This window comes from Scylla paramamosain, chromosome 1 (genome assembly GCF_035594125.1).
Source record: "Scylla paramamosain isolate STU-SP2022 chromosome 1, ASM3559412v1, whole genome shotgun sequence".
In the NCBI taxonomy this organism is placed as follows: domain Eukaryota; kingdom Metazoa; phylum Arthropoda; class Malacostraca; order Decapoda; family Portunidae; genus Scylla; species Scylla paramamosain.
Genome location: NC_087151.1, coordinates 20,424,077 through 20,496,165, shown reverse-complemented (window position 1 = coordinate 20,496,165; position 72,089 = coordinate 20,424,077). Strand labels below are relative to the sequence as shown.

Sequence of the window (72,089 nt, the reverse complement as noted above, 5' to 3'; positions counted from 1 at the left end):
CTTCTCCAAAGGTCTCTATCCATGAAATCCTCATCTCTGGTTATTTCTTGTAGATTTCTTCCTCTTCGTTCAGTAGCTTCTTCAACTCCCTGCATCCATCGCTTCCTAGGTCGTCCCACCGACCTCCTGCCTAGAGGAACCCATTCCAGAAACTTCCTTGCGTATCTTGTATCTTCCATTCTTTGGACATGTCCATACCATCTCAATTTGTTCTTTTCAATTATCTTCAGTACAGATGTTATCCCTAATCTCTCTCTGGTTTCTTCATTTCTAATTCTATCAAGTCTGGTCACACCTCGGATCATTCTCAGAACTCTCATTTCTGCTGCTTGTATTTGTGAAGATGTTCTTGTTGTCAGTGTCCAAGTTTCTGACCCATATAGAAGTACTGGTCTTAGTATTGTTGTAAATATTATGGTTTTAGTTTTTGTTGGAATATTCTTATCTTTAAGTATGGGATACAATGCACTTACATTTGCATTGTACTTCTGTATTCTATTTAAAATTTCTATATTCTGTCTGTTTTCCTCGTGGAAAAATACTCCCAGATAACAAAATTTGTCGGTCTGCTTCAGTTTAATGTTTTCTATGTAAATATTATATTCCTCCTTTATTCTGCCAACTTTCATTATTTCCGTTTTTTGTTTGTTCATTCTCATTCCTTCCCTATTTAAGACATCATTCCATCTTGTCATGGCCTCTTGAAGATCTTGTTGGCTTCCTGTCACGACAGCGACATCGTCTGCATAGGCCAGCGTGATCTCTTTATCCTTCCTTACACACACTTCCTTCAGGCATCTGTCCATGTATATAATGAATAGCAAAGGAGAGAGCACTCCCCCTTGTCTCACTCCTGTCTTAATGCTAAACCATTCACTCTCCAGCTCTCTGTTCTTGACTCTGCTCTCCGTGTTCTTATATATACTATTATATACTCGTATCAGTTTAGAGTTTATGCCGTAGTCTTGATGTTGTAAGACTCTCCACAAGCAATCTCTTCTAATTCTATCAAAGGCTTTTTCCAGATCTATAAAAGCCACATATTTATCAATGCTCCACTCCCAACTCTTCTCCATTATCATCTTTAAAGTGAACACTAGATCTGTCGTGCTCCTATTGGGCCTGAAACCATACTGCCATATTCCTAGTTTCTCCTCGACACAGGTTCTTAATCTTTTCTCAACTATTCTTTCATACAATTTTCCAACATGAGATAACAGGGATATACCTCTATAATTTGCACAATCTGTTTTACTGCCTTTCTTATATATTGGACATACTATTGCTTTGTGCCAGTCATGGGGCACTTTCTCCTCTTTCCACGCATTACTGAAAATGTACCTCATCCACTCTACACATTCTTCCCCAGCAGCTTTAAATAGCTCTATAGGGAGCTCGTCGTCCCCTGGGGCTTTGCCGCTTCTCATCTTCTTTAGTGCCTCCTTCACTTCCTCTATACTGATCTCATTTGGGTTCTCTCCTTGTTCCTCCTGTATATCTAGATTCCGCTCTTCATCCACTTCCACATCCTCCACATTTAGAAGTTCTTGGAAGTATTCTCTCCATCTTTCTTCAATCTCCTGTGGTTTTGTTAGTAGTTCTCCTGTTTTGTTCATTATTGCATATGTTGATTCGTTATTTCCTTTCCTATAGTTCTTAGCCATGCTATACAATAATTTTCTTGTTCCTTCTACGTCTCTCTCTAGATCTTGACCAATCTTGATCCACATGTTCTCCTTGGCTGCTCTTTTGGTTGCTTCTGCACTGTTTCGTTTATCTACGTAATCTTCTCTATCTTCAATGTTTCTTGTTTTCATCCATTTTCTGAAAGATCTTGTTTTTTCTTTGACTGCTTCCTTAACATCATAAGTCCACCATGCAGTACTTTTCTTTTTGGTTCCATATTTGATTTTAATACCAACTGTCTCCTCAGCTGTCCCATACACAGTGTTCTTGAATTTATTCCATTGTTCTTCTATGTTCATTTCTTCCAATTCCAGTTCGGTTGGTTTTCGTAATGTTACCAGTTGCCGCAGTGCTTGCTTCTTCTCTTCGTCCTTGAGGTTTTCCAGTTTGAATCTCTTTTGCTTTTTCTTGACTTTTTCCTTTGGTTTTACAATTTTCAATTTAGCCACCACCAACCTGTGGTCAGAGTCTAAGTACACAGATGGTATGGTCCTAACATCTTTAAATATGTTTTTCTTGTTGGTGAGAAACAGGTCAATCATTGACCTCTCAGTATATCCTTGTTGTGCTGCATTCCACCGATACCATGTCCATTTATGGCTCTCCTGATGTTTATAATAAATATTCATAATGGACATGTTATTCATCACACAATAATCTATTATTCTTTCTCCCTCCTGGTTCCTTTCGCCAATGCTAAACTCTCCGTTATTCATCACACAATAATCTATTATTTTTTCTCCCTCCTGGTTCCTTTCGCCAATGCTAAACTCTCCGATGACGTGCTCTACTCCATCTCTATTCTGTCCGACATGTCCATTCATGTCTCCCATGACAATGACATTTTCGTGATGTCTTATTGTTTCTGTCATCTTTTTTTTTTTTTTTAGTTTTTGAGGCTCTACTCCATCTCTATTCTGTCCGACATGTCCATTCATGTCTCCCATGACAATGACATTTTCGTGATGTCTTATTGTTTCTGTCATCTTTTTTTTTTTTTTTAGTTTTTGAGGCATTTTTTTTTTTTTTTTGTTCAATGCCTCAAAAACTAAATTCCTCCAATCAACTCGACACAACCTTTCAGACAACTATCCCCTCTTCTTCTGCCATCGCCTTGCAGGCAGACTTAGATAGAATGAATGAATGGACGGATAGATGGCAAATGCAATTCAATATCAATAAATGCAAAGTGCTTAGCGTAGGTAGAGGAAACCCACACAATAGGTACACATTAGACAACCAAACAGGTAGGTACAAGGTACGAGAAAGATTTAGGAGTTATAGTTAGCTCTGAACTCCATCTAGGGAAACAATGCATAGAAGCCAGAAACAAGGCAAATAGGGTACTAGGATTCATTTTTAGGAGTGTTAAAAGTAGAAGGCCGGGAGTAATATTAAAGTTATACTTGGCGCTGGTCAGACCTCATCTAGACTACGCGGTGCAGTTCTGGTCCCCACATTACAGGAAAGATATAGGTCTATTAGAATCAGTACAGAGGAGAATGACTAAAAGGATACAGGGGATGAGGAATATCCCTTACGAGGCGAGGTTGAAGCTGTTAGATTTACATTCATTAGAGAGACGTAGGTTAAGAGGGGACCTGATAGAGGTCTTTAAGTGGTATAAGGGTTATAACAAGGGAGATGTAAGCAAAATTCTTAGGATCAGCAACCAGGGTAGAACAAGAAATAACGGGTTCAAGCTTGAAAAATTTAGGTTTAGGAAGGAGATAGGAAAAAATTGGTTCTCAAATAGAGTGATAGATGAGTGGAACGGACTCAGTAATCATGTAGTTAGTGCTAGGACACTAGAGAGCTTTAAGAGAAGATTAGACAAGTTTATGGATGGGGATAGCAGATGGAAATAGGTAGGTGTGTTTCATACAGGGACTGCCACGTGTAAGCCTGGTCGCTTCTTGCAGCTTCCCTTATTTCTTATGTTCTTATGTTCTTATGTTCAGTGACACTTAACTGTCCCCCCTTCTACACTGAACATTCTCGGTCTGTCCTTTACTTATAATCTGAAGTGGAAACTTCACATCTCATATCTAGCTAAAACAGCTTCTATGAAGTTAGGTGTTCTGAGACGTCTCTACTAGTTTTTTTTAGTTTTTTTCTTCCCCCCCAGCTGCTAGGGTGCTTTCTAAGCATTTTAGCGTTTTGTTGCCTAAAACACTAAAAATACACTTTTCTGGTAACGTTTCCTTTCCCCATATAAAGTGAAATCACTTTATATGGGGTATATAGGTATTTTGGCGTTATGGTACCTAACATTGGGAAAAATACCTAAATACACGCTTCTGGTAATGTTGATCAGTTTCTACATATGGATTGTTATTTACGCGTTTTAGGATATTAGTACCTGAGAAGGTCAAAATCAATAATACACGTTTCAGGTAATGTCGTTTTGTTTCACCATATAAACACACATTTTTGGTAATGTTATTCTGTTTCTCCACAATGGATGTTTAGTATGTATTTTAGCGATCTGATACATAAGAAGCTCAAAACCACTCAAAAGGCACGCTTTTCGTAATGTGCTTTTGTATTCCAATATAGAGTGCTTTCCATGCATTGTAGCATTTTGATGCCTAACGAGCTCATAAACACTCTAAAGAAATGTTTCTTGTAATGTCATTTCATTTCCCCATACAGAGTGCTTTAAATGCATTTTGTCCCTTTGGTACCAAACAATGTGAAAAAAGAATCATTCAAAATAAGCGTTTTTGATAATGTAGTTTTGTTTCACCATATAGGGTACTATTAACACATTTTAGAGTTTTGGTAGTTAAATAGCTCAAAAACACACGTTTCTCGTAATGCCCTTTTGTTTTTTCCATAAGGAGTGTTTTGCATCCATTTTGTCGTTTTGATACAAAACAACGTAAAGAATAAATAAATAAATAAAAAAGATATATTTGTCAGTGCTGTTCTTTTCTAGTAAATAGAAAGTGCTATTCACGCGTTTTACCGTTTTGGTACCTAAGAAATTCAGAAACACTTGTAATACATGTTTCTTGTAATATCGTATCGTTTCCCATACAAAACAAAGTGGATATATATATATATATATATATATATATATATATATATATATATATATATATATATATATATATATATATATATATATATATATATATATATATATATATATAAACACAAGTAGAACAGCTACTGTATAATATATTAATAATGGTACAGAAGCGTAGAGAGCCACGTGACCAACTGGCCCGCTGGGAGGGGATGTGGGCAGGTGTCAAGCTGTGACTGAGTGGGCGCGCAAGGGAAGACGCCAACTGAGACCCACAAACAAAATAAAAACGAGTAACGTCCCGTAAGCAAATAAATAAATAACTAAATAAATAAATGAATAAGTGATGAACAATAATATATGTAATAATTATAATAGTTATAGTGTAAGAAAAGAAAATGAACTTTATATATATATATATATATATATATATATATATATATATATATATATATATATATATATATATATATATATATATATATATATATATATATATATATATATATATATATATATATATATATATATATATATATATATATATATATATATATATATATATATATATATATATATATATATATATATATATATATATATAAAGTTCATTTTCTTTTCTTACATTATAACTATTATAATTATTACATATATTATTGTTCATCACTTATTCATTTATTTATTTAGTTATTTATTTATTTCCTTACGGGACGTTACTCGTTTTTATTTTGTTTGTGGGTCTCAGTTGGCGTCTTCCCTTGCGCGCCCACTCAGTCACAGCTTGACACCTGCCCACATCCCCTCCTCGCGGGCCAGTTGGTCACGTGGCTCTCTACGCTTCTGTACCATTATTAATATATATACAGTAGCTGTTCTACTTGTGTTTTCGTTCACTCCTGGGAATACATGGACAATACTACGCCCAAAAACAAGTTGTGGGGGGTGCTGAGAAAAACTGGCGGGGACGACTCTGAATGCCTAACTTCATAATTATAAGCTGTTTTAGCTAGAGATGAAATGTGAAGTTTCCAGCTTAGATTATTAATAAAAGACAGACAGAGGAAGTTCAATGTAGCAGCAGGGGACAGCTGAGTGTCAATAAAAAAGAGGGGATAGTTATCTGGAACGCTCTGTTAAGTTGATATATGAAGGAATTGTGTTTTTGAGGCATTACTCTAGTGTGGCTTCCCGACGTGAGCTGTTTAGCTTCTAAAGGGTTGGACGTCTACGAAAAGACGTAGGAAAGTGCATAGTGGTATCAGCGTAGAAGTGGATAGGACAAGAATTTTGTCTTAGATCATTAATGAATAATAGGAACACCACTGTTAATACGTAGACTTAGGAGAAGAATAGTCTCCGCCTACAACAGCAACAATAAAACGGACAGAAAGGACATTTGAGGTGAAATTACAGAGAAAAGGATAGAAGGTAAGTAGGTAGGAAGGTAGTTTGGAAATTAAAGATCGTGCCATATTCTGTCAAAACCTTTTTGATATTTCTTAGGCAACAGCGAAAGTTTCACAAAATCCTTAAAAGAAGATGACCAAGACTCAGTAAGGATGGCCAGTAGAGCGGCCATGACTGAACCCATACTGGCGATCACATGTATGGTCGTGAAATGATAGATGTTTAAGAATCTTCCTATTCAGGATATATTCAAAACTTCAGAGGGGCAGGAAATTAAAGCAATAGTGCAGTAGTTTAAGAGGTTAGAGCAGACACCTTTTTTTACACTCTATTCTCGAAGGATAAAGACAACAGCCTCACATGCAAAACACCGCTTAATAGAAAAAAAAAAAAAACAGAACATCCAAAATGTGTATTTTGAGTGTTTTTGAGCGTGTTAGATACCAAAACATCAAAATGCATTCTTAGCACCCTATATTGGGTAATGAAACAACATACCAGAAACGTGTCATTTGCGTGTTATTGAGCATATTACGCACAAAACTATAAAAATAAATAAATAAATAAATAAATAAACATGGGAAAATAAAAAAAAAACCTATTTAAGAAAGTTAAACAATATTACAAAAATCGTGTCACTTTAATGTTTCTGAGCTTCTAACAAACCAAATCTCTAAAATGCATATGAAACACCCTTTATGAAGCAACAGATCAACAATACCAAAAACGTGTGTTTTGAGCATTTTGCAGTTTATCAGGTAATAAAACAAAGTGGTCATTATTTGGAAATTAAATGATATTATGACAAACGTGTCTTGTGAGTGTTTTTAGATTCTTGAGTGCTTAACGCTAAAACAAATTAATATAACTTTATATTGAAAAACAGAACATCATTAACAAAAACGTGTATTTTGAGTCTTATTCACCATATTAGGTGCCAATGTAGTGCTGGAAATTAATTATGTATATATTTATTTTTTTTTTAGGCTAAGGCCCATGTAATGTGCAGGGATGACCAGACAGTCTCAGTATCATGTGACTACCCCCCCCCTTCCCCTCCTCTCCTCAGTTTCCTTTTGTCCTTATTTTTTTCCCCCTCTCAGCGTCACTGTGTTGACCACTTCTATGATAAATTTACCCCGTGAATAAACGTAATTTCTCCTGCTTGGCCAGGTTATAGAGGCGAATTTTTCACCTAATACCAGAGAATGGGGAGCCCTTAATACGATAAAATTAATTCTATAATGGTAAGGTCTTAAGCCGGCTCAAACAAATCCCAGATAATTACGCCGCGCCAATGAGGTTGACGAATCTGATAAGTCTTCTTTGCTTCCCCGTCCTCTTACCCCTGTTGCTACGCAAGCCGGGAAGAGATACCAGACTTTGACTAATTCCCCAATTGATTTCAAAAGTCCAAGGAATTAAAACTTCTTAAAGTAACAACTATAAAGTAAACAGTAACTTAATTATTCATATTTTTCATCCCTGAACTCACAACCTAGTCGCCCCCCACTAACACAAAATTATAACTCTTAATAAATTTCCCCATTGGAAACCTTTATCCTTAGTTTCCCGCCGATTTCCTCACAAGCAAAGCCAGTCTCTCTCGGATTCTCCTCAGGTGAGCATGCAGTCTGATAATCTCCTCCTCCATTCCTGTAATATTAAGTAAGTGTTTGTTTAACAATAATTTTACTAAAGCGAGTCTCTCTCGGATTCTCCTCAGATATTCCTGTTGATAAACTATTGTTCTGAGTGGATAGATATTCACATTTTTTCGTTCTTTTTTGTTGGTTCTCTCCACGTGACTAGTGCAACCACCTGGTTCGAGATCACCGTGTGAGACTGTCCTCAGGTCTATACATACTTTTTGGGTATATTTTTTATTTATTTATTTATTCTCTGGTCTCCCCCGCAACTCAGTAGTCGCGAAAATATCTCCATCGCAGTTTTATGTAACTGAAGAGTACGCTACCACTGTTTTGTATTTCTGGATTCCTTTTTTTTTATTATTATTCGGATTATTCCATTATCAATTAAAAATCTATAAAAGTGTCAATATTTGTATTTCTTTTAATCCAGTGATAGGATTGTGATTATCGTCTGCCACAAGGGAACATCACGTGCAGGGCACCAAACCAAAATGCTAAAATATATAAAATGACAATATATGAAGAAACAACTACATTACTAAAATCCTGTATTATGACTTTTTAAAATTGTGAGGTACCAAAACGTGAAACTGCATACAAAGTACACTATATTGGAAAATAAAACATTACCAAAAACGGAGCTTTTGACTGTTTTTAATTTACGTACTAAAACACTAAAACGCATGCAAATCACCTTTCATGTAGAAACATAAATTATTTTAAAATAGTGTCTTTTGAGTATTTTTTAGCTTTTTAGGTTCCAAAATGTCAAAATGCATACAAAGCACCTTATATGGGACAATGCTATAACATTATCAGAAATGTGTCATTTGCGCATTTTTTAGTATATTAGGAACCAAAACGTTGGAAAGCATAGAAAAAAATCCTATAAAGGAAAAAAAAGTGGTATTACCAAAATCGTGTCTTATTAGTGTTTTTCAGCTTCTAATCTACCCAAACTCTAAAAAGTATACAAAACACCTTTTCTGGAGCAAGAGAACAACATTACCAAAAAGTGTGTTTTGAGCACTTTTTTTTTTTTTTTTTGTTTATTAGGTACCAAAACTTTAAAATCATCAAAAGTAGCCAATATAGGGAAAATAAAATATATCACCACAAACATGCCTTATGAGTGTTTAAAGATTCTGAGGGGCTGAAGCGCCAAAACATATTAATATTATTAATTTTAATTAATATTAATTATTAGTAATATTGAGAAAAGAACATCATCACCAAAAACGTGTATTATAAGTGTGATTCACTATATAAGGTACCAAAATATCAAAATACATACAAAGAACCCTATCTAAAGAAACAGAAAAACTTCAAAAACATTTTTTTTTTTTTTTTTTTTTTTGCAGTATGCTAGGTACCAAAATGCCAAAACACATGGAAATTAGCCAATATAGGAAAACGAAACGATAAAAATTACAAACATGTATTATGAGAGTTTTAGATGTTCTTAGGTATCAGAATGCTGAAACACGTGAATAGCACTCTATATTCAGAAACAACAATATTACAGAAAAAAAAAATGTGTATTGTGAGTCTTTCTCACCCCGTTAGACATCAAAACGCCAAAATGCATACAAAAAAAAAAAAAAAAACTTATTTGGAAAAAGATAACTCTATTACCAAAATCCTGTTTTTGAACTTGTTAGGTACCAAAACGTCAAAGTGCATGCAAAGCACACTATATATGAAAAAAAAAAAACATTTCCAAAAACGCGGCTTTTTAATGCTTTTACGTACCAAAACGTTAAAACATATTTAAAACACCCGTTACTAAGAATGAAAAGAACATCATCAAAAAATAACCTAATAACACACACACCCTTCACTCCAAAAATTTTAAAATCATGGCGACTCCTACACCAGCCTCGGAGTCCCCATCTGGGGAGGGGACCATAAATGTCCCCAGGTCGGACTGCCTTTCCGTCGACGACCCTAAGTGTCTTGACACCCCCCTCAACTTTTTCTTCATTAACTTCTGCAACATTCGCGGTCTAAGATCTAATTTTCAATCTGTAGAACACCACCTCTCCTCTTCTAAACCTCATCTTCTTTTCCTCACTGAAACTCAGGTGTCTGAGGCAACTGACAGTAGCCCCTTTTCTGTTCCCTCCTACTTTCTCTATCCTCATTTTCGATCCAAAGCTGGATGCTGCGTTTATGTGCGCAATGACTTAACCTGCTCTCGTGCCCACGCTCTTGAATCTTCCGAGTTTTCCACCATCTGGCTACGACTACAGAGTCATTCTCATACTAAATTTATCTGTGCTGTATACCTCTCTCCTAACTCCTCTGACTATAAGAAATTCTTTGACTACTTAACTTCCAAAGTGGAGCACATTCTGACCCTCTTCCCTTTTGCAGAGATCTCCATTCTTGGAGACTTCAATGTTCACCACCAGCTTTGGCTTTCCTCTCCCTTCACTGACCATCCTGGTGAACTAGCCTACAACTTTGCTATCCTCCATGACCTAGAGCAATTGGTGCAACACCCTACTCGTATTCCTGACCGTCTTGGAGATACGCCCAACATTCTTGACCTTTTCCTGACCTCTAATCCTTCTGCTTATGCTGTCACCCTTTCTTCTCCGTTGGGCTCCTCCGATCACAATCTCATATCTTTATCTTGTCCTATCACTCCAATCCCTCCTCAGGATCCCCCTAAGCGAAGGTGCCTCTGGCGTTTTGCCTCTGCTAGTTGGGGGGACCTGAGGCGGTATTTTTCTGATTTTCCTTGGAATGACTACTGCTTCCGTGTCAGAGACCCGTCTTTGTGTGCTGAGCGCATAACAGAGGTGATAGTGTCTGGCATGGAGGCGTACATTCCTCACTCTTTTTCTCGTCCTAAACCTTCTAAACCTTGGTTTAACACAGCTTGTTCTCGTGCTATACATGATAGAGAGGTGGCCCACAAAAGGTACTTAAGCCTTCCTTCACCAGAATCTCATGCACTTTATATTTCTGCCCGGAACCATGCCAAGTCTGTTCTCCAACTAGCCAAAAACTCCTTCATTAACAGAAAATGTCAAAACCTTTCAAGATCTAACTCCCCTCGTGATTTCTGGCATCTAGCCAAAAATATCTCCAATAACTTTGCTTCTTCTTCTTTCCCTCCTCTACTTCAACCAGATGGCACCACTGCTATCACATCTATTTCTAAAGCTGAACTCTTTGCTCAAACCTTTGCTAAAAACTCTACCTTGGACGATTCTGGGCTTGTTCCTCCCTCTCCTCCACCCTCTGACTACTTCATGCCTCGTATTAAAATTCTTCGTAATGATGTTTTCCATGCCCTCGCTGGCCTAAACCCTCAGAAGGCTTATGGACCTGATGGGGTCCCTCCTATTGTTCTCCGAAACTGTGCCTCCGTGCTTGCACCTTGCCTAGTCAAACTCTTTCAGCTCTGTCTGTCAACATCTACCTTTCCTTCTTGCTGGAAGTTTGCCTACATTCAACCTGTTCCTAAAAAGGGTGACCGCTCTAATCCCTCAAACTACCGTCCTATTGCTTTAATTTCCTGCTTATCTAAAGTTTTTTAATCTATCCTCAACAGGAAGATTCTTAAACATCTATCACTTCACAACCTTCTATCTGATCGCCAGTATGGGTTCCGTCAAGGCCGCTCTACTGGTGATCTTCTGGCTTTCCTTACTGAGTCTTGGTCATCCTCTTTTAGAGACTTTGGTGAAACTTTTGCTGTTGCCTTGGACATATCAAAAGCCTTTGATAGAGTCTGGCACAAAGCTTTGATTTCCAAACTACCCTCCTACGGTTTCTATCCTTCTCTCTGTAACTTCATCTCAAGTTTCCTTTCTGACCGTTCTATTGCTGCTGTGGTAGACGGTCGCTGTTCTTCTCCTAAATCTATTAACAGTGGTGTTCCTCAGGGTTCTGTCCTGTCACCCACTCTCTTCTTATTATTCATTAATGATCTTCTAAACCAAACTTCTTGTCCTATCCACTCCTATGCTGATGATACCACCCTGCACTTTTCCACGTCTTTTCATAGACGTCCAACCCTTCAGGAGGTAAACATATCACGTAGGGAAGCCACAGAACGCCTGACTTCTGATCTTTCTAAAATTTCTGATTGGGGCAGAGCAAACTTGGTATTGTTCAATGCCTCAAAAACTCAATTCCTCCATCTATCAACTCGACACAATCTTCCAGACAACTATCCCCTCTTCTTCAATGACACTCAACTATCCCCCTCTTCTACACTGAACATCCTTGGTCTGTCCTTTACTTATAATCTGAACTGGAAACTTCACATCTCATCTCTAGCTAAAACAGCTTCTATGAAGTTAGGTGTTCTGAGACGTCTCCGCCAGTTTTTCTCACCCCCCCAGCTGCTAACTCTGTACAAGGGCCTTATCCGTCCATGTATGGAGTATGCTTCACATGTCTGGGGGGGTTCCACTCATACTGCTGTTCTAGACAGGGTGGAATCAAAAGCTTTTCGTCTCATCAACTCCTCTCCTCTAACTGACTGTCTTCAGCCTCTCTCTCACCGCCGCAATGTTGCATCTCTAGCTGTCTTCTACCGCTATTTTCATGCTAACTGCTCTTCTGATCTTGCTAACTGCATGCCTCCCCTCCTTCCGCGGCCTCGCTGCACAAGACTTTCATCTTTCTCTCACTCCTATTCTGTCCACCTTTCTAACGCAAGAGTTAACCAGTATTCTCAATCATTCATCCCTTTCTCTGGTAAACTCTGGAATTCCTTGCCTGCTTCTGTATTTCCACCTTCCTATGACTTGAATTCCTTCAAGAGGGAGGTTTCAAGACACTTATCCACCAATTTTTGACCACTGCTTTGACCCTTTTAGGGACTGGCATTTCAGTGGGCATTTTTTTTATTAGATTTTTGTTGCCCTTGGCCAGTATCCTTCCTACATAAAAAAAAAAAAAAAAAAAAAAATGTATTTTGAGTATTTTTTTAGCTTGTTATATACCAAAACGCCAAAATGCATGCAAAACACCCTATATAGGGTAATGAAACGACAATACAAGAAACGTTTCTTTTGCGTGTTTTTCATCATATTAGTCACTCAAACGGTAAAAAGCATGGAAAACTATCTTTATGAGAAATCTAAACAACATTACAAAAATCGTGTCGTTTGAGTGTTTTCATCATCTTACATAACATCTTATCTTACATAACAAAACTCTGAAAAGCTCTAAAACTCGTTCTGTAGAAGCAGAAAAGCATTATTAAAACGTGCGTTTTAGGTGCAAAGTAGCCTATACGGGGAAACTAATCGATATTACCACAAACATGTCTTATGAGTGTTTAAGGTTCTTATGAGGTGAAACGCTAAAGCATATGAATATTACTCTATATTGAGGCAACATAACTTCATTACCAAAAAACGTGTGTTGTGACTGTCATTAGCCATGTTAAATACCAAAACGCCATATAACAGTTTCTGGAGAAACAGAACATTTAAAAAAAAAACGTGTGTTTTAAGTATTTTTGAGTTTGTTAGGTACCAAATTACCAAACACATGCAACGTAGCCTGTATAGTGAAACGAAACGATATAATCACAAACGTGTATTATGAGTGTTTTTTTTTTTTTTTTTGTTCTAAGGTATCAAAACACTAAAACACGTGAATTGTACTCTATAGTGAGAAACAGTGCAACTTTAACAAAAACGTGTATTGAGTTCTATTCACCATATTAGGTACCAAAACGACAAAATATATGCAATGAAATATATTATATGAAGAAACACTTTTACATTACCAAAAATCTGTATTAAGACTGAAATTGTTACATATCAAAACGCATCAGAGCATTTAAAGCACACTATAATAGAAAAGAATACATTACCAAAAACCTAACTCTTGGGTTTTTTTTTTTTCAGCTTCTTAAGAACCAAAACGGTAAAAAAAAGCATGCAAAACACCCATTATACAGAAACAAAACAAATTTTTGAAAAAAGTGTATTTTGAGTGTTTTTTGAGCTTGTTAAGTACCAGAACGCCAAAATGTAAGCAAAGCACCCTATGTAGGGTAATTAAAAGCTTTTACCAAAAACGTGTCATTTGCGTGTTTTTGAGCATATAGAGCACAAAATTGCTAAAAATCATGGAAAACATACAATATAGGAACCCTGTAAACAATATTACTAAAATCATGACTTTTGTGTTTTTGAGCTTCTTACGTACCAAAATTCTAAAAATGCCTACAAAACACTCTTTCAAGAGGAATATAACATTACCAGAAACGTGTGTTTTAGTGTTTTTTTTTTTCAGTTCATTAGGTGACAAAACGCCTAAACATATGCTAGTATGGGGAAACTAAAAAAATATTACCGGAAACGTGTCCTATGAGTGGTTTTTTTTAAGGTTCATAGGTGCTGAATCTCTAAAACATATCAATATTTCTCTATCTTAAAAAGAAAAAGAAAATCATTACCAAAGACGTGTATTATGAGTGTGTTCCATCATGTTAAGTATCAAGACACCAAAATACATAAAAAGAACCTTTTCTAAAGATAGAGAACAACATCTCTAAAAACGTGTGTTTCAAGTGTTATTTATTAGCTACCAAACCCCAAAACACATGTAAAGTACCCGAAAGAGGGAAACGAAACGATATAATCAAAAACGTAAATTATGAGTGTTTTTGATGTTCTTACCATCAGAATGCTAAAACACTTGAATAGTACCCTATATTGAAAAAAAAAAATACAAAAAACATGTATTGTCTTATTTACCATGTTAGGTACCAAAACGCCAATACACATACAAAGAACCGTTTATTAAAAAAGAAAACTACATTTTCAAAATCCTATATCATGCAAAGCACACTATTTCGGAAAATAAAATCACTAAAAACATGGCTCTTTTTTCAGCTTCCTAAGTACCAAAACGGTAAAACACATGTAAAACACCTATTATGGAAAAAAGAACATCAAAAAAGTGTATTTTGAATTTTTTTTCTTTATCTTGTTAGATACGAAAACTCTAAACAACATTTAAAGCACATTATTTCAGAAAAGAAAACATTACCAAAAAACGTGGCTTTTGACTATTTTTTTTGCTTATAACGTACGAAAATGCTAAAATGCACGTAAAACACCCTTTATGGAGAAAAAAAAAAATCATCAAAAATGTGTTTTTAGTGTTTTTTTTTTTTTTTTAGGTAATAAAACGCCAAAATGCATGCAAAGCATGCATTATGGGTAATTAAATGACATTACCAGAAACGTGTCGTCTCCGTGTTTTTCAGAATATTAGGCAGCAAACCGCTAAGAATCATGAACACCATATATTGGAAAACTAAACAACAATATCAGAATCTTGTCTTTTGAGTGTTATTGGACTTCTTACGTACCAAAACTCTAAGATACATGAAAACATCCTTACTGAAGGAATAAAAGGACATTACCAAAAACGTGTATTTTGAATGTTTTTTTAGTTTATTAGGTAGCAAAGCGCCATGGAAATGTGGTAACATGGCAATTAGCCAATCTGGGGATCTTATGAATGTTTTTAAAGTTCTTTGGTGCTGAAATACTAAAAGATATGAATAATACTCAGTATTGGAAAAAAATAAATAAATAAATAAATAATATGTCTATTATAAATGTGATTCACCGTGTTACGTATCGAAACGCCAAAATGCATACAATGAACACCTAATGGAGAGAAACATGACAATATTTCCAAAAACTTGTTGATATATATATATATATATATATATATATATATATATATATATATATATATATATATATATATATATATATATATATATATATATATATATATATATATATATATATATATATATATATATATATATATTTTTTTTTTTTTTTTTTTTTTTTTCACTTTGTTAGGTACAAAAACGCCAAAACACATGCAAAGTAGCCAATATAGGGAAACGAAACGACATAGTCACCAATTAGTATCATTTATTTATTTTTTTACATTATTTTATTTTATTTATTCATTTTTATTTATTTATTTATTTACTTTTATTAATTTATTTATTTTTGTTAAATATCAGAACGCTAAAACACGAAAATAGTCCTCTATATTGAGAAACAAAACAACATCAAGAAAAACATTAATTACGAATATTATTCACCATGTTAGTTACGAAATCTTCAAAATGCATACAAAGAATCCTTTAATAAGAAACACATCCACATTACCAAACACCAGCATTATGACTGTTTTTTAACTTGTTAGATACCAAAGCGCCAAAGCGCTTGCAAAGCATATTATATTGGAAAAGAAGACAACATTGTAAAAAACGTGGTTTCTGAAGTTTCTTCAGCTTTTACGTAGCAAAATGCTAAAAGGCATGAAGAATACCCCTCATGGAGAAACAGAATAGCTTCACAAATAAACTGTTTATTGAGTGTTTTTGAGCTTCTTATGTACCAAAACGTATTACTAAAAGCGTGTATTATGAGTCTCATTGACTATTTTAGGTACAAAAACGCCAAAATGTATACAAAAAACATTTTCTGGAGAAACAGATAATTTCCAATAATGTATATTTTAAGTGTTTTATAGTTTGTTATGTCCAAGAACGCAAAAACTCATGTAAAGTAACCAACATAATAAAACGAAACGATACATTTAAAGCACCCTATATGGGGCGATGAAACGACATTACTAGAAGTGTGTCATTTGCCTGTTTTGAGCATATTGGGCATCAAAACGCTAAAAAGCATGGAAAACACCTGATATGGTAAAACTACCATCATTATGATAATCGTATCTTTTGAGTGCTTTTGAGCTTCTTATATACTCTAAAATGCATGAAAACTCCCTTTCCGGAGGGACAGAACAATATTGCCAAAAATGAGTGTTTTAAATATTTTTCAATTCAATATATACCAAAACGCCTCAACATTTGTAAATTAAGCTGTTATGAGGAAACTAAACGGTATTTCCACAAGCATGTTTTATGAGGGTTCTTTATAAGGTTCTTAGGTGCTGAGACGCTAAAACAAATAAGTATTACTCTATATTGAAAAGCAAATCATTATTATTAAAAGCGTGTATTATGAGTCTCATTGACTATTTTTGGTACAAAAACGCCAAAATGTATACAAAAAACATTTTCTGGAGAAACAGATAATTTCCAATAATGTATGTTTTAAGTGTTTTATAGTTTGTTAGGTCCAAGAAGGCAAAAACTCATGTTAAGTAACCAACATAATAAAACGAAACGATATAATCATAAACGGGCGTTATGAGTGTTTTTGTTTTTCTTAGGTATCAGGTAAACACGTAAATAATATTGAGAAAAAGTACAAGATTACCAAAAACGTGTATTATGAGACTTATTCACCATTTTAAATATCGAAACGCCAAAAGGCATATAAAGATACTTATATGAAAAAACACAACTATATTACCAAAATCTATATCATAAATGTTTTTGAACTTCTTAGGTATCAAAATGCCAAACTCCATGCAAAGCACACCATACTGGAAAAGAAAACAACATTACCCAAAAACTTTTCTTGTGAGTGTTTTTCAATACGCTAAAACAGATGGAAAGTACTCTTAATGGAGAAAGAGAAGAACTTCATCAAAAAAGAGTATTTTGAGCTTGTTACTTACCAGAATATTAAAATGCATTTAAAGAAACCTATATAAAGAAATAGAATAGCATTACCTCCCCCACCAAAAAAAAAAAAATTGAACTTATTAGGTACCAAAAACATGTGTTTTGACAGTTTTTCAGTCTATTAGGAACCATATTGGTTAAACACATGCAAGTCAACTAATAAGGTAAAACTAAATAATATTACCGCAAACGTCTCTTATGAATGTTTTTAATGTTCATAGGTGGTGAAACGCTAAAACAAATTAATATTACTCTATACTGAGAAACAGAACATCACTACCTAAAACGACTGTCATGAGTCTGTTTCACCATGTTGGGTAACAAAACGCTAAAATTCATAAAAAGAAAGCAGAACATTTCCTAAAGCGTGTGTTTTAAGCGTTTTACTGTTTGATTGGTAACAAAAAGCCAAGACACATGAAAAGTAGCCAGCACAGGAAAACGAAAACATAATCATAAACGTGAATTATGAGTGTTTTTAATGTTCTAAGCTATCAGAACGCTAAAACACGTAAATAGTACTCTATATTGAGGAAGAGAACATAACCAAAAACGTGTATTATGAGCCTTATACACCATGTTAGGTACCAAAACGCCAAAATGCTTACCAAGAAAATCCATATGAAAAACCACAACCACAATATCAAACACCTGTATTATATATATATATATATATATATATATATATATATATATATATATATATATATATATATATATATATATATATATATATATATATATATATACATATATATATACATATATATATATACATATTTCTTTTCTTTTTTTCCCCTATTTTTGAGGTACCAAAATGGCAAAGTGCATAGAAAGCACACTATATTAGGAAGAAAAAAAATACTAAAAAAAAATTGGCTTTTGAGTGTTTGTATCTTCTTACGTTCCAAAACGGTAAAAAGCATGCAAAAAACAATTTATGGAGAAACAACAATTTCATTAAAAAGTTGATTTTGAGTGATTTTGAGCATGTTATTAACCAAAACGCCAAGATGAATACAGAGAAACCTATATGAAGAAACAGAACAACATTAACAAAAATTTTTTTTTTTTAACCTGTTGGATAGCAAAAGACCAAACTGCATTACTAGCACACTATATTGGAAAAGAAAACAGCATTAACAAAAATGTTTCTTTTCAGAGTTTTTCAGCTTCTTACGTACCAAAACGCTAAAATGCATGCAAAACACCCTTAAAGAAGAAAGTTTTTTTTTTTAGTTTGTTAGTTAGCAAAACGCCTAAATGCATGCAAAGCACCTTATATAGGATAATGAAACGACATTACCAAAAACGGGTGATTTGCGTTTTTTTTTTTTTTCAGGATATCAGTCACCAAAGCACACACACACAAAAAAAATGAATAAATAAATAAATAGAGATATAAAAAAAATATATTGGAAAACAAAACAATATTATTAAAATTATGTCTTTTCAGTGTTTTTAAGCTTGTTACGTACCAAAACTCTGAAATGCATTCAAATTAATCTTTCTGGAGGAGCATAACAACATTATCAAAAACGTGTTTTGAGTATTTCTGAGTTCATTATATACTAAAATTCCTATACAAATGCAATGATGGAAAACGAAAAGATATTACCACAAACCTGTCTTATAAGTGATTTTAAGGTTCTTAGATGCTAAAACGTTGAAACAAATTAATAGATATTACACAATATTAAGAAATAGAACATAGTCATCAAAAACGTTTATTATGAGTGTGATTCACCATTTATGGTACCAGAATGATAAGAATGGATACAAACAAACCTTTCTAGAGAAAAAGAACAACATTTCCAAAAACCTGTGTTTTAATCCAAATCTTGATGTTGTTTTTATGTGCGCAGTGACTTAACCTGCTCTCGCGCCCACGCTATCGAATCTTCAGAGTTTTATAATGTCTGGCTACGACTACAGAGTCACTCTCAAACTAAATTTATCTGTGCTGTATTCCTCTCACCTATCTCCTCTGACAATAAGAAAATTCTTTGCCTGCTTTATTTTCAAAGTGGAGCACATTATTTCTTCCCTTTTACAGAGATCACCATTATTTGAGACTTCAGTGTTAACTCCAGCTTTGGCTTTCCTTTCACTTCACTGACCATCCTGGTGAAGTAGCCTTCAATTATGCTCCATGACCTAGTGTAATTGGTGCAACATCCTACCTGTATTCCTCGCCGTCCTCGAGATACGCCAGGTATTCTTGACATTTTCATTACCTCTAATCCTTCTGCTTATGCTGTTACCATCTCTTCTCAATTGGGGTCCTCCGATCACAATCTCATATCTGTATCTTGTCCTGTCGCTTCAATCCTTCTTTTGGATCACCCTAAGCGGAGGTGCCTCTGGCGTTTTGCCTCTGTTAGTTGGAAGGACCTGAGGAGGTATTTTGCTGATTTTTCTTGGAAGGACTACTGCATCCGTGTCAGAGACCCGTATCTGTGTGCCGAGTGCATAACAGAGGAGATAGTGTCTGGCATAGAGGCAGGCATACATTCCTCACTCTTTTTCTCGACCTAAACCCTCCAAACCTTTGTTTAACACAGCCTGTTCTCATGCTGTATATAATTGAGAGGTGGCCCACAAAAAAGTACTTAAGCCTTCCAACACCAAAATCTCATGAACTTTATATGTCTGCCCGGAAACATGCCAAGTCTATTCTCTAAGTAGCCAAAACTTCCTTCATTAAAAGAAAGTGTCAAAATCTTTCAAGATCTAACTCCCCTCGTGACTTCTGGCATCTATCCAAAAACATCTCCAATAACTTTGCTTCTTTTTTTTTATCTCCTTTATTTCAAACAGATGGCACCATTGCTATCACATCTATTTCTAAAACTGAACTCTTCGCTCAAACCTTTGCTATCCTGCCTCTCCTCCACCATCTGACTACTTCTTTCAACCTATTAAAATTCTTCGTAATGAAGTTTTCCATGCCCTCGTTGGCCTAAAACCTCGGAAGGCTTATGAACATGATGGGGTCCCTCTTCTTCTACGAAACCGTGTCTCTGTGCTGGCACCTTGCCTAGTGAAACTCTTTCAACTCTGCCTCTCAATATCTACCTTTCCTTCTTGCTGGAAGTTTACCTACATTCAGCCTTTTCCTAAAAATGGTGGGCATTCTAATCCCTCAAACTACTGTCCTATTGCTTTAATTTCCTACCTATCTAAAGTTTTTTAATCTACCTTCAACAGGAAGATTATTAAACATATATCACTTGACAAACTTCTATCTAATCGCCAGTTTGGGTTCCGTCAAGGCCGCTCTACTGGTGATCTGGCTTTCCTTATTGAATCTCGGTCATCCTCTTTGAGAGATTTTGGTAAAACTTTTGCTGTTGCCTTATACATATTATTTTCTTTTTTAATAGAGTCTGGCCTAAAACTTTGATTTCCAAACTACCCACCTACAGCTTCTATTCTTCTCTCTGTATCTTCATCACAAGTTTCCTTTCTGACCGTTCTATTGCTCCTGTGGTAGACGGTCACTGTTCTTCTAAATCTATTAATAGAGGTGTTCCTAAGTGTACTGTCCTGTCACCCACTGTCATCCCATTACTCATTAACGATCTTCTAAACCAAACATATTATCCTATCCAATCCAACGCTGATGATACCACCCAGCATATTGTTTGCATTAATTGTTTAATGCCTTAAAACTCAATTCCTCCACCAATCAACTCAACACAACCTTCCAGACAACTATCTTCTCTTGTATAAAGACAATCAATTGTTCATCTCTTCTACACTGAATATCTGTTTTTTTATATTTTTTTTATATAACCTAAACTAGAAACTTCAAAACTCATCTCCAGCTAAAAACGCTTCTTTGAAGTTAGGTTCTCTGAGACTTCTACGACAATTTTTCTCATCCCCCCAGCTGCTAAGCCTATACAAGGTCCTTATCTGTCCATGCATGGAATATGCTTCACATGTTTGGGGGATTCCACTCATACAGCTATTTTAGACAGAGTGGAATCAAAAGATTTTCGTATCATCAACTCTCATCTAACTGACTGGCATCAGCTTCTTTCTCACCGACGCAATGTTAAATCTTTAGCTACCCTCTACCGCTATTTTCATGCTAACTGCTCTTCTGATCTTGCTAACTACATGCCTCCCCTCCGCCTGCGGCCTCTCTGCACAAGACTTTCTTCTTTCTCTCACTCCTATTCTGTCCACCTCTCTAATGCAAGAGTTAACCAGTATTCTCAATCATTAATTCCTTTCTCTGGTAAAGTTTGGAACTCTATGCCTGATTATGTGTTTCCACCTTCCTATAAATTGAATTCCTTCAAGAGACTTATCATTTAAGACACTTATGCATTTTTGACTGCCGCTTCGGAACCTGTTCAGGGACCATTGTCTCAGTGGGTTATTTTTTTTTTTTTTTTTTGTATTTATTTTTTTGTTGGTGGGGGATTTTTGTTGCCCTTGGCCTGTGTCCCTACATAAAAACGTGTTTTTAAGTTTCTTAGCTACCAAAACGCACAAAAAAAAAAAAACGTACAAAGTAGCCTATATGAAGAAACGAAAAGACATCCATCACAAACTTGTAATATGAGTGTTTTTGATGTCCTAAGGTATCAGAAAGCTAAAACACGTTAATAGTACATTATGCTGAGAAACAGACAAACATTACCAAAAACGTTTACTATGAGTCTTATTCACCATTTTAAGTACCAAAACGCTAAAATGCATATAAAGAGACCTATGTGAAAGAACAAAACTACATTATCAAAGTGCATGCAAAGCACACTATATTGGAAATTAAAACAACTTTACCAAAAACGAGGTTTTTGAGGTATCAAAACGCTAAAACGCAAGCACAACACCCTTTATGGAGAAACGGAAACACTTTATAAAAAAAATGTATTTTTGAGTGTTTTTGAGCTTTTTACGTACCCAAACACCCTTTCTGAAGAAACAAAACGACATTACCTAAAACATGTGTTTTGAGTTATTTTTATTTTATTTTATTAGGTAACAACACGTCAAAATAAATGCAAAGTAGACAGTATAAGGAAACTAAACGTTATTACCACAAATGTCTCCGATGTGTGTTTTTAAGGTTCTTAGTTGCTGAAACACTAAAACACATGAATATTACTCTGTATTTTAGAAACAATATCTTTATCAAAAATGTGTATTATGAGTGTGATTCACCATGTTAAATACCAAAATGCCAAAATGCATACAAGTAACCCTTTTTGAAGAAACAGAGAAATATTTCCAAAAACGTGTGCTTTAAGTATTTTTTCAGTTCTCAGGTACCAAAATGCGGAAACACATGCAAAGTAGCCAATGTATGGAAATTAAATTATATAATCACAAAAGTGTGTTATCAGTGTTTTTGATGTTCTTATTTATCAGAACGCTAAAACACGTGAATAGTACTCTATATTGGGAGAGAGATTAATATTACCAAAAAAACGTGTATTATGAGTCTTATTCACCATGTTAGATACCAAAACGCCAAAAATGCATAAAAAAGAAATCTATATGAAGAACCTGAACTACTTTACCAAAAATATGTATTATAAATGTTTTTGAATTTGCTAGGTACTAAAACGTCAAAATGCATGCAAAGCACACTATATTTGAAAATAAAATAACATTACCGAAAAACGTGGGTTTTGATGGTTTTTAACTGTTTACGTGCCGAAACGCTAAAACGCATTCAAAACATAAGACTCATTTATGGAGAAATCGAACAACTTCATTTTAAATGTATTTTTAGTGATTTTTGAGCTTTTTAGGTAACAAAACCCCAAAATGCAAGCAAAACACTCTATATACAATAATGAGATGACAGGTCCAGAAACGTGTTATTTGCGTGTTTTTGAGCATATCAGCCACGAAAACACTAAAAAGCATGGAAAACACCCGATATAAGAAAATTAAAGAATATTACCAAAATCGTGTATTTTGACGGTTATTAAGCTTGTAACATACCAAAACTCTAAAATGGAAGCAAAAATACACTTCCTGGTGAAAAAGAACATTACAAAAAACGGATGTTTTGAGTCTGTTTGAGTTTATCAAAACGCCAAAACACATGGAAATATGCTAATATGTGGATACAATGATAGTATTACAGACGTATTTGACAAGTGTTTTTAAGGTTCACTGGTGCTGAAACGCTAAAACATGTTAATATTACTTTATGTTTAGTAACAGAATGTAATTAACAAAAATGTGCATTCTATGAGTCTTATTTACCGTGTTAGGCACCAAAACGACAAAAAAGAAATCTATATGAAGAAACAGAACTACAATACCAATAACCTGTATTATGAATGTTAGGTACCAAAACGCCAAAGTGCATACAAAGCACACGAAATTAGAAAAGAAAACATCACCAAAAAAGTGTCTTTTTAGTGTTTTCAAACTAGTTACGTACCAAAACACTACAACGCACGCAAAAAAAAATAAATGAATAAATAAATAAATAACAATACCAAATTTGCTCTGCCCCAATCTGAAATTTTAGAAAGATCAGAAGTCAGGCGTTCTGTGGTTTCCCTGCATTAAATGTTTACTTCTGAAGTCTATGAAAAGACGTGGAAAAGTGCAGGGTGTTATCATCAGCGTAGAAGTGAATAGGACAAGAAGTTTGGTCTAGAAGGTCATTGATGAATAATAAGAAGAGAGTGGGTGACAGGAAAGTATCCTGAAGAACACCACTGTTAATAGATTTAGAAGAACAGCTTTGTGCCAGACTCTATCAAAAGCTTTTGATATATCCAAGGCAACAGCAAAAGTTTCTTCCTGTTGAGGATAGATTCAAAATCTTTAGATAGGCACGACGGTAGTCTAAGGGATTAGAACGGTCACCCTTTTTAGGAACAGGTTGAATGTAGGCAAACTTCCAGCAAGAAGGAAAGGTAGATGTTGATAGACCAAGCTGAAAGAGTTTGAATAAGCAAGGTGCAAGCACGGAGGCACAGTTTCGGAGAACAATAGGAGGGACCCCATCAGGTCCATAAGCCTTCAGAGCATTTAGGCCAGCATGGAAAGCATCATTGCGAAGAATTTCAATAGGTAGCATGAAGTAGTCAGAGGGTGGAGGAGAGGGAGGAACAAGCCTTGAATCGTCCAAGGTAAAGTTTTTAGTAAAGGTTTAGGCGAAGAGTTCAGCTTTAGAGATAGATGTGATAGCATCTGGTTGAAATAAAGGAGGGAAAGAAGAAGAAGCAAAGTTATTGGAGATATTTTTGGCTAGGTGCCAGAAGTCACAGGGGGGGGTTAGATTTAAAAAAAAGATTTTGACACTTTCTGTTAATGAAGAAAGTTTTGGCTAGTTGGAGAAGAGACTTTGCATGGTTCGGGGAAGAAACATAAAGTGCATGAGATTCTGGTGATGGAAGGCTTAAGTACCTTTAGTGGGCCACCTCTCTATCATATATAGCATACATATAACACGAGAACAAGCTGTGTTAAACCAAGGTTTGCAAGGTTTAGGTCGAGAAAAAGAGGGAAGAATGTACGCCTCTATGCCAGACACTATCATCTCTGTTATGCGCTCGGCACACAAAGACGGGTTTCTGACACGGAAGCAGTAGTCACTCCAAGAAAAATCAGCTAAATAGTCAGGTCCCCCTAACTATCAGAGGCAAAACGACAGAGGCATCTTCGCTTAGGTGGATCCTGAGAAGGGATTGGAGCGAGAGGACAAGATACAGATATGAGATTGTGATCGGAGGAGTCCAATGGAGAAGAAAGGGTGACAGCATAATCAGGATTAGAGGTCAGGAAAAGGTCAAGAATGTTAGGCGTATCTCCAAGACGTTCAGGAATACGAGTAGGGTGTTGCACCAATTGTTCTAGGTCGTGGAGGATAGCAAAGTTGAAGGCCAGTTCACCAGGATGGTCAGTGAAGGGAGAGGAAAGCCCAGGCTGGTGGTGAACATTGAAGTCTCCAAGAATGGAGATCGCTGCAAAAGGGAAGTGAGTCAGAATGTGCTCACTTTGGAAGTTTAGTCAAAGAATTTCTTATTGTCAGAGGAGTTAGGTGAGAGGTATACAGCACAGATAAATTTAGTTTGAGAGTGACTCTGTAAGCGTAGCCAGATAGTGGAAAACTCGGAAGATTCAAGAGCGTGGGTACGAGAGCCGTTGCGCACATACACGCAACATCCAGCTTTGGATTGAAAATGATGATAGGGAAAGTAGGAGGGAACAGAAAAGGGGCTACTGTCAGTTGCCTCAGACACCTGAGTTCAGTGAGGAAAAGAAGATGAGGTTTAAAAGAGAAAAGATTGAAAATTAGATTAGTATGAAACCTAACTACATTACCAAAAACCTGTATTATGAATGTCTTGAACTTGTTAGGTACCAAACCGCCAAAATTCATGCAAAGCACACTATATTGGAAAAGAATACATTATCAAAAACGTGGCTTTTGAGTGTTTTCAGCTACTTATATACCAAAACGATTAAACTCATGCAAAACACCCTTTATAGAGATTAACCTCATCAAAATAGTGTATTTTGAGAGTTTTTGAGCTTGTTAGGTATCAAATCTCCAAAATGGTTGCAAAGCATCGTTTAAGGGTAATGAAACGACATTATGAGAAACATGTCATTTGCTTGTTTATTTTATTTTATTCGTTTAGCAAATTAGGCACCAAAATGCTAAAATGTATGGAAAAAATTCTATTTAGAAAACTAAACAACTTTAACAAATTGTGTCTTTTGAGCTTTTTTTAGCTTCTTACATAAGAAATCTTTAAAAATACATACAAAACACCTTGTCTGGAGGAACAGAACAGCATTACTAAAAACATGTGTTTTAGGTTTTTTTTTTTTAGTTTATTAGGTACCAAAACACATGCAAATTATCTCAAACGTGTCATATGAGTGTTTTTTAAGGCTCTTAGATGTTGAAACGCTAAAGCATATGAATATTAATCAAAATTGAGGAAGAGAACATCATTACTAAAAACTTGTATTTTGAATGTTATTCATCATGTTAGGTCCTAAATCGCCAAAATGCATACAAAAACCATTTCTGAAAAAAAATAAATAAAATATTTCCAAAATGTGTGTTTTAAGTGTTTTTCAGTTTGTTAAGTACCAAAACACCAAAACACTTGCAAAATATCAATATGGGAAAAATGAATTATATAATCACAAACATGTGTTACGTGTGTTTTTGATGTTCTAATGTATCAGAAAGCTAAAACACGTGAATAGTACTCTATATTAAGAAACAGAACAGTATTTTTCACCATGTTAGGTACCAAAACGTCAAAATGCATACAAACAAAAAAATAATAAAACAGAACTACATTACCAAAAATCTGTATGATAAATGTTTTTTTTTATTGTTAGATACCAAAACGCCAAAGTGCGTGAAAAGTACAATATATTGGAAAAGAAAACAACTTTACCAAAAACGTTTCTTTTAAGTGTTTTCGGATTCTTACAAACCAAAACTCTAAAACGCATGCTAAACACCCTTTTTGGAGAAACAGAACAACTTTATCAAAAAGTATATTTTGAGTGTTTTGAGCTAGTTAGTTATTAAAGCCCCAAATGCATGCAAAGCATCCTATATATATATATATATATATATATATATATATATATATATATATATATATATATATATATATATATATATATATATATATATATATATATATATATATATATATATATATATATATATATATATATATATATATATATATATATATATATCATCAAAGCATCATATATATATATATATATATATATATATATATATATATATATATATATATATATATATATATATATATATATATATATATATATATAACGTAACAACATTACCAGAAACGTGTTATTTGCCTGTTTCTAAACATATTAGGCACCTAAACGCTAAAAAGCATGGAAAACACCCTAAAATGGACAATTAAACAATGTTATCACAATTGTGTCTTTCCAGTGTTTATGAGCTTTTTAGGTACCAAAACTCTAATATGCATCCAAAACACCCATTCTCGAGGAACAGAAAAACATTACCAAAAAGGTGTGCTTTTGAGTTTATTAGGTACGCCAAAACACATGCAAATTAGCCAATATTGGGAAACTAAATGATATTGTCAAAGACGTGTCTTATGAGTGTTTTTGAGGTTCTTAGGTGTTAAAACACTACAACATATGAATAATACTCAAAGTTGAGTAACAGAATATCATTAACAAAAATGTGTATTATGAAAGTGATACACCATATTAGGTACAAAATCTTAAATTTTTGGAGAAACAAAAAACGTTTGTTTTATTTTTTTTTTCAAGTTTATAAGTACTAAAAGGCCAAAAAACATGCAAAGTAGCCAATATAGGGATACCAAAAGATATAATCACAACCGTGTATTATGACTGTTTTCGATTTTGTTAGATATCAGAACGCTAAAACACGTGAATAATACTCTATACTGACAAACAAAACAACTTTATGAAAAAAAAAAAAGCGTGTATTATGAGTCTTATTATTGTACGTTAGGTACAAAAACGATGGAATGCATAAAAAGAAACTTACTTTTTTGGAAATGTTCTGTTTCTCCAGAAAAGTTCTTTGTATACATTTTTGGCGTTTTTGTACTTAATATGGTGAATGAGCCTCATAACACACACTTTTAGTAATAAAGTTTTCTTTCTCAATATAGATTAATATTTATTTGTGTTAGCGTCTCATCACCTAAAAACCGTAAAAAACTCTCATAAGACACGTGTGTGGAAATATCGCTTAGTTTCCCCATAATGGCCGATTTGTAAATGTCTAGGCGTTTTGGTATATAATGAACTGAAAAAAAAAAAAAAACACTTACAACACACATTATTGGTAATGTTGTTATGTTCCTCCGGACAGAGAGTTTTGCATGCATTTTAGAGTTTTGGTACGTAAGAAGCTCAAAAAAAAAAAAAAACACTCAAAAAACATTTTATTTGTGAGATTGTTCTGTTTCTCCTTAAGGGATATTTTTTTCATGAATTTTAGCGTTTTGATACGCAAAACCTGAAAAAAACATGTTTTTGGCAGTTGTTTTATTTTCTAATGAGATATCTTAAGATATCTTAAGATAAATAAAAAAACAGTCATAATGCAGGTTTTTGGTAATATAGATGTGTTTCTTAATATAGGTATATAGGTATATATGCATACAGGTAAGCATTTTGAAGTTTTCGCACCTATCATAGTGAATTATTTCGTTTCGTTTCCCTATACTGGAACCTTTGCATAGGTTTTGGCATTTTGATATCTAACAAAAACACTTAAAACACACGTTTTTTTTTAATATTATATGCTGATTTTTTTTTTTTTTTTTTTTTTTTTTTTTTCTCCAGAAAGGGTTCTTTCTCTGCATTTTGGCGTTTTGGTACGTAACATGGTGAATCACACTCATAATACACATTTTTGTAATGATGCTTTTTTTGTTCCCCCAATATAGAGGAATATTCATAAGTTTTAGCGTTTCAGCACCGGAGAATCTTAAAAAACACTCATAAGATACGTTTGTGGTAATATCGTTTAGTTTCCTCATAAGTGCTACATTGCATATGTTTAGGCGTTTTTGCACCTAATGAACTTAAAAACACTAAGTACACACGTTTTTGATAAAGTTATGTTCCTCCGGAACATAACTTTTCTAATACCTTAGAACATAAAAAAAAAAGAAAAAAAAAACATATACACGTTTGTGATTATATCGTTTCATTATATATGCTAATTTGCATGTATTTGGCAATTTCGTACCTAACAAGCTGAAAAACAATTAAAACTCATGCTTTTGGATTTTTTTTTTTTTTGTACCTAACAAACTGAATATACATAAAGCACACATTTTTTTTTAAATGTTGTTCTGTTTCCCTAATTACAAGGCGAAAATCCATAGAAAGTACCCTATATGGGAAAGTAAGACATTAAGAGAAGCGAATTATGCGCATTTTTTTTTTTTTTTTTTACTTCTTAGGTACAATAAGGCGAAAAGGCGTTAATAGCACTCTATATGGAGAAACGAAACACCATTGACAAAAGCCTATTTTTTTTTTGTGTGTGTGTTTTTGAACTATTTAAGTATCAAAACGCTAAAACTCAAATAACCCTTTATGGAGAAACAAAAGACATTCAGGTAAGAGACATTTCAGATATGAGAGTTTTGAGCTTCTTAGGTACCAAAACGCGAAATCGCATCAGTAACACCCTATATCGAGAAAAAGAACATAACCAAAAACTTGAATTTCAAGTGTTTTTCTTTTTTAGGTACCAAAAAACGCAAAAATGCTTGCAAAGTCAATTATACGAGTATTAAGAAATGAAATGACATTACTAGAAACATATTTTGAATATTTTTGTGCATGTTAAGCTCCAAAACTCTAAGAAAAAAACAAAAAGTATGGAAAGCACCCATTATGGGAATAGAAAAGAACTTTACCAAAAAACTTATCTTTTTCGGCTTCTTATGTACCAAAACGCTAAAACGCATGCAAAACACCCTGCAAGAAGAAACAGAAAAATATTACCAAAATAAAAAAAATTGAGTGTTTTGAGCTTGTTACGTACAAAAACGCCAAAATACATGGAAATTACACTATATGAGGAAACGAAAGAATATTATGAGAAACGTTTATTATGAGTGTTTTTTTACCTTCTTATGTAACAAAACGTGATAAAACATGAATAGCACTCTAAATGGAGAAACTGAACATTACTAAAACTTTTATTTTAGTGTATTTCACATAATTTAGGTACCAAAACGCCAAAATGCATGTAAAGCACTCTATATGGCGAAAAGAAACAACATTTCCAGAAAAGTGCTTTTCGAGTGTTCATGAGCGTGTTAGGAAGCAAAACGCTAAAAAAAAAAAAAAAAAATGGAAAACACTTTATATGGAAAAAGAAAACAAGATTACTAAAATCATGTCTTTTGAGTGTTTTGAACTATTTATGTACCAAAACGATAAAACGCAGAGAAAACATCCCTTATGGGAAAACACAATAACGTTACCAAAAAAAAAAAAAGTATTTTGAGTGTTTTTCCTCATGATACTTACAAAAAACGCGAAAAATGTGTAGAAAGTATCCTATATGGGGAAACGAAAGGACATTATGAGAACCGTTTATTATTAGTGTTTTTTTTTAAGATACCAAAACTCGAGAGCACATGACACTCTATATGGAGAAACAGAACATTAACAAAAACGTGTATTTTAAATGTATATCAAATCTTTAAGTATCAAACAACCAAAATGCATACAAAGCACATTAACTGGAGAAAGGAAACGAGATTTCAAAAAAATATATCTTTGACGAGTGTGCTAAGCGCCATATCGCTAAAAAGCATGGAAAGGAACCTCTATGGGATAAGAAAACAACATTACAAATAACGACTTTTATCAGTCTTTTGAGGTACTTACGTACCAGAACGCTAAAACGGATGTAAAACAACCTTTTATGGCGAGACAGAATAACATTACTAAAAATCAATACCTTGTGTGTTTTTTTAGCTTGTTACGTAGAAAAAGCCATAATGCATGCAAAAATACTCTACATGGGGAAACGAAAAGACATTACGAGAAACGTGTATTATGAATTTTTGGGCTTTTTAGGTAACAAAATGCTAAAACGCATGAGTAGGACTATATACGGAGAAAAAAGAACAACGCTACAAAAAAGAGTATTTTGAGGGCATTTCACATTGTTAGGTATCAAAACGCCAAAATGTATGTAAAGCACTTTATATAAGAAAAGAATAAGAAATTTCCACTAACGTGTCTTTTGACTGTTTATGAGCGTGCTAGGCACCAAAATGATAAAAACATGGAAAACACCCTATATGGGAAAGCAAAATATCATTACCAAAACGATTCTTTTCATTTTTTTTTAGCTACTTTCATAGGAAACGCATGAAAACACCTCTTATGTGCAATAATAGAATAAATTTACGAAAATCGTGTATTTTGAGTGTTTTTCAGCTTGTTACGTAGAGAAATACCAAAAAGCATGCAAACTACTGCATATAAGGCAATGAAAAGACATAATCAGAATTATGTATTATTATTATTATTATTATTATTATTATTATTATTATTATTATTATTATTATTATTATTATTATCATCATCATCATAGGTAAGAAAACGCGAAAACTGTTAATAGCACTCTATATGGAGAAAAGGAAAAAACATTACGAAAAACATGTATTTTTATTGTTTTTTACATTGTTAGGTATCAAAACGCAGAAATGTATGCAGAAATGTATGTAGAAATGCATCCCCTTATATGGGGAAAAGAAAAGACATTACAAGAAACGTATCTGTTGAGTGTTTTCCTGGATATTAGGCACCAAAACGCTAAACAGCATGGAAAGCACCATATATGGAATCAGAAAACAACCTAACTAAAAACAAGTATTTTGTGTGTTTTTAACTACTTACGTACACAAACACCAAAATATAAAGGAAAGGACATTACGAGAACCGTGTATTTTGAGTGTTTTGAGCTTCTTAGGCACCAAAAACGCTAAAATGCATGAATAGCACTCTATAAGGAGAAAGAGAACATTAACAAATACGTCTATTTTGAGCGTGTTTCTCATTCTTAGGTACGAAAACGCCAAAATGCACGCAAAACGCACTATATGGGGAAAGGCAACGAGATTTGGAAAAAAAAAAAACATGTCTTTTGAGTATTTATGAGCGTGCTACGAACCATAACGCTAAAAAGTATGGAAAGCAAATTATATGGGAAAACAAACCAACATTACCAAAAAAGTCAGTAGTTTTTGAGCCAAAACGCTAAGACGTTTGTAAAGCACCCTTTATAAGGAAAAACAAACTATTACAAAAATATTAGTAATCTGAGTTTTTGAGCTTGTTACGTAGAAAAAAGCCAAAATGCGTCCAAAGTATCCTGTATAAGGAAACGAAATGACATTACGAGAAACATGTATTATAATTTTTTTCTTAGATACCTAAACACTAAAATGCATGAAAAGCACTCTATATTTTAGGTATCAAAGCGCTAAAACGGATGAATAGCATTCCATATGTAGAAACAAAACAATATTACCAAAAACGTGCATTTTTAGGTGTTTTTAACATTGATAGGTACCAAAATGCGAAAATGCATAAATAGCACCTTATATGGGGAAAGGAAACAAGATTTCCAGAAACGTGTCTTTTGAGTGGTTATGAGCGTGCTAGGCACTAAAACGCTAAAAAGCATAGAAAACACCTTATAAGGGAAAGGAAAACAACATTACCGAAAACGTGTCTTTTGAGTGTTTTTGAGGTGCATACCGAGCTAATACTCATGCAAAACACCCTTTATGGGGGAAACACAATAACTTTACTAAAAAAGTGTATTTTGAGGGTTTTTTTTAGCTTATTACGTAAAAAAAGCCAAAATGTATGTAAAATACACTAAACGGAATAACGAAAAGACATTACAAGAAACTTTTATTACGAGAGTTTTAAGCTTCTTAGGTACCAAAATGTTAAAACGCACGATTAGCACTCTATTTTGGAGAAAAAGGACATTTCCAAAAACGTGTTTTTTTTTTCAAAGTTTTTCACATTGATAGATACAAAAACGCAAAAAGCATTAAATGCCCCCTATATGGAGAAACCAAGAGACATTACCAGAAACGTGTCTTTTCAGTGTTTTTTTTTTTTTTTTTTTTAGCGTTAGGTACCAAAAAACGCTAAAAATAATGGAAAACACAAATACAAAACATTAAGTGTGTCTTCGGACAATTTTTTTTAACTTCTTACATACCAAAACGCTGAAAGGCATGGCTAAGGAGAATTACATTACCAAAAAAACAAGTATTTTTAGCTTTTTAAGGTTGTTACGTTGAAAAATTTAGAATTACAGGGAAAGTACCCTATATGGGGAAACGAAAAGACATTATGAGAAACATGTATTATGAGAGTTTTTGAGTTTCTTAGGTACCAAAACTCGAAAACGCATGAATAGCACTCTGGTGAAAAGAACAATATTACAAAATATGAATATACCAAGTGTATTTCACATTTTTAGATGCCATAACGCTAAAATGCATGCAAATCACAATATATGAGGAAAAGAAACGACATTTCCAGAAACGTGTCAGAGACGTCTCAACAGCATTACCAAAAACGGGTATTTTTAAGTGTTTTGAGCTTGTTACGTACATAAATGCCAAAATATATGGAAGTACACTATATGGTGAAAGGAAAGGACCTTACAAAAACCGTGTCGTATGAATGTTTTTGAGCTTTTTAGGTAGCATAACTCGAAAACGCATGAATAGCATTCTATATGGAGAAATATAACATTACCAAAAACACGTATTTTGACTGTAATTCATATTTTTATGTACCAAAACGCCAAAATGCACGCAAAACACTCTTTATGAGAAAAAGAAACGAGTTTTATAAAACCTGCCTTTTGCGTATTTATGAACGTGCTAGTCATTATAACACTAAAAAAAAAAAAAAAAAAAAGCAAGGGAAGAACCTAATATTGGAAAAAAAAAAAAAACATTACGAAACGCGTTTCTTTTCATTGTTTATGATCTACTTACAAGTCAAAACGTTAAAGCCCATGTAAAAAAAAATCTCTATGAATGAAAATAACATTACAGAAAACAAGTATTTCGAGTGTTTGTTTTTTTACTTTTTACTTAGAAAAATGCTCTAAGTAAAAATCCAAAATATTTTTGCATTTTTACTTAGAATTTTTTTGCTTTTTGCATTTGCTCAAAATGCAAAAAAAAAATATTTTACTGAAAAAACACAATAACATTAACAAAAACAAGTTATTTGAGTATTTTTAACCTTGTTATGGACAAAAAACGCAAAAATGCATGGAAAGTACCTTACATAGGGAAACAAAAGGACACTATGAGAAACGTTTGTTATGAGTGTTTTTGATCTTCTTGGTATTAAAACTTGAAACAGCATGAATAGCACTCAATATGGAGAAAGAGAACAAAATTACGAAAAATATGTGTTTTCAGTGTATTTCACATTATTAGGTAACAAACCGCCAGCATATACGGAAAGCACACTATATGGGGAAAGGAAACGACTTTAAAAAGAAAAAAATGTCTTTTAAATATTTATGAGTACGTGGTACTCACCATAACCCTAAAAAGCATGGAAACACCTTATATGAGAAAACAAAAAAACTTTACCGAAAAGTTTTCTTTTTAGTGTTTTTTTTTTTTTTAGCTGCTTACATAGCAAAAAGTTGAAACGCATGCAAAACACCCTTTAAGGAGAAACAGAAAAACATTACCAAAAACAAGGAGGAGGCAGTAGGCACCTGCCGAAACGATAATTACTCCCAGTGAGGTCTAAAGCACAGTTCAGGGGGTGCTGTGAACTTATCATTAAACCCAGCAGTGATCTCACTGAACGTTTCCCTTTGTGTCATAAGAACATAAGAACATAAGAAATAAGGGAAGCTGCAAGAAGCGACCAGGCTTACACGTGGCAGTCCCTGTATGAAACACTCCTACCTATTTCCATCTGTTATCCCCATCCATAAACTTGTCTAATCTTCTCTTAAAGCTCTCTAGTGTCCTGGCACTAACTACATGATTACTGAGTCCGTTCCACTCATCTACCACTCTATTTGAGAACCAATTTTTTCCTATCTCCTTCCTAAACCTAAATTTTTCAAGCTTGAACCCGTTATTTCTTGTTCTACCCTGGTTGCTGATCCTAAGAATTTTGCTTACATCTCCCTTGTTATAACCCTTATACCACTTAAAGACTTCTATCAGGTCCCCTCTTAACCTACGTCTCTCTAGAGAATGTAAATTTAACCGCTTCAACCTCGCTTCGTAAGGAATACTCCTCATCCCCTGAATCCTTTTAGTCATTCTCCTCTGTACTGATTCTAATAGACCTATATCTTTCCTGTAATGTGGGGACCAGAACTGCACAGCGTAGTCTAGATGAGGTCTGACCAGCGCCAAGTATAACTTTAATATTACTTCCGGCCTTCTACTTTTAACACTCCTAAAAATGAATCCTAGTACCCTATTTGCCTTGTTTCTGGCTTCTATGCATTGTTTCCCTAGACGGAGTTCAGAGCTAACTATAACTCCTAAATCTTTCTCGTACCCTGTACCTACCAGAGTTTGGGTGTTTAATGTGTACCTATTGTGTGGGTTTCCTCTACCTACGCTAAGCACTTTGCATTTATTGATATTAACCCTTTAAGGACCAAATTTATATCTACGTGTAGGAAAAATTTGATAATGAGTAAAATCAATTGATTGTATCGAACTTTATTGAAAGTAAACCTTAAGTTTCTACAAAACACATTTCTATAATATATTAATGTATTGGTTCAAAAATGGACCATTGGTCATTTTGACCTTGGAAAACCAATTTATTTCAGAAATGAATTTTTACATTGTTGTGCCTCTATAATCCTTATAAAATAACAAAACTTTCCTACAGATAACTTGTAATCAATAGACAATACAGTATACAATACACAGCCATTTAGAATTGATGTTTTGATTGTGTTTTTCTTTACAGAAAGTACCTATTTTGTGTGAAACTCAATGAAGCAATTTCTTTCTTTATTTAGGCAAAGTGCAACATTGCATTTGCAGCAGTATGTGTTTGGCCTTCCTTTACAATTTGGTAGCTTGCAACGAGGTCTTTCCTTCGTCTCAACAATCTTGGGCCAGTGGCCAATTCCATCTTTTGTGATGTCAACACTTGGAATTGGTTTTGTTGCATGACCTCTCTTTTTTTTTTCCTCGTGCTCTGTCTCAAGACTGCTGGAGCGTGGTCTTCCCACACCGGGTCTTTTCAGGGGGTCTTTGTTTTGGCGTAGGAGAGAATATGCCACCTTCAACTTGAATGCCTGCAACTGAAGTTGCGATTTTTTTGACACCCCTATTGCACTAGCATCCCTCCTGTAGAGAAGCCATGAATTTACTATTGTGACATCAAGAAAGTGGAAAACAAGTTTATGGTAGTACTTGTGAGACCTTATGTGGATTCTATATAAGGCAATCAACGAATCCAGAAGATCAACCCCTCCCATTTCCTCATTATAGGTTTTGACTATTTTGGGGCAAGGAATTTCAACAATCTCCTTCCTTTTCTTGTCATACCTCTTACATGTTCCCAAAGGTTGAGCAGATGAAAAGCTTGTGAGGAGAGTCACACAACGATTGTCTACCCATTTCATTGCACGTAACTCTACTCCATCATAAGTTGTGCTTACCTCTACATGAGACCCCCTTTGCTTTTTCAACATTTCCTTATCTGTAGGCAGAACATTTCCTATCCCTTTCAGTCTGTTTTGTCTCACAGTACCCAGAGAGTAGATCTGCTTCGTTGCTAAATGAGCCATTAGTTTAGGAGATGTGAACCAATTGTCATGGTATAACAAATGGTTTGCATTTACTGGGATTGTGCGCGCCAACTGCAGAACTATATTGGATGATGGACCCAGATCCGGTTCACCTTGGACTGGCTTTAGGGGCCCATCATAAACATGGAAGTCATTCAAGATCCCAGAGGTATCACACAAAGCAAATACCTTGAAACCCCATTTGTGTGGTTTGGATGGGATGTACTGCTTTAGGTAAGAATTTCCTTTGAAGGGAACAATCATTTCATCAATGCAGCACATTTGTTGCATTGGGATGCTGCGAAATTTTGATTGCAAATGGTCAAGTAGTGGGCGAACCTTGAAAAGCCTGTCAGCATTGGGACCAGTTCTGTCAGGTGCCTGAGTGTTGTCATTGAAATGTAGAGAGCTTTTTATTTCTTCCCATCGCCTTCTACTGAAAACTTTGGATACGGAATCGAATTCCAGCACCCCACTCCAATAAAGCCTAGTGTTAGATATTTTGAACAAGGACATAAGAAAGACAGTCCCTAGAAATTGTTCCAACTCATCTTTATCCAGCTTCAGAGGCTTGTTTACATTTTGTTGTGTTGCATACAAATTGCTTTGTGTCACAATGAACTTTAAACCTGCCTCCATAGAACTGTGACGTGTCCATATCTGAGGAAACAGAATGACCCACTGGTACATTTTTGAACCATTTAAAAACACCTTTTTACATTACAGTAATATAATCCAAAGTCAGGCCAACATTATAAACACATTCTACTGAATATATGGGATATATCATAATTTTTGTAGTGACCTGGCTTACCTATGAGTCGTCCAAAAAAATCATTGAAAACGGAGGATCAGTCACTACGTCCTCCCCCTCTGGTGGTCACGAGTCAACTGCTGTTACACAGAAACAAGAGCTTTTTTTCCACATATCGTGTGAGTGATGTTTTCTGATATGGTGCAAAAATGTACCACCGGACGGACACGCCTCTACAAGGGAATTTCATCCAAGGAAAAGCACGCTTTTGAAGTGGTTCATAATTGTACCAATGGTCCTTATAGGGTTAAATTGCATTTGCCATCTATCCGTCCATTCATTCATTCTATCTAAGTCTGTCTGCAAGGCGATGGCATCCGCTTCTGACCTAATTAATCTACCTATCTTTGTGTCATCCGCAAATTTACTAACATCGCTACTAATTCCATTATCCAAGTCATTGATATATATTAGAAATAACAATGGCCCTAATACTGTTCCCTGTGGCACCCCACTAATGACATGACCCCACTCGAATTTCGAGCCGTTTATTAGCACTCTCTGTCGCCTGTTACCAAGCCATGACCCTATCCAACCTAACACCTTCCCATCTATCCCGTGCGCCCTAACCTTTCTCAGGAGCCTTTGATGGGGCACCTTGTCGAATGCTTTACTAAAGTCCAGATATAAGATATCATAACTATCACCATTATCTACTGCCTCGTACACCTTACTGTAAAAACTTAACAAGTTTGTCAGGCAAGACTTCCCCTTCGTGAAGCCATGCTGTGACTGATTTATCAAGTTATGTTTGTCTAAATGTTCCCTAATGTTCCTGGCTATTATTGACTCTAACATTTTACCTACAACTGAAGTTAAGCTGACAGGTCTATAATTAGACGCTAAAGTTTTATCCCCTTTCTTAAAGATGGGTACTACATTAGCCTGCCTCCACATTACTGGTACCTCACCCGAGTCCAGTGATTTCCTAAAGACAGAAACTAACGGCTCACTAATAATCTTTTTACATTCCTTCAGTACTCTGGGATATATTTCGTCAGGTCCTGGTGACTTGAACTTTTTTAGCCTCTCTGTCTCCTGCTCCACTATCTCCCTAGTTATGGAAATATCCGTCAGCTTCTCATACTCATCTGCTCTAAACACCTGTTCACTATCTGGCATATCCTGCATGTTTTCCTGAGTGAAGACAGTTAAAAAATAATCATTCAGAAGTTTACTAATCTCCTCCCCAGAACTAACCAGCTCCCCATCTGCTGCCTTTAATGGACCTACAGTATCCTTATTTTTCGTCCTGTATACCTGATAAAATCCCTTGGGGTCCGTCTTCGCCTGGCTGGCTATCTTTAATTCATAATTGTCCTTAGCTTTCCTCGTTAACTTCCTGACTGTTCTAATTCATTATACTGTGTCCTTAAAACTTCCTCACCTGCCCTTAATCTCTTATATATACTTCTCTTACGCCCTATATAATGCTTTAACCTAGCAGTCATCCATTTAGGGTCATTTTTTTATTATTATTGTTTTATACGGGATATTTGCTAATTGACCTGTATGAAATTTATCTACGAAATATTTATACAATTCATCTACATTTACTTCACCTAAACCCCTCATCTCGTTCCCTACCATCCTCTCCCCTCCCTCCCTCCAACTCGCCTCGACCTTACCTCTCTCATTTCAGCATGACCTGACATTCCAACATACTCACACCTATCTCCCCCCTTCCTCTTTCCTCCTCCCTTCTGGAGCCTCACCTCACCTCCCTCATCCTGCCTTATCTCTCTGAACTCCGTCCCTGACCTGACCTCACCCTGCATCCTTTGCCAGTCCACTCCTTGGAGGTACCTTTTTCACAACACAAGGGGGCAGTCACAGCCTGCCCTCTAAGGACAACTCTCTTCCTCCACACAAAACTACAAGCACCTAATAACACACACACCCTTCACTCAAAAATTTTTAAAATCATCATGGCGACTCCTACACCAGCCTCGGAGTCCTCATCTGGGGAGGGGACCATAAATGTCCCCAGGTCGGACTGCCTTTCTGTCGACGCCCCTAAGTGTCTTGACACCCCCCTCAACTTTTTCTTCATTAATTTCTGCAACATTCGCGGTCTAAGATCTAATTTTCAGTCTGTAGAACACCACCTCTCCTTTTCTAAAACTCATCTTCTTTTCCTCACTGAAACTCAGGTGTCTGAGGCAACTGACAGTAGCCCCTTTTCTATTCCCTCCTACTTTCTCTATCCTCATTTTCGATCCAAAGCTGAATGCTGTGTTTATGTGCGCAGTGACTTAACCTACTCTCGTGCCCACACTCTTGAATCTTCCGAGTTTTCCACCATCTGGATACGACTACAGAGTCACTCTCAAACTAAATTTATCTGTGCTGTATACCTCCCACCTAACTCCTCTAACTATAAAAAATTCTTTGACTATTTAACTTCCAAAGTGGAGCACATTCTGACTCTCTTCCATTTTGCAGAGATCTCCATTCTTGGAGACTTCAATGTTCACCACCAGCTTTGGCTTTCCTCTCCCTTCACTGACCATCCTGGTGAACTAGCCTTCAACTTTGCTATACTCCATGACCTAGAGCAATTGGTGCAACACCCTACTCGTATTCCTGACCGTTTTGGAGATACGCCCATCATTCTTGACCTTTTCCTGACCTCTAATCCTTCTGCTTATGCTGTCACCCTTTCTTCTCCGTTGGGCTCCTCCGATCACAATCTCATATCTTGTCCTATCGCTCCAATCCCTCCTCAGGATCCCCCTAAACGAAGGTGGCTCTAGCGTTTTGCCACTGTTAGTTGGGGGGACCTGAGGAGGTATTTTTCTGACTTTCCTTGGAATGACTACTGCTTCCGTGTCAGAGACCCGTCTTTCTGTGCTGAGCACATAACAGGGGTGATAGTGTCTGGCATGGAGGCGTACATTCCTCACTCTTTTTCTCGACCTAAACCTTCCAAACGTTGGTTTAACACAGCTTGTTTTCGTGCTATACATGGAAGAGAGGTGGCCCACAAAAGGTACTTAAGCCTTACATCACAAGATCTAACTCCTCTCGTAACTTCTGGCATCTAGCCAAAAATATCTCCAATAACTTTGCTTCTTCTTCTTTCCCTCCTTTATTTCAACTAGATGGCACCACTGCTATCACATCTTTTTCTAAAGCTGAACTCTTCGCTCAAACTTTTGCTAAAAACTCTACCTTGGACGATTCAGGGCTTGTTCCTCCCTCTCCTCCACCCTCTGACTACTTCATGCTACCTATTAAAATTCTTCGCAATGATGTTTTCCATGCCCTTGCTGGCCTAAACCTTCAGAAGGCTTATGCACCTGATGGGGTCCCTCCTATTGTTCTCCGAAACTGTGCCTCCGTGCTTGCACTTTGCCTAGTCAAACTCTTTCAGCTCTGTCTCTCAAAATCTACCTTTCCTTCTTGCTGAAAGTTTGCCTACATTCAACCTGTTCCTAAAATGGGTGACCGTTCTAATCCCTCAAACTACCGTCCTATTGCTTTAATTTCCTGCCTATCTAAAGATTTTGAATCTATCCTCAACAGAAAGATTCTTAAACATCTATCACTTCACAAACTTCCATCTAATCACCAGTATGGGTTCCGTCAAGGCCGCTCTACTGTTAATCTTCTGGCTTTCCTTACTGAGTCTCTTTTAGATATTTTGGTGAAACTTTTGTTGTTGCCTTGGACATATCAAAAGCTTTTTGATAGAGTCTGGCACAAAGCTTTGATTTCCAAACTACCCTCCTACGGCTTCTATCCTTCTCTCTGTAACTTCATCTTAAGTTTCCTTTCTGACCGTTCTATTGCTGCTGTGATAGAAGATCACTGTTCTTCTCCTAAATCTATTAGCAGTGGTGTTCCTCAGGATTCTGTCCTGTCACCCACTCTCTTCTTATTATTCATTAATGATCTTCTAAACCAAACTTCTTGTCCTATCCACTCCTACGCTGATGATACCACCCTGCACTTTTCCACGTCTTTTTATAGACGTCCAACCCTTCAGGAGGTAAACATTTCACGCACGGAAGCCACAGAATGCTTGATTTCTGATCTTTCTAAACTTTCTGATTGGGGCAGAGCAAACTTCGTATTGTTCAATGCCTCAAAAATTTAATTCCTTCATCTATCAACTCGACACAACCTTTCTGACAACTATCCCTTCATCTTCAATGACACTCAACTGTCCCCCTCTTCTACACTGAACATCCTCGGTCTGTCCTTTACTTATAATCTGAACTGGAAACTTCATATTAAATTTTCATCTCTAGCTAAAACAGCTTCTATGAAGGTAGGTGTTCTGAGACGTCTCTGCCAGTTTTTCTCACCCCCCCCCCAGCTGCTAACTCTTATCCGTTCATGTATGGAGTATGCTTCACATGTCTTGGGGGGGTTCCACTCATACTGCTCTTCTAGACAAGGTGGAATCAACAGCGTTTCGTCTCATCAACTCCTCTCCTCTAAATGACTGTCTTCAGCCTCTCTCTCACCGCCGCTATGTTGCATCTCTAGCTATCTTCTACTACTATTTTCATGCTAACTGCTCTTCTGATCTTGCTAACTGCATGCCTCCCCTCCTCCCGCGGCCTCGCTGCACAAGACTTTCTTCTTTCTCTCACCCCTATTGCTGTCCACCTCTCTAATGCAAGAGTTAACCGGTATTCTCAATCATTCATTCCTTTCTCTGGTAAACTCTGGAACTCCCTGCCTGTTTCTGTATTTCCACCTTCCTATGACTTGAATTCCTTTAAGAGGGAGGTTTCAAGACACTTATCCATCAATTTTTGACTACTGCCTTTACCCTTTTATGAGACTGGCATTTCAGTGGACATTTTTTTTATTGTTTTTTTTGTTTCCCTTGGCCAGTATCCCTCCTATATGAAAAAGAAAAAAAAAGTATTTTGAGTGTTTTGAGGTTATTAGAAAAACACCGAACATGCAGGCAAAGATCCTTATATGGAGAAACAAAAAGGCATTACAAAAAAACGTGTATTATGAGAGTTTTTCAGCTTCTTATGTACCAAAGCGGTAAAAGGCATGAAAAGCACTCTATATGTAGAAACACAAGAACTCTACAAAAAAAAAAAAAAAAATTTGACTGTCTCACATTGTTAAGTACTAAATGCCAAAATGCATGCACAACACCCTTTATGGGGAATGGAAGCAAGATTTATAGAAATGTCTTGTTTGAATTTTTTTTTTTATCGTGTTAGGCAGCAAAATGCTAAAAACCATGGAAAACACCCTATATAGAAAAAAAAACACCAAAAACGTGTCTTTTGAGTTTTTTCAGCTTCTTACATACTAAAACCCTAAAACTTTACAATAACTTTACAATAAACGTGTATTTTGTTTGTTTTGAGCTTGTTACGTAGAAAAATGCAAAAATGCATGGAAAGTATTCTATAAGAAAACAAAAAAAGATATTAAGAGAAAAGTGTATAATGAGAGTTTTTGTGTTTTTAGGTACCAAAACGACGTTACCAGAAACGTGTCTTTTGAATGTTTTGTAGCTTGTTAGGCACCAAAATGCTAAAAAAAAATAAATAAAAAAATAAATAAATAAAAGCATGGAAATCACCCTCTATGGGAATACAAAACTATAAGAAGACGTGCCCTTTTTTTTTTTAGTTTGTTTTTTAACTTCTTGCGTACATAAACGCTAAAACGTATGTAAAACACCATTCCTGATTAAACAGAATAACATTACCGAAAACAAGTATTTTGAGTGTTTTTGAGCTTCTTACATTGAAAAACACCCAACTGCATGCAAATTACCCTATATGGGAAAATGAAATGACATTACGAGAAACATGTATTATGAGTGTTTCTAAGGTACCAAAATGTTAAAATGCGTTAATAGGACTCTATATGGAGAAACAGAACAACATTACCACAAATGTGTTTTTTGAGAATATTTCACATTATTAGATACCAAACCACCAAAATGCATGTATAGCACCCTCGATGGGGAAAAGAAACGACATTTTCAGAAACGTGTCTTTTGAGTGTTTTTGAGCGTGTTAGGCACCAAGACGCTAAAAAAAAAACATAGCAATCAGCCTACATAAGAAAACAAAACAACGTAAGCAAAAAACGTGTTTTTTAAAGTGTTTTTGAGGTACTTACTAAAACGCTAAAACGCAGGGAAAACACCTTTTACGGAGAAACACAATAACTTTACCAATAACGTGAATTTTGAGTGTTTTTGAGCTTGTTATGTACAAAAACGCCAAAATGCATGGAAAATCCCCTATATGGAGAAACGAAAGAACATTACGAGAAACGTGTTTTATGAAAGTTTTTGAGCTCGTTAGGTATCAAAACGCTAATACGCACAAATAGCACTCTATATGGAGAAACAGGAAAACATCACCAAAAATCTGTATTTTGAGTGTATTTCACATTATTACGTACAAAAATGGAATACAGTACAAGAATGTAATGGACACAAAGCACCTTATATGGGTAAAGGGAACTATATATCTAAAATTGTCTATTTTCACCCTTTTATAAGCGTGAAAAAGCCACAAAAACCAGGAAAAGCATGGAAAGCACCTCATATTAGAAAACAAAACATACCTAAAAAAAATCTCTTTTTTAGTGTTTTTGAGCTACTTATGTACAAAAAGGCATGGAAAAAATAACAAATTGCATGCAAGGAACTCTATATGGGGAAACGAAAAGACATTACGTGAAACATGTATTATGAGAGTTTTTGATCTTAGGTTCTAAAATAATGAAACGCATGAATTGCACTTTATATGTGCAAACAGATCATTACCAAAAAAGGTGTATTTTAATCGTTAGAATGTTAGATACCAAAATGCCAAAATGCATGCAAAGCCCCTTATATGGGGAAACAAAATGATGTTACAAGAAACGTGTTTTTGAGTGTTTTTGAGCGTGTTAGGTCCCAAAATGATAAAAAGCATGCAAAAGCATCCTACATGGGGATACAAAGCAATATTACAAGAAACATGTCTTTTATTTTATTTTATTGTATTTTTTTTTTTTTTTACTTACATACCAAAACGCTGAAACGCATGCAAAACACTCTTTTAGGAAATACATAATTACATGACCAAAAACAAGTATTTTTGGTGTTTTTTTTTTTTTTCAGCTTGTTATGTTAAAAACGGTTCAATTCTTGCAAAACACTTTATATTAGGAAACGATAAAACATTACGAGAAACGTGTTTTATGACTGTTTTTTTAAGTTTTTAAGGTAACAAAACGGAAAAACGCGTTAATAGCACTTTATACAGGGAAAGAAAACATTATCAAGAACATCTATTCTGAGTGTTTTTCACATTGTTTGGTACCAAAACACCAAAATGCATGTAAAGCCCCTTTATATGGGAAAACGAAACGACATTAAAAGAAACGCATCTTTTGAGTGTTTTTGTATATGGTAGGCAACAAAACACTAAAAAGCATGGAAAGCACCCTATATGGGAATAGAAAATATTATTAGCAAAAAATGTGTCTATTGTGTTTTTTTTTAGCTAATTACGTACCAAAACGCTAAAATGGGTGCAAAAAAAAAAAAAACACATTATGCAGAAACATAAAAACATTAACAAAAAACAGGTATTTTGAGTCTTTTTGAGCTTGTTACGTATAAAAACGCCAAAAAGCATGGAAGATACACTATAAAGGGAAAATGAAAGGACCTTACAGGAGACGTGTATTATGAGTGTTGTTGAGCTTCTTAGATACCAAAACGCTAAAACGCATAAATAGCACTTTATATGGAGAAACAGAATAACATTACAAAAAATGGATCTTTTCAGTGTATTTCACATTGTTAGGTACCAAACGCGAAAATGCATGCAACGCACGCAATATGGGGAAAAGAAACTACATTTCCAGAAATATGTCTTTTGAGTGTTTATGGGCATATTAGGTAATAAAATAAAATAAAAAATGCATAGAAAGCACCTTATATGGGAAAACATGTCAAATAAAAAAAAAAGTGTCTTTTGAATGTTTTGAGGTACGCACCAAGGCGGTAAAACGCAGCTAAAACACAATTTATAAACACAATAACTTCATCAAAAACGTGTGTTTTTATTTATTTTTTTTATTTATTTATTTTTTTTTTTTTTGTGCTTGTTATGTAGAAAATGGCAAAATGCATGCAAAGTACTCTATATGGGGAAACGAAAAGACATAACGAGAAACCTGTATTATAAGAGTTTTTGAGCACTCTATATAGAGAAACAGAACGACATTACCAAAAAACGAGTATTTTGAGTTCACATTCTTAGGTACCAAAAGACTAAAATACATGCAAAACTCTCTATAAAGAGAAACCAAACGACATTACCAAAAACGTGTCTTTTGAGTGTTTTTAAGCATGTTAGGCACCAAAACACTAAAAAGCATGGAAATCACACTACATGGAAATAAAAGAAAAAAATAAAACTTTACTGAAAACGTATCTTTTGAGTTCTTTCTTTTTTCTTTTCATGTACCAAAACGCTTAAACGCATGCAAAACACTCTTTATTGTTAATCAGAAAAAAAAATAACAAAAACAGGTTTTTGAATGTTTTTGAGCTTGTTACGTTGAAAAACGCCAAAATGCATGCAAAATACCCTGTATGGGGAAACTAAAAATGTATTACCAGATACGTGTATTATCTGTGTTTTTTTTTTAGCTTTTTTAGGTACCAAAACGCTAAAACGTGTTAATAGCACTCTATATGGAGAAACGACATCATTACCAAAAAGAAAAATTATTTTGATTGTTTTTCATACTGTTAGGTACCAAAATGCCAAAATGGGAGCAAAACATTCAATATAGGAATATAAATAATTACCCAAAACGTGCATTTTGAGTGTTTTTCAGCTTCTTATGTATCAAAACGCTAAAACATATATTTTGTTTTACCTTACCAAACCAAAACATTACCAAAAATCTTCTTTTTTTTTAGTGTTTTTGAGCTATTTACGTACCAAAATGCAAAAAACGGATGTAAATCGTTTTGTGTTTTGAGAAACACAATAGCTTTACCGAAAACGTGTATTTTGAGCGTTTATGGGTGTGTTACGTAGAAAAATGCCAAAATCCATGCAAATGAATCTAAGCTTCTTAGATATGAAAATGCTACAACGCATGAAAAGCACTTTATATACAGAAACAGAACTACATTACCAAAAACGTGCATTTTCAGTGTTTTCACATTGTTAAGTACTAAAACGCCAAAATACATTTATATATATATATATATATATATATATATATATATATATATATATATATATATATATATATATATATATATATATATATATATATATATATATATATATATACTCGTATATATATATATATATATATATATATATATATATATATATATATATATATATATATATATATATATATATATATATATATATATATATATATATATGTTACGGCCATTTTGGAAAATTGGTCGTTTTACAAAATTGCCGGTCATTATGCAAAAAGACCAAATTCGTGGTCACATTGCAAAATGACCTAAATTTCTCAACATTTTGCAAAACGACCAAGATTTTGGTCAGTTTACAAAATTATCGTTGGTCAGTTTACAAAATGTCCATACAGCAAGCAGGCAGATGAAAAAAAAAGCGAGGGAATGATAAAACGTAGTGAACATAACTAATTTTATTGTGTGTCGACCTTGTTGGAGCAAGAGGCACTGCATTTGCATCTGCTGTTGCATAATACAGAGTTTTTTAAACACTTGCAGCGTCTGGTCATACATGACTTAGTGCAAGAGCATTTAGCGAATCCCTGACCTTGTCCCATTGATTCTGCAATTGCTACTTCCCGCAGACTTACTTCCCGCTCCTGTACAACATCATCAAGAGAAAGGAATTTTTCTAGACATGGAGTAAATTGGTTGCGAGTGTACACTTGTTTAAGCAGGCCATGTTTTGTACCAAGCTTATATGTGCCATTGTCCAATGCCTGAAAAACAACTGCCTTCACATTAGGAAACTCTGCACGTCCGCGGTCAACTAATGGAACAGGAACCATCACAGTTTCCCCTACCTTGGCTGGTTGAAATCTCTTCACAGAATTATCGATCATTTTTTGGGCTTGTTTCTGTTGTTCTATGTTGGACTTCATTTGTTCAGTATGAATACTCTGACTCCGACTGCAGATGGAACAAAGCACAGACTCATCAGCATCGTTATTCCTCATAGAACACGGAGTATTAGAGTGACATGGGTTCTCACACACATTGCACACATTTAAACCAAAATATCTTTTGCCACAGGAGATGCAGTTAATGACAGCAGATGCTTCTTCTTGCTTTTCAACACCTGTCTGGCTGCTTACTGTATGGAGATTTTGTAAACGGACCAACAAAAATACTGTTTATTTTGTAAACTGACCAAAATCTTGGTCGTTTTGCAAAATGTTGAGAAATTTAGGTCATTTTGCAATGTGACCACGAATTTGGTCTTTTTGCATAATGACCGGCAATTTTGTAAAACGACCAATTTTCCAAAATGGCCGTAACATATATATATATATATATATATATATATATATATATATATATATATATATATATATATATATATATATATATATATATATATATATATATATATATATATATATATATATATATATATATATATATATATATATATATATATATATATATATATATATATATATATATATATATATATATATATATATATATATATATATATATATGAGGAACACTGGCCAAGGGCAGCAAAAATCCAATAAAAAAAAAAAAAAGTTCACTGAGATACCAGTCCCAGAAAAGGGTCCAAAGCGGTATTCAAACATTGAAGGATAAGCGTCTTGAGACCTCCCTCTTGAAGGAATTCAAGTCATAGGAAGTGGAAATACAGAAGCAGGCAGGGAGTTCCAGAGTTTACCAGAGAAAGGGATAAATGATTGAGAATACTGGTTAACTCTTGCATTAGAAAGGTGGACAGAACAGGGGTGAGAGAAAGAAGACTGTCTGGTGCAGCGAAGCCACAGGAGGAGGGGAGGCATGCAGTTGGCAGGATCAAAAGAGCAATTAGCATGAAAATAGCGGTAGAAGATAGATAGAGATGCAACATTGCGGCGATGAGAGAGAGACTGAAGACAGTCAGTTAGAGGAGATTCCACCCTGTCTAGGTATGGAAAGCTTCCTGTATGGGGAAACGAAAGAACTTTACCAGAAACGTGTCTTTTGAGTGTTTTGGAGCATGTTAGACACAAAAAATGCTAAAAAAGCATGAAAATCTCCCTATATACTCGTACATGTTTTTTTTTCTTTTATTATTCTTTTTCAACGTCTTATGTACCAAAACGCTGAAACACATGCAAACACCCTTTATAACTAAACAAAGTAACTTTTCCAAAAAACATATATTCTGAGTGTTTTTGGGCTTGTTATATTATAAAATGTCAAAATGCATGAAAAATACACTATTGGGAAACGAAAAGATTTACAAGAAAGGTGTCTTATGATCGTTTTTGAGCTTCTTAGGTATCAAATGGGAAAATGCGTTAATATCACTCGATATGGAGAAAGAGAACAACTTTGCCAAAAACGTGAATTTTCAGTGGCTTTAACATTGTTTGGTACCAAAACGCCAAGATGGTACAAAGCTTCTCCATGTATGGAGAAACAAAACGACAGTGGAAGAAATTTTTTTTTTTTTTTTTTGAGTATTTTCTGCATGTTAGTCACCAAAATTTTAAAAAGCATGGAAAGCATCCTATATTGGGAAAAGAAACGAGACTTCCAGAAACGTCTCTTTTGAGTGTTTATGACCGAGCTGGGCATTAAAACGTTAAAAATGGAAATGCACTTTATATGGGAAAAGAAAACAACATTACCAAAAACTTTTTTTTTAGCTTCTTACGTACCAAAAAAAAAGCTAAATTACATCGAAAAGATCCCTTACTGAGAAACATAATAACTACCAAAGAACGCTTGACTTCTGATCTTTCTAAAATTTCTGATTGGGGCAGAGCAAACTTGATATTGTTCAATGCCTCAAAAACTTAATTCCTTCATCTATCAACTCGACACAATCTTCCAGACAACTATCCCCTCTTTTTCAATGACACTCAACTGTCCCCCTCTTCTACACTGAACATCCTCGGTCTGTCCTTTACTTATAATCTGAACTGGAAACTTCACATCTCATCTCTAGCTAAAACAGCTTCTATGAAGTTAGGTGTTCTGAGACGTATCCGCCAGTTTTTCTCACCCCCCAGCTGCCTTATCCGTCCATGTATGGAGTATGCTTCACATGTCTGGGGGGGTTCCACTCATACTGCTCTTCTAGACAGGGTGGAATCAAAAGCTTTTCGTCTCATTAACTCCTCTCCTCTAACTGACTGTCTTCAGCTTCTCTCTCACCGCCGCAATGTTGCATATATAGCTGTCTTGTACCGCTATTTTCATGCTAACTGCTCTTCTGATCTTACTAATTGCATGCCTCCCCTCCTTCCGCGGCCTCGCTGCACAAGACTTTCTTCTTTCTCTCACCCCTCTTCTGTCCACCTCTCTAACGCAAGAGTTAACCAGTATTCTCAATCATTCATCCCTTTCTCTGGTAAACTCTGGAACTTCCTGCCTGCTTCGGTATTTCCACCTTCCTATGACTTGAATTCCTTCAAGAGGGAGGTTTCAAGACACTTATTCACCAATTTTTGACCACTGCTTTGACCCTTTTATGGGACTGGCATTTCAGTGGCCATATTTTTTTTTTTAGATTTTTGTTGCCCTTGGCCAGTGTTCTTCCTGCATAAAAAAAAAAAAAAAGTATTCGGAGTGTTTTTGAACATTGAAAATACACTAAATTAAAGGCAGACATTATGAAAAAAAAAAAACATGTATTATGAGTGTTTCTTTTTTTTTTTTTTTTACTATAACACGAAAACGTCTTAACAGCACTCGATGAGGAAAAGCAAATCAGCATTGCCAAAACCATGTATTTTTTAATGTGTTTCACATTGTTACGAGCCATAACGACAAAATACATGTTAAGCACCCTATATGGGGAAAGGAAACGACATTTCAAGAAAAGTGTCTTTTAAGTGTTCAGGCACCAGAAGACTAAAAACCATGGAAAGCACCCTATATGAGAAAAAAAAAAAAAAAAAGCAGTATTACCTAAAACGTTTATTGTTTATTTGTGTGTTTGAGCTATTTATGTACCAAAACGCTAAAACGCAGGTAAAACACCTTTTATGGAGAAACAGAATAACTTTACGAAAAACAAGTATTTTCAGTATTTTTTATCTTGTTATGTACAGAAACGCCAAAATGCAAAGAAATATGCAACACCAAAATGCAATGAAATAGTTTCTCCTATATGGGAAACTAAAGAACATTATGAAGAAAGTGTATTATTAATTTTTTTGAGCATCTTAGGTACCAAAACTTGAAAACGCATGAATAAGTATTTAAAGTGTATTTCACATTGTTAGGTACCAAACCGCCAAAAAAAAAAAAAAAATATATATATATATATATATATATATATATATATATATATATATATATATATATATATATATATATATATATATATATATATATATATATATATATATATATATATATATATATATATATATATATATATATATATATATATATATATATATATATATATATATATATATATATATATATATATATATATATATATATATATATATATATATATATATATATATATATATATATATATATATATATATATATATATATATATATATATATATATATATATATATATATATATATATATATATATATATATATATATATATATATATATATATATATATATATATATATATATATATACCTTAAATGGGCAAAAGGAAACGAGATTTCCAGAAACATGTCTTTTGAGTATTTATAAGTGTGCTAGGGGCCATATCGCAAAATAAGCATGGAAAGCAACCTATATGTGAAAAACAAAGGAACATTACCAATAACGTATATTTTCAGTGTTTTTTGAGCTACGTACGTACCAAAACTCTAAAACGAATGGAAAGCACCCTTTATGGAGAAACAGAATAATATCATCAAAACAAGTACTTTCAGTGTTTTTGAGCTTTTTACGTAGAGAATGCGAAAATCCATGCAAAGTTCTCCAAGTGGGAAACAAAAAGACATAACGAGAAACGTGTATTATAAGTGTTTTTGAACTCCTTAGGTATAAAAAAAAAACGCATGAATAGCACTCTATATGGAGAGATAGAATAACATTACCAAAAACGCGTATTTTCAGTGTATTTTACATTGTTAGTTAGAAAAACACCAACATGCAAGCAAAACACCCTATATTGTTAAAAGAAATGACATCAAAAACGTGTCTTCTTAAGAAATCACCCTATATGGAAAAACTGAACAACATTACCAAAAACCGTGAATTTTTAGTGCTTTTGAGCTTGCTACGTACAAAATTGCAAAACTGCAAAAATGCATGGAAAGTACCCTACATAGGGAAAAGAAGGAAAATTACGAGAAACGCGTATTATGTGTTTTTTAGATTCGTAGTTATCAAAACGCTAAAACGCACAAATAGCAATCTATATGGAGAATCTCAACAACTTTACCAAAAACGTGTATTTTGAGGATTTTTTAACATATTTAGATACCAAAACGCCAAAAATGCATTCAAACCACGCTCTAGGGGGAAATTGATAAAAAAAAATAATAATTTCCAGAAGCGTCTTTTGAGTGTTTATGAGCGTGTTAGGCACCAAAACGCTTAAAAGCATAGAAAGCACCCTATATGAGAAAACAAAACAACATTACCAGAAACGTGTCTCTTTTTTTTTCAGCTCCTTACGTAGCAAAACGCTAAAGCGCATGTAAAACAATAATATTACCAGAAACATATATTTTGAGTGTTTTGAGCCCATATATACAAAAATGCATGAACATTAACCAATATGGGGAAAAGTAAAGACAGTAAGAGAAACGTGTATCATGGCTGTTTTTTTAAGTTTCTTAGATACTAAAAAGCTAAAACGCATGTATAGCACTTCAGATGGAGAAATAGAACATTACCAGAAAACGTACCCTTTCAGTGTATTTTACATTATTAGGTACCAAAATTCCAAATTGGATGCAAAGCACCCTATATGGGGAAAAGAAACGATATTTAAAAAAAAAACATCGCTTTTAAGTGTTTATGAGCGTTTTAGGCACCATGAACGTTTTAGGCTAAGAAGCATGGAAAAAAAAAAAAAAAAAACATTAATAAAAATGAGTCTTTTGAGTGCTTTGAGATACATACCAAAACGCTAAAACGCTGGCAAAATACCCTTTAAGGAGAAACACAATAACTTTTGAGTGTCTTTGAGTATTTTTGAGTGTTTACGTAAAAAATGCCAAAATGCATGGTAAGTACCTGATATGTGAAATGAAAGAACATAACGATAAATGTGTATTATGTGTTTTTAGCTTCCAAGGTATTAAAACGCTAAAACGCACAAATAGCACTCTATATGGAGAACATTACCAAAACGTGTATTTTGAGTGTTTTTCACATTGTTAGGTACTTTAACACCAAAGTACATTCAAAGCACTCTCTATACGGAAAAGAAAAGAATATTTCCAGAACCATGTCTTTTGAATGTTTATGAGTATGTTAGGCACCAAAATCTATAAATCATGGAAAGTTTTCTATATGGGAAAACAAATTACTATTATCGAAAACGTGTCTTTTGGTTGTTTTTGAGCTACTTACGTGCCAAAACGATAATACGTATAGAAAACATCCTTTATGGAGAAATAGAATAACATTACCAGAAACAATTATTTCAAGTGTTTTTGAGAATTTTACGTACAAAAACGCCAAAATGCATGCTAAGTACCCTATATGGTGAAACGGAAAGACACTACGACAAATGTGTATTATTAGTGTTTTTGAGCTTCTTAGGTAACAAAACGAGAAAACGCATAAATAACGCTATATATGGAGAAACATAACTATATTACCAAAAACGTGTATTTTCAGTGTATTTCACATTTGTAGGTACCAAAACCTTAAAATGTATGCAAAACCTATATGGTAAAAAATTATATATATATATATATATATATATATATATATATATATATATATATATATATATATATATATATATATATATATATATATATATATATATATATATATATATATATATATAAATCCAAAGCTGGATGCTGCGTTTATGTGCGCAATGACTTAACCTGCTCTCGTGCCCACGCTCTTGAATCTTCCGAGTTTTCCACCATCTGGCTACGACTACAGAGTCATTCTCATACTAAATTTATCTGTGCTGTATACCTCTCTCCTAACTCCTCTGACTATAAGAAATTCTTTGACTACTTAACTTCCAAAGTGGAGCACATTCTGACCCTCTTCCCTTTTGCAGAGATCTCCATTCTTGGAGACTTCAATGTTCACCACCAGCTTTGGCTTTCCTCTCCCTTCACTGACCATCCTGGTGAACTAGCCTACAACTTTGCTATCCTCCATGACCTAGAGCAATTGGTGCAACACCCTACTCGTATTCCTGACCGTCTTGGAGATACGCCCAACATTCTTGACCTTTTCCTGACCTCTAATCCTTCTGCTTATGCTGTCACCCTTTCTTCTCCATTGGGCTCCTCCGATCACAATCTCATATCTTTATCTTGTCCTATCACTCCAATCCCTCCTCAGGATCCCCCTAAGCGAAGGTGCCTCTGGCGTTTTGCCTCTGCTAGTTGGGAGGACCTGAGGCGGTATTTTGCTGATTTTCCTTGGAATGACTACTGCTTCCGTGTCAGAGACCCGTCTTTGTGTGCTGAGCGCATAACAGGGGTGATAGTGTCTGGCATGGAGGCGTACATTCCTCACTCTTTTTCTCGTCCTAAACCTTCTAAACCTTGGTTTAACACAGCTTGTTCTCGTGCTATACATGATAGAGAGGTGGCCCACAAAAGGTACTTAAGCCTTCCTTCACCAGAATCTCATGCACTTTATATTTCTGCCCGGAACCATGCCAAGTCTGTTCTCCAACTAGCCAAAAACTCCTTCATTAACAGAAAATGTCAAAACCTTTCAAGATCTAACTCCCCTCGTGATTTCTGGCATCTAGCCAAAAATATCTCCAATAACTTTGCTTCTTCTTCTTTCCCTCCTCTACTTCAACCAGATGGCACCACTGCTATCACATCTATTTCTAAAGCTGAACTCTTTGCTCAAACCTTTGCTAAAAACTCTACCTTGGACGATTCTGGGCTTGTTCCTCCCTCTCCTCCACCCTCTGACTACTTCATGCCTCGTATTAAAATTCTTCGTAATGATGTTTTCCATGCCCTCGCTGGCCTAAACCCTCAGAAGGCTTATGGACCTGATGGGGTCCCTCCTATTGTTCTCCGAAACTGTGCCTCCGTGCTTGCACCTTGCCTAGTCAAACTCTTTCAGCTATGTCTGTCAACATCTACCTTTCCTTCTTGCTGGAAGTTTGCCTACATTCAACCTGTTCCTAAAAAGGGTGACCGCTCTAATCCCTCAAACTACCGTCCTATTGCTTTAATTTCCTGCTTATCTAAAGTTTTTGAATCTATCCTCAACAGGAAGATTCTTAAACATCTATCACTTCACAACCTTCTATCTGATCGCCAGTATGGGTTCCGTCAAGGCCGTTCTACTGGTGATCTTCTGGCTTTCCTTACTGAGTCTTGGTCATCCTCTTTTAGAGACTTTGGTGAAACTTTTGCTGTTGCCTTGGACATATCAAAAGCCTTTGATAGAGTCTGGCACAAAGCTTTGATTTCCAAACTACCCTCCTACGGTTTCTATCCTTCTCTCTGTAACTTCATCTCAAGTTTCCTTTCTGACCGTTCTATTGCTGCTGTGGTAGACGGTCACTGTTCTTCTCCTAAATCTATTAACAGTGGTGTTCCTCAGGGTTCTGTCCTGTCACCCACTCTCTTCTTATTATTCATTAATGATCTTCTAAACCAAACTTCTTGTCCTATCCACTCCTATGCTGATGATACCACCCTGCACTTTTCCACGTCTTTTCATAGACGTCCAACCCTTCAGGAGGTAAACATATCACGCAGGGAAGCCACAGAACGCCTGACTTCTGATCTTTCTAAAATTTCTGATTGGGGCAGAGCAAACTTGGTATTGTTCAATGCCTCAAAAACTCAATTCCTCCATCTATCAACTCGACACAATCTTCCAGACAACTATCCCCTCTTCTTCAATGACACTCAACTGTCCCCCTCTTCTACACTGAACATCCTCGGTCTGTCCTTTACTTATAATCTGAACTGGAAACTTTACATCTCATCTCTAGCTAAAACAGCTTCTATGAAGTTAGGTGTTCTGAGACGTCTCCGCCAGTTTTTCTCACCCCCCCAGCTGCTAACTCTGTACAAGGGCCTTATCCGTCCATGTATGGAGTATGCTTCACATGTCTGGGGGGGTTCCACTCATACTGCTGTTCTAGACAGGGTGGAATCAAAAGCTTTTCGTCTCATCAACTCCTCTCCTCTAACTGACTGTCTTCAGCCTCTCTCTCACCGCCGCAATGTTGCATCTCTAGCTGTCTTCTACCGCTATTTTCATGCTAACTGCTCTTCTGATCTTGCTAACTGCATGCCTCCCCTCCTTCCGCGGCCTCGCTGCACAAGACTTTCTTCTTTCTCTCACTCCTATTCTGTCCACCTCTCTAACGCAAGAGTTAACCAGTATTCTCAATCATTCATCCCTTTCTCTGGTAAACTCTGGAACTCCTTGCCTGCTTCTGTATTTCCACCTTCCTATGACTTGAATTCCTTCAAGAGGGAGGTTTCAAGACACTTATCCACCAATTTTTGACCACTGCTTTGACCCTTTTAGGGACTGGCATTTCAGTGGGCATTTTTTTTTATTAGATTTTTGTTGCCCTTGGCCAGTATCCTTCCTACATAAAAAAAAAAAAAAAAAAAAAAATGAAAAAAAAAATTCCAAAAACGTGTCTTTTGAGTGTTTATGAGCTTGTTAAACGCTAAAGAGCACGAAAAACACCATCTGTTCGAAAACAAAAACAACATTAACAAAAAACGTGTTTTTTGAGTGATTTTCAGCTACTTACGTACCAGATCACATGGAAAAAAAAAAAACCTTGATGGAAAAACCCAATAACATTACCAGAAACAAGTAATTTGAGTGTTTCCACCCTATTGTAAAATCGCCAAGATGCATTACAAAGCATCCTATATGGGGAAACGAAGAGATATTATGAGAAACGTGTATTTTGAATGTTTTTGAGCATCTTAGATACTAAAACACTAAAACACATGAATATCACTTTATATGAAGAAACAAAAACATTAACAACATTAGACACCAAAATGACAAAAAGCATGGATGGCACTCTATATGGGAAAAGAAGACATTACCAAAAACGTTTCTTTTCAGAGTTTTTAAGCTACTTTCGTACCTAAACGCTCAAACGCTTGCAAAACAGCCTTCGTGGAGAAATTAAAAACATTATCAAAAACAATTAATTTTAGTGTTTTTCAGCTTTTTACGTAGAAAAAACGTTAAAATCAATGCAAAATACCCTATGTGAGAAAGGAAAAGACATTACGAGATACGTGTATCAGTTTCAGTTTCAGTTTTATTGAACTTCTTAGGTAAGTAAATGCTAATATGCATGAATAGCATTGTATTTTCAGAAACAGAACAACTTTACCAAAAACGTGTATTCTGAGTGTACGAGTATTTCACATTGTTAGGGATCAAAACGCCAAAATGCATACAAAAGCACCCTATATGAGGAAAGGAAACGAGATTTCCAGAAAAGTATTTTTTGAGTGTTTATGAGCGTGCTGGGCACAAAAACGCTAAAAAGCATGGAAAGCACCCTATATGCGAAAACAAAACAACATTACCAAAAAAAAACATGTCTTTTGAGTGTTTTTGAGCTATTTAAGTACGAAAACGATAAAACGTTTACAAAACACTCTTTATGGAGACACATAATAACTTCACAAAAAATCGTGTATTCTGGGTGTTTTGCAAGTTCTTACATAAAAGAACGCCAAAGTGTATATAAAGTATTCTATATAAAGAAACTATAAAAATATTGCGATTTTTTTAAGCTTCTTACTTACCAAAATGCATAACGCATGAATAGCACTCTATATAAAGAAACAGAACATTACCATGAACGTTTATACTGATTTTTTTTTTTTTTTTTTTTTAGTTTTAGGTACCAAACGTCAAAATGTATGCAAAGCCCTCTTAATGGGAGAGAAAACGTCATTACCAAACACGTGCCTTTTGGGTGTTTTTGAGTGTGTTAGGCACCAAAACGCTAGAAAGCATGTAAATCACCTTATATGGCAACACAAAACATTACGAAAAAAAACATGCCTTTAAAGTGTTTTTATTTTTATTTATTTTTTTTTATCCTTAAGTACTAAAATATTAAAACACATTCAAAACACCCTTTAGGGCTAAAATTGAGTAAGAGTAAAAAAAAAAAAAAGCATTTTGAGTATTTTTGAGCTTGTTAAGTTGAAAAACGACAAAATGAATGCAAAGTACTCTAAATGGGGAAACAAAAGGATATTGCGCGAAGCATGTATTATGAGTGTTTTTCATCTTCTTAGGTAACAAAACGCAAAAACTCTTTAATATCACTCTATATGGATAAACAGAACGTCATTACCAAAATGTGTATTTTAGGTGGTTTTCACATTGTTAGATACCATAACGCCAATATACATGCATATGAGAAATGAAATGACATCTCAAGAAACGTATCTTTTGAGTGTTTTCTGCATGTTTGGCACCAAAAAGCTAAAAAGCGTGAGAAGCATTCTTTAAAGGAATAGAAAATAACATTACCAAAAACGTGTCTTTCAAGTGTTTTTAAGCTTATTACACACCAAAACGCTAATATGCCGGCATACATCCTCTATGGAGCAACAGAATAAGATTAAAAAAAAACAAGTATCTTGAGTATTTTTTAGCTTATTACGTACAAAAAACGCCTAAATGCATTGAAAATACACTAAATAGGGAAACGAGAAACATTTATTATGAGTGTTTTTGAGGTTTTTTAGGTACCAAAATGCGAAAAGGCCTTAGAAGGCCTCTGTATGGAGAAATAAAAGAACAGTACTGAAAACGTGTCTTTCAAGAGTTTTTTCACATTGTCAGGTACCAACACGCTAAAATGCATGCAAAGCTCCTTATATGGGGAAACGAAACGACATTACTAGAAATCTATCTTTTGATTGTTTTTGTGCATGTTAGGCATCAAAACGCTGAAAAAGCAAAGTATATGGGAGAAAAAAAATACACATTACCAGTGTTACGCACGCGTTACCCTGCCTCGCCAATTACCCTGCTGTCGCTCACCATCTTCCTTGCTCTGAAGTCTCGAATTGCCACCACCTCACCAACTGCCCACTCAACGATCACCATCAAGAGCCTCGTTACACCTCCCACGTCACGAGGTGACCCTGCTCGACACGTCACCCGTTCAACGCCATGGACCCTGCACACCATACGGTTCAACACTCAGGTGACGGCGAAGCTGCCAGCGCCGGTTGGAGTCAGTCCACCTTCAGCTTGCAACATCTTCACGCAACCTGCCTCTTGGATGTTGGGAGTTGTGGACACGTTGAGAGACTGTTCCTGGTGCCTGCTGCCTGCTACCTGCTTGCGTGGGAGTACATTATCTACGACTAACTAAGGTGATGGGATTGCGTATTTCTCTCCCCATTTATTATAATATTATCTTGTGTATTCCTTTGTGTAGGTTTAGTTATTATTAGGGGTGATATGTCTAGTTTCGTTCATGACTTTTCCGTGACGTTCCACTGAACACACGGATGTGTATATATTACTGGGTCTACTTACTGTTTATTTCATTATATTTGTTAAGTAAGGTAATAAGAAGTTAATTATAGTAAATTCTTTATCTTCGATACCTGCATCACATAGCACCAAAGAAGTGCCTTTGAGTGTTTTTTTCAGCTTCTTACGTATGAAAACGCAAAAACGCATGCAAAACACTCATTATAGAGAAAAGAACATTACCAAAAACTAGAATTTCTTTTAATTGTTAGGTACAAAGACACCAAAATGCTTACAAGATACATTGTAAAAGGAAACGAAAGGACATTACGAGCGACGTGTATTATAACTGTTTTTGAACGTCTTAGATACTAAAACGCTAAAACGAATGAATAGCACTTTATATAGAAAAAAGAGAATAGCGTTACCCCGCCAAAAAAACGTGTCTTTTCAGAGTATTTCACATTGATAGGTACCAAAATGCCAAAATTTTCTAGAAACGAATGAGCGTGATAGGCAGAAAAAACGCTAAAAAAAAAAAAATTGAAATGAATCCTATATGTGAAAAGAAAACAATATAACCAAAAAACATGCCTTTTGACTGTTTTTGAGCTACTTACCAAAAAGTTAAAACACATGCAAAACACCCTTAATGGAGGAACACAATAACTTAACCAAAAATGTGTATTTTGAGTGGAAAAACGCAAATATGCATCCAAAGTACCCTATGTGGAGAAACAAAAAGACATTAGGAGAAACGTGTATTATGAGAGTTTTTGAGCTTCTTTGGTACCAAAATGCTAAAATGCATGAATAGATTTATATATCGAAACAGAACATTACCAAAAAAGAGTATTTTCAGTGCTTTTCACTTTGTTAGATACCAAAACGAGAAAATGCATGCAAAGCACCCCATATAGGGAAACCAAAGACATTACAAGAAACGTGCCTTTTTAGTATTTTTGAGCGTGTTAGGCACCAAAACATTCAAAAGCATGGAAAGCACCTTATATGGGAAAAGAAAACAAAATTACAAAAAAAAAAAAAAAAAGTGTTTTTTGAGTGTTTTTGAGCTCCTTATGTATCAAAACGCTAAAACGCATGAAAAAAAAAAAAAAAAAAAACTTTATGGAGAAAAGGATAACATTACGAGAAACAAGTATTTTGAGTGTTTATGAGCCTCTTATGCAAAACAACGCCAAAATATATTCAAAGTACCCTATATGTGGAAACGTACATAACGGAAAACGTGTATTATGAGTGTTTTTTTAGCTTCTTAGGTACCAAAAACCCGAAAACACATAAATAGCACTTTGTATGGAGATACAGAACAACGTTACTAAAATTATGTATTTTCAATGTATTTCACATTGCTAGGTACCAGAACGCAAAAATGCAGGATAAGACCCTACATAGTTAAAAGGAACGTGTCTTTTTAAGTGTTTATGAGCATGTTTTTGAGAGTTTTTGAGCTTCTTACGTACCAAAGCGCTAAGATGCGCTTTGGTACGTAAGAGACACCTTTTATGCAGAATCACAATAACTTTACCAATAACGTGAATATTGAGGGTTTTTGATGTTTTAACGTACAAAAATGCCAAAATGCATGCAAAATACCCTATAGAGAAAAATACATTACAAGATACGTCTATTATGTGTTTTTTAAGCTTCTTAGGCATCAAAATTTTTAAACACATAAATTGAACCTGATATGGAGAAACAGGTCAGTATTACCAAAAAACGAATATTTTGAGTATTTTTCACATCATTAGGCACCGATACGTGAAAAATGCATTCATAGTACCCTCTATTGAGAGAGGAAACGAAATTTCTATAGAGGTGTCTTTTGAGTGTTTATGAGCGTGATAGGCACCAAAACGGTAAAAAAAAAAAAAAAAAAAAAAAAAAAACAGAAAGCATCCTATATGAGAAAACAAAACATTACCAAAAATGCGTCTTTTGAGTGTTTTTGAGCTACTTACGTACCAAATCACTTTAATGCATGCAAAAACACCCCATATAGAGAAACACAAAAACTTCACCAAAACGTGTATTTTGAGTGTTTTTGAGCTTTTTACGTAGAAAATGCCAAAATGCATTCATAGTACTCTATATTTGGAAACGACAAGATATTACAATAAACGTGTATTATGAGGGTTTTTATTTAAGCTTCTTAGGTATCAAAAACCTAAACCCTATGAATAGTACTCTATATGAAAAAAACAGAATAACATTACCAAAAACGTGTATTTTAAGTGTATTTTATATTGTTAAGTACCAAAACGCCAATATCCATGTAAAGCATCCTCTATGAAGATATCAAACGACATTACCAGAAATGTTTCTTTTCATTGTTTTTGAGCGTGTTAGGCACCATTACGGTAAAAAGCATGGACTTCACCCTATATGCGAATACAAAATAATATTACAAAAAACGTCTTTTGTGTTTTAGAACTAAAACCAAAGCGTTAAAACGCATACAAAACACCTGTAAATAAACAGAATAACATTACCAAAAACAAGTATTTTGATTGTTTCTGAGCTTATTACGTTGAAAAAACGCCAAGATGCATGCAAAGTATCCTTTAATAAAAAAAAAAAAAAAAAAAAAACGAAAAGATCATATGAGAAATGTGTATTATGAGAGTTTTGAGCTTCTTAGGCGATAAAATTTTAAAACGCATTAATAACACTCTAGATGGAGAAAAGATCAACATTACCAAAACTAGTATTTAGAGTATTTTTTTCACATTGTTAGGTACCAAAACGCCAAAATTCACAAAAAGCCAAATAAAAGCAAATAATCAATAAAAATAAAAGCAAATAATCAATGTATCTGCATCAGATATACTTTACTTAATATTTTATTTATTTTATACAATGAAACACCTTTTTTACTTAGAAATATGGCGAAATATAAGAAAAAAATATTTTTCCATATAGAATGATTTCCAAACTTTTTAGCACTTTGGTACGTAACACGCTCATAAACATTCAAAAGACACATTTCTGGTATTGCTTCTTTTCTCTATCTAGAGTGTTTTGCATGCATCTTATCATTTTGGTACCTAACAATATGAAGTACACTCAAAATACACATATTTGGTATTGTTGTTCTGTTTCTCTATATCGAGTGCTATTCATGCGTTTTAACGTTTTGGTACATAAAAAGGTCAAGAACACTAAAAATACATTTATACATAATACACGTTTCCAGTAAAGTCTTTTCTGTTTCCCCATATAGGATATTTTACAGGCATTTTGGCGGTTTTTTTTACGCAACAGGTTCAAAGACTCTGAAAATACTTGTATCTGGTGATGTTATTCCATAATAGTTCTTTTGCCTGCATTGTAGCTTTTCGTTACGTAAGTACCTCAAAAACACCCAAAAGACACGTTTTTTGGTAATATTGTTTTGTTTTCCCATAAATGGTGCTTTCCATGCTTTATAGCGTTTTCGTGCATAAAACGCTCATAATCACTCAAAAGACAAGTCTCTTAGAAATCTGTTTTTTTTTTTTTTTCATATATAAAGAGCTTTGCACACATTTTTGCGTTTTGATACCTAACAATGTGAAATACACTGAAAATATACATTTTTGGTAGCGTTATCCATACAGAGTGCTATTCTTGTTTTTAAGATTTTTTTTATCTAAGAATAATACACGTTTCTCGTTATGTCCTTTCGTTTCCTTATATAGTGTACTTTGCATGTTTTTTTGCGTTTTTATATGTAACAAGCTCAGAAATAATTTGTTTTTGGTAATGTTATTCTTTTTCTTCATAAAGGGTGTTTTTGCATGTGTTTTGGAACGTAAGAAACAAAAAAAAAATCAAAAGACAGATTTTTGGTAATGTTTTCTTTTCCCATATTGGGATATATATATATATATATATATATATATATATATATATATATATATATATATATATATATATATATAGGGGATTTGAATGCATTTTGGCATTTTGGTACCTAACAAATTGAAAAATACTCAAAATAAATGTTTTTGGTACTGTTCTGTTTCTCCATATAGACTGCTTTTAACGCGTTTTCGCGTTTTGCTACCTAACAATCACAAAAACATTCATAATATACGTTTCTTGTAATGTTTTTTTTTTTTTTCGTTTCCTTACGAAGTACTTGTGTTTAGTAATGTTTTTTTTTTTTTTCTGTTTCTCCATAAAGGGTGTTTTTGCATGCGTTTTAGCGTTTTGGTACGTAATTAGCTCAATACACTGAAAAGACACGTTTTAGGTAATGTAGTTTTGTTTTCCCATATAATGTGCTTTCATTGCTTATTAGCGTTAGTGTGCCTAGCACACTCATAAATACTGAAAAGACATAGTTCTGGAAATCTAATTTCCTTTTTCCTACATAGAGTGCTTTGCATGCATTTTGCGTGTTCGGGACCTAACGATACACTCAAAATACACGTTTTTCTTCAAGTTGCTGTTTTTTTTTTTGTTTTTTTTTTATTTTCATACAAAATGTTATTCATGCGTTTTCAAGGTTTGGTACGTAAGAAGCTCAAAAACACTCCTAATACACGTTTCTCCTGATGTGCTTTCGTTTCCCCACATCGGGCACTTTCGATGCGTTTCGACGTTTTTGTACATAACAAGCTTAAAAACACTCAAAATACTTTTTTTTTTTTTTTTTTTTTTTTTTATAGTTTCTCCATAAATGATGTTTTGCATGCGTTTTATTGTTCTAGAACGTAAGTAGCTGAAAAACCCAAAAGACACTTTTTTGGTAATGTTATTTTCTTTTCCTATATATGGTGCTTTCCATGCTTTTTTGTTTTGGTGCCTAACACGCTCATTAACACCCAAAAGACACGTTTCTGGAAATGTCGTTTCATTTCCCTATATGGGATGCTTTGCATGCACTTTGGAGTTTTGGTACCTAACAATGTGAAATACAATGAAAATGCACTTTTTTTGGTTATGATTATCTGTTTCTACATATAGAGCGCTATTCATGTATTTTAGTGTTTTGGCACCTAAGAAGCTCAAAAGGACTCATTATACTCGTCTCTCGTAATGCCCTTTAGTTTCCCTAAAGAGGGTATTTTACATGCACTTTGGCGCTTTTATACGAAACAAACAAAAAAAAACACAAAATACTTGTTTTTGGTATGTTATTATATTTCTCCTTCAAGAGTGTTTTGCATGGGTTTTAGCGTTTTAGTACCTAAGAAGCTGAGAAAACACTCAAAAGGCACGTTTTTTATAATATTGTTTTCTATTCCTATATAGGGTGCTTTTCTGCTTTTCAGCGTTTTTGTATGTAATATGCACAAAAACACTATTAAAGTGCTAAAACGCATGAAGAAACTCAATAACTTTAGTATTCATCCGCTTCTCTGGTAAACTCTGAAACTCCCTTCCTGCTTCTGTATTTTCACCTTCTTATGACATGAACTCCAAGAGGGAGGTTTCAAGACACTTATAATTCAGTTTTTGACCACCACTTTGGACCCTATTCAGGACCAGAATCTCAGTGGGCTTTTTTTTTTTTTAGATATTTGTTGCCTTTGGCCAATGTCCCTTCTACATAAAAGAAAAAAAATAAGTTGGATTTAGTGTTTATGAAAACCCCAGAAAGTAAACCAAGTATACATTGTCAGAGTTCGATGGAAAGAAGTGATTATGTGACAACAGAAATAGTAGTACAGGAGGAAACAGTTTTGCACAGGAATGAACAATTTAGAAATGGGAGACAGAACTATGCTAAGGCAAACTTTGCAGAGTGTAGCCGCACCGGCTGGGCATCAATTGGCTCTCAGGTGATCTGTTTTACTGATCACATCCATCATCGTAGGGTCGAGGAAAGGCATTTCTCTCTCTGACGTTTATTGATGAGGTAGGCATGACCGTAAGAACTGCAAACAAGTTCTCGGTCTCAATTTCTTACAAAATAACATTATACACTGATATTGAACACTTTCAACATATTACAATGTTCATTAACAATACATGCAATTGACTTGGCACTATGACAATCAGTTTTCACTACAAAATTAAAGTATTTACCTCGGTCACCATCCTGCCCGTCTTTGTCTGAGCGCGACTTGGCCGTGAGTGATGCCCGCAGGCGACTAGCAGGTTAACCCCACACTACTAACAAGTGAGCATCGGCTTCGGTGCTTAATATAGCATTAAATACTGATACTTACACATATTACACGTTTTCATGCAAATAGAAAACTATTGAACATTTCACTTATAAATGCCGAGGAATAATGACGTGTGGTACATACGCTTTACATACAGTAACACAGAGCCTAATAAATTTTATGAAAAGTTAACTGGAAATGAAGGTAAATTAGAAGATAAAGTAGTGCAAGAATAATATGACATATTTTTTTTAGCATTAACAGAAAGTGTCAAAACCTTTCAAGATCTAACTTCCCTCGTGACTTCTGGCATCTAGCCAAAAATATCTCCAATAACTTTGCTTCTTCTTCTTTCCCTCCTTTATTTCAACCAGATGGCACTACTGCTATCACATCTATTTCTAAAGCTGAACTCTTCGCTCAAACCTTTGCTAAAAACTCTACCTTGGACGATTCTGGGCTTGTTCCTCACTTTCCTCCACCCTCTGACTACTTCGTGCTACCTATTAAAATTCTTCGCAATGATGTTTCCCATGCCCTTGCTGGCCTAAACCCTCGGAAGGCTTATGGACCTGATGGGGTCCCTCCTATTGTTCTCCGAAACTGTGCCTCTGTGCTTGCACCTTGCCTAGTCAAACTCTTTCAGCTCTGTCTGTCAACATCTACCTTTCCTTCTTGCTGGAAGTTTGCCTACATTCAGCCTGTTCCTAAAAAGGGTGACCGTTCTAATCCCTCAAACTACCGTCCTATTGCTTTAATTTCCTGCCTATCTAAAGTTTTTTAATTTATCCTTAACAGGAAGATTCTTAAACATCTATCACTTCCCAACCTTCTATCTGATCGCCAGTATGAGTTCTGTCAAGGCCGCTCTACTGGTGATCTTCTGGCTTTCCTTACTGAGTCTTGGTCATCCTCTTTTAGAGATTTTGATGAAACTTTTGCTGTTGCCTTGGACATATCAAAGGCTTTGATTTCCAAACTACTCCTACGGCTTCTATCCTTCTCTCTGTAACTTCATCTCAAGTTTCCTTTCTGACCGTTCTATTGCTGCTGTGGTAGACAGTCACTGTTCTTTTCCTAAATCTATTAACAGTGGTGTTCCTCAGGGTCCTGTTCTGTCACCCACTCTCTTCTTATTATTCATTAATGATCTTCTAAACCAAACTTCTTGTCCTATCCACTCCTAAGCTGATGATACCACCCTGCACTTTTCCACGTCTTTTCATAGATGTCCAACCCTTCAGGAGGTAAACATTTCATGCAGGGAAGCCACAGAACGCTTGACTTCTGATCTTTCTAAAATTTCTGATTGGGGCAGAGCAAACTTGGTATTGTTCAATGCCTCAAAAACTCAATTCCTCCATCTATCAACTTGACACAACCTTCCAGACAACTATCCCCTCTTCTTCAATGACACTCAACTGTCCCCCTCTTCTACACTGAACATCCTCGGTCTGTCCTTTACTTATAATCTGAACAGGAAACTTCACATCTCATCTCTAGCTAAAACAGCTTCTATGAAGTTAGGTGCTCTGAGATGTCTCCACCAGTTTTTCTCACCACACCAGCTGCTAACTCTGTACAAGGGCCTTATTCGTCCATGTATGGAGTATGCTTCACATGTCTGGGGGGGGTTCCACTCATACTGCTCTTCTAGACCGGGTGGAATAAAAAACTTTTCGTCTCATCAACTCCTCTCCAAGAACTGACTGTCTTTAGCCTCTCTCTCACCGCTGCAATGTTGCATCTCTAGCTGTCTTCTACCACTATTTTCATGATAACCGCTCTTCTGATCTTGCTAACTGCATGCCTCCCCTCCTCCCGCGGCCTCGCTGCACAAGACTTTCTTCTTTCTCTCACCCCTATTCTGTCCATCTCTCTAACGCAAGAGTTAACCAGTATTCTCAGTCATTCATCCCTTTCTCTGGTAAACTCCGGAACTCCCTGCCTGCTTCCGTATTTCCCCCTTCCTATGACTTGAATTCCTTCAAGAGGGAGGTTTCAAGACACTTATCCATCAATTTTTTACTACTGCTTTGACCCTTTTATGGGACTGGCATTTCAGTGGGCATTTTTTTTTTTCTTTTTTGCCCTTTGCCAGTGTCCCTCCTACATAAAAATAAGAAAAATTAGAAAAAATATAGAGAGGGGACGCAACAGTTTGTACAAGGTTATAAAGTGAAAATTGGAAAGCATGAATGATATAATGCCAGGTGTGTAGAAGCAAAAAAAAAAAAAAAAGGGCAGGGTATGGAGGAGTATGATGAGAAAACTGAACACAAATAATAGGGGAGTATACAGAAAGGCAAGCAAGGAATATGGTATAATAAGAGAAGCAAGAAATTTTGAAAGTGACTAAGTAAGGGAATGCAAGGAAGAGCCCAAACTCTTCTACATATACGTAAGTGGAAAAATGAAACATAGGGATGACATAAACAAGTTAAAAAGAGAAGGAAGTATTTATGAAACTACTGAGGAGATGAGTGAGAGTTTTCAATCTGTGTTTATAAAGGAAACTGATTTTATGGCACTGAAAATGGTATCACAGAATGAGGGAATAAAAGAGATACGATACAAGTAAAGAGACAAGAAATCAAGAAACAGCTGGAAGAGCTGGATGTTAGAAAAGCTATGGGACCAGATCAAAAAATGGATGGATATTAGAAGAGTGCAGAAAACAAATGGAGTAACCCACATGGTAATATAATCAACAGCTCGTTGAAAGAAGGAAAAGTACCAAGGGAATGGAAAAGATCTAACATAGCCCCAATATACAAAGAGGGAAATAAAATGGAACCATTAAATTACAGACCAGAGCCACTAATAAGTATCGAACGCAAGCATTGTGAAATAGTAATTAAAGATAGATGGGTGAAATTTTTAGATGAAAAGATAATTACAGAAAAGCAATTTGGATTCAGGAAAAGGAGATCCTGTTGTGAAATAGTAATTAAAGATAGATAGGTGAAATATTTAGAAGATAAAAAGATAATTACATAAAAGCAATTTGTATTCAAGAAAGGGAGATCCTGTTGTGGTACTGGGATCTGTGGCACCTTAGATTGTTTTGGCTTAGTTTTTAGTTTTCATTAACTTTTGACTTTAAATTTTTCTTTGCCTTTTAACTCTTTACTTAATAAATAGAGAACGGGTTATATGATGATATTACTTTACTTTACCTTTAGTTACTTGGTAGCCTGTCCGAGCATTAAAAAATAATTATTTACTAGCATTACCCTTATTTTGTTTGCAGGCACTGATGTCTCTTTGGAGTAATTAATTTAAAGGTATAGTTCATTTTCAACAAAAAGGGGTGGGTGCAACTGGGAAGAAGAATGATAACTCACCTACTCACAAAACAAATTTATTTAATTGCTATTTCACCATAATTAATTCAAAATTTAATTCACATGAACTTAAGGGAACAAGAACAGAGGAAACTTAATATCCAAAATTCATCCAGCCACTTTCATCTAATTGGTAGACAATCCTGCCTGCTAAAACCCCAGATTTTTATTATTCCCCTCCCCTGGCCAAAAGAAATGGTGAGGTGGTCCACAGACCGTCACCATGATATAGTTATATGAGAAATCTTCCCCACTCATCCCTCTTCCAAATACTACAGATAAGTAGCAGGGTCTACTGACAGACCATCACTTACTGTGCAGCATTACTTTATGCACCATCTTACCTTCCTTGCTGGCAGATGAAACAGGTCCCAGACACGTACTGCCCTAAGCACACTCAACCACCAAATCCACACTGGCCTTTACAAGGCGTTACTTCCCTTAACATTACCCTTTAACATGGTTTAGAGAAATGCACTCATCTAAAACATTACATCCTGTAAGACAAAGGGGAGGTGAGTGGGGAGTGGCGTCACAAGGTACGGCAGGGCTTTATCTGCTGCCGACACCCCAACATGCACATATCATTATTTCACTTATATTTAACTTTAATACACTTCTTTTCACTCTTAATTCACTCTCAAGTTATTGTCACTGTTTTCCCTAACACACACACACACACACACACACACACACACACACACACACACACACACACACACACACACACACACACACATATATATATATATATATATATATATATATATATATATATATATATATATATATATATATATATATATATATATATATATATATATATATATATATATATATATATATATATATATATATATATATATATATATATATATATATATATATATATATATATATATATACAAGGAATTTTACTTGTAAGCCAGAAGAGAGGTGAATGGGGAGTAGCGTCATGGGGTACAGCATGGAATGCTTAATCTGCCCGCCCGCGGCATGCCAGCGCCATACCGTTGCTGTCTCGCTTGCAAGTTGTCTCAATAACATTTAATTCCCTCTCTCCTCACCCTTGCAATACAACTTTGGGATCTATTATCCCATTAGTGAAATCAATCAAGGAATGTGAAAAACTCCTTACCCAAATGAGCTATTAGATATAAGTGAGAGTGGGTCATTTAAAACAGGCTGAGAAGACAGGCAGAGCGGCATTACACTATGTCGCAAATCTACGGAGCTTTTTTTTACAAGAGTAGTAGGTGGAGTGTGAGAGAGGGATGGGTTGATGCGGTAAAATGAGATCTCAAAAAAGCATTTAATAAAGTTCCCCACAAAAGTCATACGTGGAAGTTAGAAAATGAAGGGAGCAACATGGAGATGGATGAATTATTATTTACAAGGGAGAGAAATGATAACAGTAATCATAGACACTAATTCAAGTTGGTGTGAAGTGATAAGTGGGGTACCGCAAGAATCTGTATTGGCACCTATTATGTTTCACATATATGTAAATGATATAACGGAGGATCTACATATTTATATAAACCTTTTTGCTGATGATGCAAAAATAATGAAAATAATAAAGGATGAAAATGACTACAAAGAGTTACAAAAGGATATGGACAAGATACATATGCATGGAGCCAAAGATGGTAACTATAACTTTATGCCATGAAATGCCACGTGTCAAAAATAGGAAAAAAGTAAGGAGAGACCTTCATGGAATTATAAAATGGGAGGAGAAACAATAATGAAAAGTAATGAAGAAAAGGATTTGGAAGTAATGATCCACGACACAATCACCTGAAAAGCATATAAACAAAATGTTCAACTCTACAGACAGCTTGTTAACAAACATTAGGTTGGTGTTTAACTATTTAGATAAAGAAATTATGGAGAAAATTATAGCAAGCATGATACGACCTAAATTGGAATACACAGAAGTAGCTTTGGGCTCCACAGAAAAAAAAAAAAAAGATACAGGGAAACTGAAAAGAATACAGAGGAAAGTAACAAAGATGGTACCAGAACTGAAAGACTTAAGCTATGAAGAAAGAGTTGAAGAGATGGGATTACCAACACTACAAGAGAGAAGAAAAGAGGAGACCTGATAACAATGTACAAATTAGTAAATAAACAATATAGAAAGAATAGACATAAATTACTTAGTACCACAGATGGATGAGGGGCCATGGGAAGAAAATAAAGAAGTGGATGTTTGAACGACGTGAAGAAATACAACATCCTGTATCAAACTATTGAAATTTAGAAGGTTTTGAAGGAAGAGATGGTTGTGGAAAACAATGTACACATGTTTAAAGAGAAACTGGATAAATATGGTTATGGAGACCAGACAAAATGAGCTTTGGCTTGTACCCTGTACAATACAACTGTGCAAATATAAATAGGTAAATACACACAAATAGCAACATAAGAAAAAGAAGACTACAGGAGAGAATAGTTGAAGTACAGTGAGAAAAATTTGGACAGCTTAGGAAGTATTTCAAGGAAGAGGATTGGAACAGAGTATTTCAAACGGGTGATATACTCATAGAAGAAAAGTGGACCATCTCCCTGAACATTTATAATAAAGGAGTGGAGAAATGGGTACTTAAAAAATCAACAGAAAACCTATTTAAGAAGGACTGGTATAATAAGATGTGCTATAGCTAGACTTGAGAGAGAAAAAGCATGAAACAAGTGGAAGAAAAATAAGAGCCAATTATATAAGAAAGAGGAATGAATATGCCAAAATTTGTAGAGATGAGCAGAAGAATGATGAAAAGAATGTTGTTGACAAATTTAAAGACCAACTAAAACTGTTTTATAGATTTATCAGTGGAAAATTGAAGAGTAAAGAAGACATTAGCACAAGTAAAAGTCAGAGAAGAAATGGTCAAAGATCCAAAAGAGATGGCTGAAGTGTTCAACAGATACTTCCACTCAGTGTTTACTAAGAAAAATTATTTGGGGGGAAGAAAGGATAGCGATGGAAAAAAAGGACTGGTCTGAAAGAGGTAGTAACATCAACAGAAGTAAAGAATATGTTGGAAGAGCTGGATGTAAGGAAAGCAATGGAACCTGATGGTGTGTCGAACTTAATTCTAAAGAAGTGTATCCCACAACTAGCCAGAGTGATACACAATATAATCAGCACCATCCTGTTGGAAGGAAGAGTACTTAAAGATTGGAAATGGGCA

The 72,089-nt window shown here is 34.9% G+C and overlaps 1 protein-coding gene across 1 annotated transcript; it reads right to left on the bottom strand.

Annotated features, from left to right (window-relative positions):
* Positions 1–18,467: 18,467 nt before the first annotated feature.
* On the bottom strand, positions 18,468–47,697 carry LOC135103417 (piggyBac transposable element-derived protein 3-like). Its single transcript, XM_064009658.1, has 3 exons — positions 47,364–47,697; positions 36,044–37,399; positions 18,468–18,472 (listed from the first exon to the last, which is right to left on the bottom strand). The coding sequence occupies exons 1-3, from the start codon at positions 47,695–47,697 to the stop codon at positions 18,468–18,470; spliced, it is 1,695 nt and encodes a 564-aa protein (XP_063865728.1).
* Positions 47,698–72,089: the final 24,392 nt, after the last annotated feature.

Coding starts and splice junctions, on each gene's coding strand:
- LOC135103417 (XM_064009658.1), bottom strand. CDS start 47,697: ATGAAGTCCAACATAGAACAACAGAAACAAGCCCAAAAAATGATCGAT. Junction 37,400..47,363: donor TGCAGAATCAATGGGACAAG/GTCAGGGATTCG, acceptor CTATGGAGGCAG/GTTTAAAGTTCATTGTGACA.